The sequence below is a fragment of the Triticum aestivum genome, chromosome 4D, assembly GCF_018294505.1.
Source record: "Triticum aestivum cultivar Chinese Spring chromosome 4D, IWGSC CS RefSeq v2.1, whole genome shotgun sequence".
Classification (NCBI taxonomy): Eukaryota; Viridiplantae; Streptophyta; class Magnoliopsida; order Poales; family Poaceae; genus Triticum; species Triticum aestivum.
This window is the reverse complement of record NC_057805.1, coordinates 239744708-239816796: the sequence shown is the minus strand read 5'-3', so window position 1 is coordinate 239816796 and position 72089 is coordinate 239744708.

The window sequence follows — 72089 nt, the reverse complement described above, 5'->3', positions numbered from 1 at the left end:
CTGATTTTACTTGGAATTTTTGGAGAAGGTTTGGAATGAATTTCACCAAATTTGACAAATCTGGTCCAAACTTGCAGCAAGTGTAGTTTGAAAATTTTGAACTGAAGACCAGTGGATCTTCATGGTTCTAGGTTGAGGGTACAAAGGACCAAGGAGGAGAGTTGGTTTGGGGCAAAAATCAAAACAGAAAATGGAGTTCCTTTGTAAATCTCCAAGTGGTAGAATAGAAGACGGAAATTTGTTTGAATATAATTTGAATGGAAATAATCACATGGGGAGGTTCAACTTGCTGGATTTGATGCAAATCATGATCCAGAGGTGAGGGAGTGGTTAGGAGAGAGGATTTGCACTAATGCCATGGCAAGAAGGAATTGGTGAAAGTGGCAAAGTATTTTCCAAAAGCCATAGTGCAAATTCAAAAAGGTTTTCAAAAGTTATTTTCCCGAAAAGAAAAAAAAACATTTTGTCTTGAGTCCAAATGAAAGGCAAGAACTTCCAAGACCAAAGGCAGATCTTGGGTGAATCCAAATAAAACTTTTGCCATAAGGAAAAATATTTGAGAGTGAGAGTTCTCTTAAAGGAAAAATTTAAATCACTCCCCTCAAGTCAAATAGAAATCTTTTTGAAAAAATCCAAATAAAAACTTGGGTGTCACAGACCCTACTCGTGCTTTGGGATGGATTAGCCTCGCAAGGGGCTGAGGATGAACTAGTACAGAGGAAGAACAACCTCAGGAGGTTTGTTCTTATGTGAGTGTGAGCTAGTGAGGGGTCAGATTCTGGCTCCGCTCCTATGGTGGTGGCTAAGCTATATTTATAGTGGCCTCGGTCCTCTTCCTGCAAAACGAAGGCGGGAAGGGATCGCACAATGGCCAAGTTGGAAGGGAGACCAGTAGTACATCTTATCCTGATGAAAGGTGGTCTTCGCGTGCAAAGCCTCTTCTCGTGACGCCGTGGTGGGCTCGGCGATGACATCCGTCCTGGCGGTCTTGGTCTTGTTGCACCGGAATGGAAACCTTTGGCTGAGTCCTAGGGACCCCGCGCCTGCCCTTGCCTTCTTAGCGCCAAATAGGAAACCTACTGCTCTGCATCTACTGGCGCCCGCCTGGCCTTGGTCGTCATGGCTTGCGCCACCCAAACCTCATGAGGTAGGCGCTTGCATAGGAACCTCCGCTCCTTGGGAGGCCGCCTGGGGAGGCCGCTCCCTCTGGAGGTATTGGTGTCATCCGCCTCGCGAGGCTTGCCCCTCGCGAGGGTCTTGTCTTGTCGACGCTAAAGATGTGCCGAACAGGCCGTTGATGGAGCCACGCTGTGGGCGGCAGGCAGGCATGTATGGGTACCTTGGTTCCGAGAACGCCGACAAAATTTCATTCAAATCTTTCAAAGAGTAATTTGGAAATCATTCATCAAGATAATTCCATGTAGTTATGCACATTCAAAGGTTGGCAAACAAACAAGCAAATTCTAGGCAATCCTAGATATTGTGAAACTAGATGAAATTCTAATCAATTTACATATATATATGATGCACGGTTGTGGAGTTATTATATGCATGATATTTGGTTTTTTGTAAAACTGTTGTTCCTGTGGATAATTGCTAAATTCGCGAGAGCAGAAAAAAAACATGATTGGGCTGAAACTGCTGGGCGTGGCTGGGCTGCTCACCATGGGCCACTGGGCCGGACGGTGATGGGCTGGGGGGCCGAAGGGCGGGGCTGGGCCAGTCGCAGCTGGCACTTGGTTGGATCGAACAAGGAGGTGGAGGGGGCGCGGTCAACGCGCTAGTTCCCGAGGCGTAGCAGGGGCGCTGGCGGCTGGTGCCTGCATGGACTGGTCAACAAGGTGGAAGCGCGCGGCTGCGCTCGATCCCGAGCCACTACTCGAAGCAGGGGCAGCGAGGCCTGCAGCGAGGTTCGATGGGGCAAGCAGGTAACAGCTGCAGCGGCGGATCCGGCCGAGATGAGGCCTGCAGGCAGCGGATCCGGCGGGACTGGAAGCGGCACGATGAACTGAGCCGGCGGCCTTGGCTCCTGTAGCAAAACAACGATGAGGCGCGGAAATGAGCAGTAGCGCGACGCGAGGAAGAGAAAGGGGCAGGGAGGCGCGGTGAAGGAGCGCACCAGCGAGTGGCTCCGGCGAGGCTCGCGGAGGAGATCGGGTGCAGCTCATGTTGGTCCTGAAGGAAGAGAGAGAGACCGTGAGGTGAGAGAGAGATACGAGAAGAAGGGAAACGGGAGGAAGCAGAGGAGAGGGACGCAACTGTCCTGTTGGAGGTGGTCGCTGGTGGAGCTCGCTCCGGCGGCTCGGCCATGGGGTTCAGACTGGAGAGATCGAGGAGGAGCAAGACGCGTGGTCTCCGGCGAGGCCGGTCGAAGACGGCGACCTCAGGCAGGGGAGCTTGGGCTCCTGGATCGAGAGGGTGGGCACGGGAAGGATGGATCGGAGGGGATGCACTGGTTGGGTGGCGGCGGAAATCAAGGGAGATGGTCGGAGGCTGCTGGTTGGCGCGGATGGATCCCCAGGAAGATGTGGCTGGCAGCGGCCCTCGGGAGTGGATGGATGGGACACATCTTAGGCCTAGCGTTGCACTGATATATATAGCACATGAATTAGGGTAGGGCTATCTCGTCCCAACGACAATAATGGGACAACCGAGAAAATAAAGGCTAGGGGAGTCCAAAGAAGAAAGCAAAAATGTTTTAGGGATGTTCGGAGATGATCCGGAGCCATCGGTCACGACGGAGCGGTTCGGGTTCAGGGAAATTTCGGACATGGTTGCGAAGGGGTCTGAGAAAGGTCAACAGAGACGAACGGGAAGCGACACTACGAACATATGCAAGTTTTTATAAAAGAACATGCGAATGAAGTGCACATGATGATATGACGAAATGCAACAAGCAAATAAATCACATAGCGATAACGAGAAACATGGAAAAGCGTGTGTTGCGTCAGTCTCGCGGTGTTACAACTCTCCCCCAGTAACAAGAGATCTTGCCGCGAGATTTAGGAATGAAAACGGAGAGAAGAGATAAAACTAATTTGCTTCTTCGACAAGGAGTGAAACCATGAACCTTGAGATGTTGTGAAGCTTGAAGAAATGACATGACAGAGATGAACAAAACTGAAAATACTCCGTTAGACAAGAGGAAGAAGGAGGAGAACCAAGAGCTCAAAGGACAAGATAGATTTTGGAACCACGCCGGTTAAAACAAAATAGAGAAGGAATGAGAACAAAAGAATTCATACAACACTCCGGCTGAAAAAGCGAAGGAATTGACATAAGATGACAAGATGTGATGATACTTCGAAGAGAGCGTCAACGCCTCCGTAACAAATGAAAGATGGATAGATAGTGGAATTAAGAGAACGGAGAACAAAACAATACCGCACACCACCAGGATAAACTTGAAAGAGCAACCTTACGAAGGAGGGTTGAACAGGGTTGTTGGATGATCAACAACGAAAAGATATGACTCCCATGGGCTTATGGAAAACATCTAATTACTTTGAGGTGGAATTCTACCACTAACGAAAACAATTTATTGCTTGAGATCAACGAAGAGATGAAATCTTCTTCACCGAGATGAGAAGAGAAAATTGGATCATTGTTAAGCACCACAATAGCAACATTCCTTAGGGAAGGCTTTAGGTGAAATATAACCCAAGAAAACACCAAAGAAGAAATTGTTGGGTTGAAAGAACAAGGTGAAGCCTTGCAATGATTTAGATGGAGATTCACGATGAAATCACCGAGAGAACTTGGAACTCCGGAAAGAAAAGATGAACAACTTAGAACCGAGAAATTTATATCATGAACGAACTCCAGACAAAGGAATTAAATCACCTCGAGGAAACAAGAATAAGGATTATGTCATGCTTACCCTTCATCAACTTAAATTGATGACAAGAAATAGGTAGGCATGCTACTTATTCTCATTGAAAATGATTAAAGAGATATAGAACAAACTTGGGGATGTCTTCAATGAAGCACCATAAGAATTGAAAAGGAACGTAGCAAAGGGACGAATCACGAGGAAGAATTATAAACCGAATAAAGATACTTGACGGAATTTAGATATAAAAGAACAAAGAGATCACGAGCTGACTAGAGAATAGTTGAACAAAGCACCGGAAGAATATAGAGACGAATCAAGAGGCATCAGTTGAGAAGAATTGCGGAAATGAAGTTTAAAGATGAGAATGAAGAAATCTTTTGAAATGATGGCCTTAACGAGACTCTGATGCATGCAGAGAAAAACCATCATTGCGTGGGATCGTGGAGGCCGGCGGTTGGCCTCCCTCCGGCTATAAATGAGCAAAGGGGCATAGCCCCCTTGCTCATCTCCATCTTCTTGCCGCCTGCTCTTCCTTCATCCTCCTTGTCTCCTCGTTTCATCGTAGCATCCATGGCACCGTCGAGGAGGTTCTCCGCTGTCGAAAAGGGGAAGGCCCCCAAGGAGGGACCAGGTTCACCGCTGCCCAAGAGAGGCTGCGGCCGCCCCGCAAGTATGCTGCGACCCTGGCGGTAGCTCCTCAGGTGCGCGTGTGCATTTCTTCGGGGTCCGCAGTAGGTGCTTCTGCGCGCCGCCTGGTGCAGTCGGCGCGACTGAGGAGCCTGCACCCGTCTTGTCGGTGCCAGGCGGGCGGCGTGGCTCGGCCTCATCCTCGTCGTCGTCCGGCCAGTCCTCGACGCCGCCTCCTCCAGAGCTGCCTGCTCCGCCACCACTGCCTGTGGTGTCGTCTTCCTCCATGGCGGCCGCCGCCAAGTCGGGGTCGTCCACGTCGCTCACCGACCGGTCTGGCAGGTACTCATGGCTTTGCTCCAGGGCGTCGGCTGCTGGCTGGGGTGTGAGGATCTGCATTGTGGCTGACTGATCAGGTCAGAAAAGCAGAATCCGGCAAGTAAAGAGAAAGAAGAGTTAAGGACTTACCACGGGCGGCGGGTTTGCGCGGGAGTACGGCCGCTTGCCGAACTGCCACTCCTCCTCCGAGAGTTTGCAGTTCGAGATGAAGTTCACCAGATGGGCCACTGTGGCACCCCGGCTCAGAGCAACCGGTTTACCTTGCATTGCCAGCCTAGAGATCAACTCGTCTGGCAACACACAACAACATGGTACAAAAACAACCGGTTTATTGATGCTAGCGGGTAAATAAGTCTGATATTACATCGAGATAAGAAGCCAAGCGGCACACACGGTGCGGCTGAACAGTATGTACATTATTTAATGAACATGAAGGGGCCTCGAGCACATAAACTACACGGCAGGGGAATGACGACGCAGTGGAACTCCATAGCACAGGGACACCGACGTGGACACGGCCTAGACACGGGAAGCTCTCCGATGCGGTATGACTTGCCTGAAATCTGGCATGACACGCCAGGTTAGTACATTGAATGTACTTGCAAGCTCACAACAAACATAAGCAGGATGACAAACAATATCATGACAATTATTCAGGTTAATGCAATGCAAGTAATGCTACTAATACAATGAAACCAACATGTGCACCATGTCCCTTGGACTCGCTTACCAGACGGGTCACCTCGTAACCAAACAGTGATCATAACCGGATCACAACTGAACCCAAGCACTCGTGATCACCTCATGATCTCACAAATCATCACAAAACCAGTGCCAACAATAAATATTTAGTGTGCAGGATTAATTATAAATGTTGATCCATGGTGTGACCCACTCCTGAGTTGTGTCCATAATCGAGGACGCGACTATTGATAGATTGAATACATTCTGCAGAGGTAGCGCACTTTACCCACACGACAAAACCCATGGCCTCACACTCCCATTCGGGTGGACCAACGGCGTTCCGACGAAACCCTCCCCTTGCCATGACACTATCCCGGCCACTCCGACCAACTCCCTCTCAGGGCTAAGTCCTGGGTGGCCCCGTGCCTACCAAAGGCATCAACGGCCACCGTCGTGGCAAAAACGGTCCCAAACGGGGACAAGGTACCATAAAAACAAACGGGCACACAAGGTTATGTCTGCTTACCGGGCCAGGGTACCGCACGCCCATAACCTTTCGTCGTTGGAGGCACCGGTGAGAGGCACGACAAGGGACCGAATCAAGAACCCCCATAAAGGTAAATCTGGTCGCACTAAGGAAAACCCCGATTCAGTGGCACCATGACTTGATCAACGTTTTCTTCAAGTTGGATTATTATCAGGTTTAACTTGAAAATAAAAACTACTATGCCAAGTCATACGATGCCATGAGCATGCAACTAATCGATATGCAAAACATGCAACTCACAAGAACGGATCAACCTTATCAATATAACTTCCTTGCAATAACTCATCATTAAACTTTACTGGTTATACCTCACTATTTATGATCATGCAATATTTTGATCAACTCATAATTTATATGAAATTCTCATTAAGCAAAAAGAACTATCATTATTTATCATAGCAATATAACTAATTCAAACTCTATTATACTAGACCAAACTACTCCATGCATTCAACCAATAACTTAAACAAACATTTCAAGCATGACAAGGTATCTAGCATTCAACCAAATTTATTTATCAAATTTTAAATGCATAAAAGAACTCATATTCAAGTAAGAAAAATCATAGATATTGAAATGACACCATCCAAATGCTGGTGAGGCTTGCCTTAGTGCAGAGGAGGGACACATTCCTCCTGGTTATCTTCAAGGCAAGTCTCTCCTTCTGAAAATATTTAAAAACCACAAAACAAAATGTCAAAACCCAATCTGAAAATCACCAGAAATTCTAGACAGCAAGGAAAATTCCACATTTTGGTGTGTTGGTAGAGCTTTCTGAAACAAACACAATGCAAAAAGAATCAACTCATTTGGACTTATAGGCTAGAAATTATAACTGGTCAAAGTTGTGGTCAACTTTTTGAATTAATTTGAATTAAAAAGAAAATCTGGGGGGGGTGACGTCGATTGCGTAAAGGCAGAATACGCCTCCACTCATACCGCTTCGGGTGCGAGTGGAGAGGCTGACTGCAGGCCCCACCGGTCAGGAGAGAGATGGGGAGAGAGGAAACAGAGCACGGCGGTGCTCCGCCGGAGCTCACGCCAGCGAGGAGGGGTTCTTGGGTGAAGCCAGAGGGATGGAAGTGGAGAGGGGGTCACGGCGCACCTGCCCGTACCCGTGGCTTGTCGGAGGATGGCCGGAGCTGCTCGCAACCAAGCTCGCAAACGGCGGTGGCGGTCGGGGCATGCCGGAGAGGAAGAAGGCAACGGCGAGGGGCGACTCCAGGGGCTCTGCTGCTTCCAGGCGACACCAGTGGACCTCCAATGATGCGCCTGAGAGGTTGGTTGAGCTCGAGGGGCTCCGGAGCAGGGTGGCTGGGCTGTGGGGATCGCCAGCGATCTCTGGTCGTGGTCGACGGCCCGAGGCCTGCCCGACCGGGCTACTGCTATCCTACATGGTCGTGGTGGTTGAGAAGTGCGGTGTGTGGCTTCGGAACGGAGGGAGTTGCTCTATATATAGCCTGAGTAGGAGGGATATGTGGCACCGCCAGAATTCTCTAGACGCCGGCGAGCGATGACGAAGGGCGCCAGTGAGAGGGGGCAGGGGCTCAGTGCTCAGGCGGGAGCTGTCCACGCTCACGGACGAGCACAGGAGGCAGAGGAGAAGAAGACAAGGGCACGAGCGCACTGTGGCTTTTGGCCGCGACGTGCCCGTGCTCGCTGTGGCGTCTCCAGCGTCGGCGAGCGCCAGGGAGAGGTCAAGGGTGATGAGTCGAAGCTGGTGGCGCGGCGCGGCAGTCGTCGGCGAGCTCTGGCTCGAGCACGCGCCGAACAAAGGCATTGGCGCGACGTAGAGTGCGTCGAACGCGTGCCAGACCCCATGTCCAAACGCGGTCACCGCCCTGGCATGGTCAAAATGACGCCCACACTCGGCCAAACCTTGTCTGGGCTATAGTCCATGCAGTGTTAGGTCTAGGGATGCTGAGAACTCACTGCCAGGCCGACCAGAAGTGACTCAAGCTTCTTGGCAAGTTTCTGGCCAGAAACTTGGCCGCTACGTTTGGAGAGCTTCTAGAAGGCCATTAGGGCTGATCTTCTGGGGTTAGGATTTACTTAGTAGGGTAATGAGGCTCAAGAAAAACCAGGGCCAAGGGATCAAGGAAAAATACACTTGCTCTATAATGTGCATTTTTGGGCAAGAAGGGAAATGATGTTCTGTAGCCAAAATATTACAAAAAGTCATGCAATATTTTTGCTTGAGAAGGTGGGCCAAGGTTCAAAGAATATTCAGGAATTATTTCAAGATCTTAGGAGCAATAAAAATGAGGCTTGCTTTGGAGCCCCAATTTCTGAAATGAGTTTCACAAGAGAAATGAATATTTTTCTTTTATGAAAAATATTCATTTGACCATTTTGGGATTTTTCAGAGAAATGAGATTGAATGAGAGGTAGATGGGTCACTTGGGTGAAGGTCAAGGGCATGCCCAAGTGATAAGTCCATTTGAATTGATTCCAAAAAATCAAATCCAAGGCAAAGGCAAAATCAAGTCCGGAAAAAGAGAGAAGGCAAAATCCAGGCTGTCACAAACCTCCCCCACTTAGGATGAATCTCGTCCTTGAGATTCGGTTGATTGGGAAAATAGTTCTGGCTAAGCAGTCCTTCAAAATTCCTCTCTTTCGCAGGTTGCCTCTTCCTCGGTGTGATGCCCCCACTGAACCTTGTAAGACCTTATCACTTTGCTGCGAGTGACTCTTTCTGTCTCATCCAATATTCTAGTCGGTCTTTCCTCATATGTTAAATCCTTAGCTAGTTCTATCTCTGCCATATCAGTCCTTTTCTCCGGTGGCGAGATACCTATCCTTAGTTGTGAGACATGAAACACATTGTGTACCTCTGACAGTTCTGGTGGCAATTCCAACTGATAGGCAACTGTTCCGACTCTGGTCATGACTGGAAATGGGCCAATATATCTGGGTGCCAATTTCCCTCGGGTCTAAAATCTCTTAACTCCTTTCATAGGGGTGACTCGGAGATACACTTGTTCTCCGGGTTCAAAGCTGATCTGACGATGTTTTGCGTTATAATAACTCTTGTGTCGCGACTTGGCCAACTGCAGTCTATCTCGGATCTCCTTGAATTGCTTCTCAGCTTCGATCATTAAATCAGTCCCGAAAATACGGCTGTCTCTGGTTTGAGAGTAGTTCAGTGGAGTGCGGAACTTTTGGCCATACAGGGCTTCACAGGGTGACATCTTTAAGCTGGTTTGGAAACTGTTGTTGTAAGAAAACTCGGTGTACGGCAGACAATCTTCCCACTTGGGTCCTTGGGCCAATGCACATGCTTGGAGCATATCTTCGAGTATTTGATTTACTCACTCAGTCTGTCCATCTGTCTGCGGATGAAAAGCTGTGCTGTATTTTAGGGCAGTCCCCAAGGCTTGATGTAGTCGGGACCGAAATGCTGAAGTGAAGAGAGATCCTCTATCTGAGGTGATAGTCTTTGGCACTCCATGCAGACTGATGATTCTGGACACATACAATTGTGCAAGTTGATCGGCACGGTATGTGGTCCGGATGGGAAGGAAATGGTCTACCTTCGTCAATGTGTCCACTATGACCCATATTGTGTCATTCCCTCGGTGAGTCCTTGGTAAACCCGTGATGAAATCCATGCAGACATCTTCCCATTTCCATTGTGATACGGGTAAGGGTTGAAGGAGTCCGGCGGGTTTTTGGTGTTCCTCCTTTACCTTGTTGCATATATCACAACAAGCCGCAAAGTAAGCAATGTCTTTCTTCATTCCATCCCACCAGAAGATCTGACGAAGGTCTTCATACATTTTGGTGCCACCTCAGTGAATTGAGTATGACGATTCATGTGCTTCTGCCAATATCTTCTTTCTCAGACTTTCTTGGGTGGGTACGCAAATCCTTTCTCGAAACGTTAGCGTACCTTGCTGGTCCTTAGAGAAATCTTGTGTCTGTCCTTCTTGCAAACGCTTGGCATATAATTGCAATGATTTGTCATCTGCTTGAGCGCTGCGAATTTCTGCATCGAGGGTGGGAGCAATTTCCAATATGCTGGAAGATTGGCATCCACGATTACCAAATTTAGCTGAGCGATTTCTTCACAAAGTTCAGGAGGCAAAGAATCCATTAAAGTATTCAGGTTGGCAGGCTTTCGGCTGAGAGCATCAGCCACCACATTAGCTTTACCCGGGTGATAATTTATACCGAGGTCCTAATCCTTAACCAACTCGATCCATCTTCGCTGCCAAAGGTTTAGACCGGGCTAAGTGAATATATACTTGAGACTCTTGTGGTCGGTAAATATCTGACACCTCTTTCCAATAAGATAGTGTCTCCGAATCTTCAAAGCGTGCACCATCGCAGCCAATTCCAAATCATGAGTGGGATAATTTCCTTTGTGCGGCCATAGTTGTCGGGATTCATAGGCCACAACCTTGCCATCCATCATAAGTACACATCCAAGGCCTTTTCTGGAGGCGTCGCAGTAGACATCAAAACTGCGGTAGATTTCGGGAAGGGTCAATACTGGTGCTGACGTCAGTCTGATTTTTAACTCATTGAAACTCTGTTCGCAGTCCTCAGTCCATTCAAACTTCTTATCCTTCTTTAGGAGTTCTGTCATTGGCTTGGCAATCTTAGAGAATCCTTCAATGAAGCGGCAATAATACCCGGCTAGTCCAAGGAAACTCTAGATTTCTGAGACTGTCGTGGGTGCGTACCAATCCAGCACATCTTTCACCTTACTTGGATCCATGGCTATTCCTTCTGCTGAGAGAACATGCCCTAAAAATCCCACTTGCTTGAGCCAAAATTCACATTTGCTGAACTTCGCGTAGAGCTGATGGTCGCGGAGTCTTTGCAAAACTGCTCGGAGGTGATCCCTGTGTTCGTCTTCGCTTTTTGAATAAATGAGGATGTCATCGATGAACACCACCACAAATTTGTCCAAGAAATTCATAAACACCTTATTCATCATATGCATGAAGAAGGCAGGGGCGTTGGTGAACCGAATGACATAATAGTATACTCATAAAGATCGTATCGAGTAGTGAACGCGGTCTTGGGAATATCTTCCTTCTTGATTTTGAGTTGATGATATCCGGTCGTCAAATCAATTTTGGAGAATACTTTGGCCCCATTGAGTTGATAAAACAAATCATCAATCCTTGGTAATGGATACTTGTTTTTGATGGTGACATCATTCAACTGTCGATAGTCCACACACATCCGAAGACTGCCATCCTTTTTATCCACGAATATAGCGGGTGATCCCCACTGTGAACAGCTTGGGCGGATGTATCCTTTCTGCAGCATCTCATCCAACTGTTTCTTTAATTCCACCAATTCTGATGAAGGCATCCGATAATATTTCTTGTGTATCGGTGTGGTTCTAGGCACCAAGTCAATTGCAAACTCCAATTCTCTATCTGGCGGCATTCCTGGCAATTCCTTAGGAAATACATCTGGATACTCATTGACCACTGGAATGAATTGCACTTCTTCAGCCACAACTGTGAAAACCATATCCTTCTTGGGTATGCTTATACGGGCATAAAAACTTGCGGTGCGACCCTCCTGACTTGCCATGGTAACTTCTCTGGTCGCACAGTTGATGCATACTTGGTATTGGGTTAACCAGTTCATTCCCAGAATAATATCCAATTTGTCAGATTCGATGCTGATCAGAGACGTTGGAAACTTGACTCCCTTGATATCAATTTCCAAATTATGGCAGACCAGGTTGCTTCTGAGCAAGGATCCCAGGGATTGTACCAACATATGTTTTCCCAAAGTCGAGAAAGGAAATTTGTTTTAGGCAGCAAAACTCCATGAAATAAAAGAGTGGGAAGCCCCAGAGTCAAATAAAATTATGGCAGGTATGTTATTAATAGGAAACATACCAATGACGACTTCCGGGTCCTCTTGGGCTTCATCGGTGGAGATATGACGGATTTTCCCTTGGATGGCACTCGGGACGGAATATGGCTCCAGGTAGTTGACTTGCGGACGGAATGGAGCTGTTGGCTTGCTGTTCTTGGGGCACTGTCTGGCGTAATGTCCAGTTTGTCCATAGTTGAAACATGAATTGTTGCGCTGACATTCTTCCCGTACCGGACTGGTCACGACATTCTTGACTTGAGTGGTGCTCTTGTTGACATTTTGTTGCCAGTTTGGTTTGTAGTGAACCTGAGACTGTTGCCAAGTACGAGCCTTCTGCACGGGTTGCATATCCTTCTTATGCTCGAATTTGCGCTTGTGGTCATTATTAGCTAGCCTGTTGTCGTGCATGAGCTTCTGTTCCCTTTCTACGATGAGGGCCTTGTTCACCAAAGTTTGAAAGTCCGGAAAATCAAACATACTGAGAGTGCACCTGAGATGCTGATTCAGTCCTCCAAGAAATCTGTCGATCTTCCGTTCTTCGGTGGCCACATCACAGAGAGAATAGTGGGCCAAATGGTTGAACTTATTCAGATACTCGCTTACTGACATGCTTCCTTGAGTGAGAGCGAGGAATTCGCACTGCTTGATTTTCATAATTCCGGCGGGAATATGATATTTGCGGAAACGATCCTTGAATTTAGTCCAAGTAATTTGCTCGTCCATGGGCCACATGGATTTAGCATTATCACACCATATCGCGGCAGCTCCTTCGGGATATTGTGTTGCGAAAGGGACCTTGTCTCCATCTTCAGTGCAAGCAATTTCCAGTTTCTTTTTAGTAGTCCTTAACCAATCGCATGCGTCCAATGGATCAATAACTTGACTGAAACTGGGAGGCTTGGTTCGATGAAAATCTAACAGCTTGGAGTAATGACCATTCTGATTTCCATTCTGCCCAACCATAACTTCCACACTTCTCAATAGTTCCAGCAGATCATTGCTCCTCCTTTCTTCAAACATTCGCATGATTTGCTCAGTGGAAGGCGGATGTGGCGGTGGAGGCGGAGGTGGCTGGTACGGCTCGGGGGAATGTCCTGCCTGCCTTGCAGAGCGACGAACAGGGACATCCTCACAAGCTTGGCTGCTGCTGCCTCCCGCGTCATCCTATTATTTATTTTCCCAATACACAACAAATGCGATGAGAAATATCCAAGAATGGGAGGAAAGCCAGCGACAATCCCAGAAGAAAATAGCGAAAGAAACCAAGGCGAATAAAATGAAAGTTCCAACATAATTATACATAGACTCAACATAAGAGTAAAACATCATGACATGTTTACTACCCGCATACAAGAAACTAAGCATCACAACTCGTACGACTACATCCATACATCATACTCATGACGACGGTGATACTCTAGTGATCTACTGCTCGGATGGTGCTGTTGCGGGCTCCTCTCCTAAGCCAGACCCAGATCCTGAACTGATAGTGGTGACCTCCGGGTTAAGAGAGACGCGACGGTGCTGCCTCGAGGACTCTCCCTCAGGGGCAGGTGTGGGATGTGATCTAAGCATAGGAGCTGCAGGAGTAGCGACAAGGGAAGCCCACGCAGCAGGGGTAGTGCGAGGGGTCACTGCCAAAGGGTTAACGGTACCTTGAGTGGTAATAGAGGCTGGAGGAACGTATGGAGTGAAATCGATAGTAGGTAGAGGGTTCCTATAACGAGCGGCAGCGAGAGCTATCCGGGCTCGGGTTAGCTCCCGAGCTAACTCGTAGATCAGGAGATAACTGGCAGTGATATAACTCCGGATTAATCAAAGGAAAGCGGATACGCCCATTCTCGTACAGAGATGGGTAGTAAAAGAAACCTGGGTGGGTGTGCATGCGAACCTCGTTGTAGTGCAAGTCTACAAGAGCTTCGATTGCAACAAACTAGACTGCCTGAGATGGCGTAGAAGCGAGACCACCCTTAGAAGAACGAGTGTAAGCGCCGAAAGGGGAACTGTGGTGTAGAGTGACCTCAGCATAATACTCATACAAAGAAGTGGCCAGATGCTCCCGATACACCTGATACACTGGATCAGCACCCTCTGGGTAGAGTCGTCGGCACACATTCTGAAGCAGGTGCGGCGATGTGTATGGAGCTAGCTCAGGATGGTACAAGATCGAAACTGGAGCCATCTACACTCACAATCACCATACGGTTATTAATAACAACAGATAAACATGCATGCAATGCAGCAATCAATTTCTATAACTACCGACACTTAGACGAAACTATCTACCGTTCCACTAACGCACTAACGGTCTAGCGTGTCCTACAATCAGCACGGCTCTAATACCAAGCGTTGTGGCACCCCAGCTCAGAGCAACCGGTTTACCTTGCATTGCCAGCCCAGAGACCAAGTCTTCTGGCTACACACAACAACATGGTATAGAAACAACCGCTTTATTGATGCTAGCGGGTACATAAGTCTGATATTACACCGAGATAAGAGGCCAAGCGGAACACTCGGTGCAGCTGAGCAGTATGTACATTATTTAATGAACATGAAGGGGCCTCGAGCACATAAACTACGCGGCAGCGGAATGACGACGAAGTGGAACTCCATAGCACAGGGACACCGACGTGGACACGGCCTAGACACGGGAAGCTCTCCGATGCGGTACGACTTGCCTGAAATCCGGCATGATACGCCAGGTCAGTACATTGAATGTACTTGCAAGCTCACAACAAACATAAGCACGCTGACAAACAATATCATGACAATTATTTAGCTTAATGCAATGCAAGTAATGCTACTAATACGATGAAACCAACATGTGCACCGAGTCCCTCGGACTCGCTAACCAGACGGGTCACCTCGTAACCAAACGGTGATCATACCCGAATCACAACTGAAGCCAAGCACTCATGATCAGCTCATGCTCTCACAAATCATCACAAAACCAGTGCCAACAATAAATATTTAGTGTGCAGGATTAATTATAAATGTTGATCCATGGTGTGGCCTACTCCCGAGTTGTGTCCGTAACCGAGGACGCGCCTATCGATAGATTGAATACACTCTGCAAAGGTAGCGCACTTTTCCCACACCACATAACCCATGGCCTCGCACTCCCATTCAAGTGGACCAACGGCGTTCCGTCGAAACTCTCCCCTTGCCATGGCACTCTCCCGGCCACTCCGACCAACTCCCTCTCAGGGCTAAGTCCTGGGTGGCCCGTGCCTACCAAAGGCATTAACGGCCACCGTCGTGGCAAAAACGGTCCCAAACGGGGACAAGGTACCATAAAAAACAAACGGGCACACAAGGTTATGTCTGCTTACTGGGCCAGGGTACCGCACGCCCATAACCTTCCCTCGTTGGAGGCACCGGCGAGAGGCACGACAAGGGACCGAATCAAGACCCCCCATAAAGGTAAATGTGGTCGCACTGAGGAAAAACCCGATTCGGTGGCACCATGACTTGATCAACATTATCTTCAAGTTGGATTATTATAAGGTTTAACTTGGAAATAAAAACTACTATGCCAAGTCACACGATGCCATGAGCAATGCGACTAATCGATATGCAAAACATGCAACTCACAAGGACGGATCAACCTTATCAATATAACTTCCTTGCACTAACTCATCATTAAACTTTACTTGTTATACCTCACTATTTATGATCATGCAATATTTTGATTAACTCATAATTTATATGAAATTCTCATTAAGCAAAAAGAACTATCATTATTTATCATAGCAATATAACTAAGTCAAACTCTATTATACTATACCAAACTACACCATGCATTCAACCAGTAACTTAAACAAACATTTCAAGCATGACAAGGTAACTAGCATTCAACTAAATTTATTTATCAAATTTTAAATGCATAAAAGAACTCATATTCAAGTAAGAAAAATCATAGATATGGAAATGACACCATCCAAATGGTGGTGTGGCTTGCGTTAGTGCAGAGGAGGGACACACTCCTCCTGGTTATCTTCAAGGCAAGTCTCTCCTTCTGAAAATATTTAAAAACCACAAAACAAAATGTCAAAACCCTATCTGAAAATCACCAGAAATTCTAGACAGCAAGGAAAATTCCACATTTTGGTGTGCTACTAGAGCTTTCTGAAACAAACACAATGCAAAAAGAATCAACTCATTTGAACTTATAGGCTAGAAATTATCACTGGTCAAAGTTGTGGTCAACTTTTTGACTTAATTTGAATTAAACAGAAAATCTGGGGGGGGGGTTGACGTCGATGGCGTAAAGGCAGAATATGCCTCCAGTCGTACCACTTCGGGTGCGAGTGGAGAGGCTGACAACAGGCCCCACCAGTCAGGAGAGAGAGGGGGAGAGAGGAAAGAGAGCACGACGGTGCTCCGCCGGAGCTCACGCCGGTTAGGAGGGGTTCTTGGGCGAAGCTAAAGGGATAGAAGTGGAGAGGGGGTTACGGCGCACATGCCCGTACCGGTGGCTTGTCAGGGGATGGCCGGAGCTGCTCACAACCAAGCTCACAAAAAGCGGTGGCGGTCGGGGCTTGCCGGAGAGGAAGAAGGCGACGGCAAGGGGCGACTCCAGGGGCTCTGCTACTTCGAGGCGACACCAATGGACCTCCAATGATGCGCCTGAGAGGTTGGTTGAGCTCGAGGGGCTCCGGAGCAGGGTGGTTGGGCTGCGGGGACTGCCGACGATCTCTGGTCGTGGTCGACGGCCAGAGGCCTGCCCGACCGGGCTACGACTATCCTACGTGGTCGTGGTGGTTGAGAAGTGCGGTGTGTGGCTTCAGAATGAAAGGAGGGGCTCTATATATAGCAGGAGTAGGAGGGGGGGTACATGGCGGCATCAGAGTTCTCTGGTAGCCAGCGAGCGATGACGAAGGGCGCCAGGGAGAGGGGGCAAGGGCTGAGCACTCACGCGGGAGCTGTCCACGCTCGCGGACGAGCACAGGAGGCAGGGGAGAAGAAGACAAGGGCATGAGCGCACTGTGGCTTTTGGCCGCGATGTGCCCATGCTCGTTGCGGCGTCTGCAGCGTCGGCGAGCGCTAGGGAGAGGTCAAGGGTGATGAGTCGAAGCTGGTGGCACGGTGCGGCAGTCGTCGGCGAGCTCTGGCTCGAGCACGCGCTGAACAGAGGCAATGGTGCGACGCAGAGCGCCTCGAACGCGTGCCAGATCCCGTGTCCATACACGGTCACCGCCTTGGCATGGTCAAAACAATGCCCACGCTTGGCCAAACCTTGTGTGGGCTATAGTCCACGCAGTGTTAGGTCTAGGGATGCTGAGAACTCACTGCCAGGCCGACCAGAAGTGACTCAAGCTTCTTGGCAAGTTTCTGGCCAGAAACTTGGCCACTATGTTTGGAGACCTTCTAGTAGGCCATTAGGGCTGATCTTCTGGGGTTAGGGTTTACTTAGGAGGGTAATGAGGCTCAAGAAAAACCAGGGCCAAAGGATCAAGGAAAATACACTTGTTGTACAATGTGCATTTTTGGGCCAGAAGGGAAATGATTTTCTGTAGCCAAAATATTACAAAAAGTCATGCAATATTTTTGCTTGGGAAGGTGGGCCAAGGTTCAAAGAATATTCAGGAATTATTTCAAGATCTTAGGAGCAATAAAAATGAGGGTTGCTTTGGAGCACCAATTTCTGAAATGAGTTTCAAAAGAGAAATGTATATTTTTCTTTAATGAAAAATATTCATTTGACCATTTTGGGATTTTTCAGAGAAATGAGATTGAATGAGAGGTAGATGGGTCACTTGGGTGAAGGTCAAGGGCATGCCCAAGTGATAAGTCCATTTGAATTGATTCCAAAAACTCAAATCCAAGGCAAAGGCAAAATCAAGTCCGGAAAAAGAGAGAAGGCAAAATCCAGGCTGTCACAGCCACCTCCGCGTCCGACATCTCCTTGGTGCACATCCGGCACGGGTCTTGATGCCCGCTCACCCGGCTAATCATGTGAGGCCGGAATTGGAGGGGGAGCACCCGGCGCATCACGAAGGCGGTCAGCAGGTCCGACGCCTTGAGACCCTCCGACTGCACCATCACCTTGAGCCGGGCAATGGCGGCAGTGGAGGCGGCCGATAGCATTTTCGGCTTGAAGGTCCAGTTGGTGCGGGGCTCAGCTGGTGGGCCGGCTGTATAGGCCGGCAGGTTGACGAAGTCCTGCGTTGGGTAGATGTTCTTCATGTAGAAGTAAGATTTTTGCCACAACTTGACCGACTGTGTCAAGTTGATGGCCGAGAAGCAGTTCCTAGCACCCGGACGTCGCACCGCGACGAAGGCTCTGCACTGAGCCGCCTCCTTCTTGATGGCGGTGCCGAGCTTGGTGTAGAAGAACTCCCCTAGAGCTCAAGGGTGGGGAGAATGCCGAGGTAGCCCTCGCAGAGCATGACGAAGGCCGACAACAGCACTACCGTGTTTGGCGTAAGGTGGTGCGGCTGGAGTCGGTAGAACTGAAGGAAGGAGCGGAAGAAGTCGCTCATCGGCAGACAGAGGCCGCGAATGAAATGCGACCAGAAGACGACGCGTTCGCCGTCCTCCAGCACCGGCGTGATCTCCGTTTCGGGCGGAGGACGCGCCCGCACGTCGTTCTCACCGGGCAGCCGCCGCGTCTAGCGGAGGAAGGTGATGTGGTCCTCGTGGACGTTGGAGTCATCCCAGGCGCCAGCTCATTCGCGCGCCATGGAAGCTTGGGCCCGACGGTGGCGCAGTGCAGCAATGAACGCACGAGCTCGCGGCCGAGCAGCGGTGCTACATGGAAGATGGGCTCGGAGACGATGGGGCTGCGGCAGCACTTCGGCAAGATGCGGGAGTGCGGCGGCGGCAGTGAGAAGAAGAAGGGAGAAGGGAGAGAAGGGCGCGTGTGCGTCTACCGCCCCTCCCCCTACTTATAGCCCCAGGCAGCAAAGCTGAGGGGGCGAGAACGTGGGGGGTTGTGGGATTAACTGCGCCCACGACCCCACGACCCAGCATTAACCGTGCAGTAACAACGTGTAGTTACTACGCCACAGAATCCCAACCGTTCGCCTCAGCCGTACCAGATCCGCGCGTGCGCTGAGGCCCGGTAGTGGTGGGCCCCAACCTATGGCGACATCCCGTCGCGCGCATTGGCTGGCAGGCCTGCTCGGCTGGCTGGCGCCGCATGGCGCGCAGGCAGCGGGCAGCGATCCTGGTGCCTAGTTGGCGCGCCACCTGGCTCCCGCCGCGATGTTTCGAAATTATCAGGCGGCCCGCCTGGTCGCGGCCGGCTCCTAACCACTACGGACTGTCGGTACGGCCTATAGGCAGTGGGCCCTACCTGTCAGTGAGATACCGACTACTGACCAGTTGGCACGGGGGAGGCAGACTCCCAACCAGGCGGCCCTCCCCCTCCCTCGGAGTCCGTGCGCCATTAATCAGAAGAGACGGGGAATGGCTACAGTGAACGCCCGCCAGGTGGCGGCATTGTAGCCACGCCTTCCCTGAAAAAGCACACATCATCAATGGCATTGCCACAATACTAAGGAGCCGGCAGGACCCGCCAGCGGCGTGCGCGGCCTGTCGGCCAAGTACGAGACAGCTGGCGGGACCCACCAGGCAGCGGGCCCTAGCGGCCGATGGAGAAGCCGGCGACCATAGACACTGACAGCTGGGTCCTACACCCGGCAAGATTACCATTGTACCCCTGGGGGTAGGCCTATATAAACCCCCCAGGGCACCCATGCAAAGGGTTCAGCTTCATAGAGATTACACACACAGATAGAGAGAGTGAAGATAGGGCTAGCCTTGTTCTTCTACCTCCTCTAGAGAGATAGCTCAAGGAGAAAGCTTGTAGCCACCCTTGTTGAGATAGTGATCATGCGGAGACCCCGCAGAGCAGGACTAGGGGTGTTATCTCCTAGGAGAGCCCCGAACCTGGGTAAAGTTCGCCAGCGTACGTGTCTACGCCTCATCCCGTTTCCTGGCACCGGTGATGTCTTATTATCCCCCACCATGTTAAGCCATCTTTTGGCATATGTCGCACGACACCCCCGTTAGATCCTTTATAGAGAAGGAGTTTCTCTTAAAAGAAATGGGTGGGTGGAAAGTAGAACTTGATGAGGTAATTGTACCTTCTCTCAGATTGGAAATTAGCTCATCACTAAAATCAGTTCCAGTGATGCCTACACGAATTAGTGAGGAAGTTAATGATGAAGATCATGAAACTTCAGATCAAGTTACTACCAAAACCTCGTAGGTCAGCCAGAGTACGATCCGCACTAGAGTGGTACGGTAATCCCGTTCTGGAATTCATGTTGCTATACCATGATTAACCTACGAACTATGAGGAAGCGATGATGAGCCCAGATTCCGACAGATGGCTTGAGGCCATGAAATCTGAGATAAAATCCATGTATGAGAACAAAGTGTGGACTTTGGTGGACTTGCCCGATGATCGGCAAGCCATTGAGAATAAATGGATCTTCAAGAGGAAGACAGATACTGATAGTAGTGTTACTATCTACAAAGCTCGACTTGTCGAAAAGGGTTTTTGACAAATTCAAGATGTTGACTACGATGAGATTTTCTCACTCATATCGATGCTTAAAGTCTGTCCGAATCATGTTAGCAATTGCCACATTTTATGAAATTTGACAAATGGATATCAAAACTGCATTCCTTAATGGATTTATGAAAGAAGAGTTGTATATGATACAACTAGAAGGTTTTGTGAATCCTAAAGGTGCTAACAAAATGTGCAAGCTCCAGTGATCCATCTATGGACTGGTGCAAGCATCTCGAAGTTGGAATATACGCTTTGATAAGTTGAGCAAAGCATATAGTTTTATACAGACTTGCAGTGAAGCCTGTATTTACAAGAAACTGAGTGGGATCACTACAGCCTTTCTGATAAGTATATGTGAATGACATATTGTTGAACGGAAATGATGTAGAATTTTCTAGAAAGCATAAAGGAGTGTTTTAAAGGAGCTTTTCAAAGAAAGACCTCGGTGAAGCTGCTTACATACTGGGCATCAAGATCTATAGAGATAGATCAAGACATTTGATAAGATTTTACAATGAGTACATACCTTGACACGGTCAAAGAAGGAGTTCTTGCCTGTATTGCAAGGTGTAAAGTAGAGTAAGACTCAAAACACGACCACGGGAGAAAATAGAAACATAATGAAAGTCATACCCTATGCCTCAGCCATAGGTTCTATAAAGTATGTTATGTTGTGTACCAAACCTATTGTGTACCTTGCCATGATTTTGGCAAGGGGGTACGATATTGATTCGCGAGTGGATCACTTGACAGCGGTCAAAATTATCCTTAGAAGACTAAGGAGGTATTTCTCGGTTATGGAGGTGATAAAGAGTTCGTCGTAAAGAGTTACGCCAATGCAAGCTTTTACACTGATCCAGATGACTCTGAGTCTCAATCTAGATACATATTTAAAGTGGGAGCAATTATCTAGAGTACCTCCATGCAGAGCATTGTAGACATAGAAAATTTGCAAAATACACATGGCTCTGAATGTGACAGGCCCATTGACTAAGCTTCTCTTACAAGCAAAACATGATCACATCTTAGTAATCTTTGGGTGTTAATCACATAGCGATGTGAACTTGATTATTGACTCTAGTAAAACCCTTTGGGTATTAGTCACATGGCGATGTGAACTAATCACATGGTGATGTGAACTATTGGTGTTAAATCACATGGCAATGTGAACTAGATTATTGACTCTAGTGCAAGTGGGAGACTGAAGGAAATATGCCCTAGAGGCAATAATAAAGTTGTTATTTATATTTCCTTATATCATGATAAATTTTTATTATTCATGCTAGAATTGTATTAACCGGAAACTTAGTACATGTGTGAATACATAGACAAAACAGAGTGTCCCTAGTATGCCTCTACTTGACTAGCTCGCTAATCAAAGATGGTTATGTTTCCTGACCATATTCATGTGTTGTTATTTGATGAATGGGATCACATCATTAGAGAATGATGTGATGGACAAGACCCATCCGTTAGCCTAGCATAATGATCGTTTAGTTTTATTGCTATTGCTTTCATCATGACTTATACATGTTCCTCTGACTATGAGATTATGCAACTCCCGAATACCGGAGGAACACCTTGTGTGCTATCAAACGTCAAAACGTAATTGGGTGATTATAAAGATGCTCTACAGATGTCTCGGAAGGTGTTTGTTGGGTTGGCATAGATCGAGATTAGGATTTGTCACTCTGTGTATCGGAGAGGTATCTCTAGGCCCTCTCGGTAATGCACATCACTATAACCCTTGCAAGCAATGTGACTAATGAGTTAGTCACGGGATGATGCATTACGGAAAAAGTAAAGAGACTTGCCGGTAATGAGATTGAACTAGGTCTGATGATACGGACGATCGAATCTCGGGCAAGTAACATACCGATGACAAAGGGAACAACGTATGTTGTTATGTGGTTTGACCGATAAAGATCTTCGTAGAATATGTAGGAGCCAATATGAGCCTCCAGGTTACGCTATTGGTTATTGACCGGAGATGTGTCTCAGTCATGTCTACATAGTTCTCGAACCTGTAGGGTCCGCACGCTTAACGTTCGATGATAATTTGTATTATGATTTATCTGATTTGATGACCGAAGTTTGTTCGGAGTCTCGGATGAGATCACGGACATGACGAGGAGTCTCGAAATGGTCGAGAGGTAAAGATTCATATATAGGACGATGGTATTTCGACATCGGAAGTGTTCCGGGTGATACCGGGTCACCGGAAGGGGTTCCAGGCAACCCCGGGCAAAGATATGGGTTTAATGGGCCAAGTAAGGGAACACACCAGCCCACAAGGGGCTGGTGCGCCCCCTATAGGGCCAGCCACGTGTGGAGAAAGGGAAAGGACAGGAGGAAATGGAATGTATGAAGTAGGACTCCTACTTCCTTCCCCTCCCCCTCCTTCCTTTCCCCCATGTCCAAATATGGTAGGTGGGGGGCGAATTGGACTAGGGGCCCAAGTAGGATTCCTCGTACTTGGGCGTGCCCTAGGCTGCCTCCCTCCCTCTCCCTCCTTTATATACGTGGGGAGGGCACCCCTAGAACAGATATCAATTGTTCCTAGCCATGTGCGGCGCCCCCCTCCACAGTTAACACCTCGGTCATATCATTGTAGTGCTTAGGCGAAGCCTGCGCCGGTAACTTTATCATCACCGTCGCCACGCCGTCGTGCTGATGGAACTCTCCCTCGTCCTCAACTGGATCAAGAGCTCAAGGGACGACATCGTGCTGAACGTGTGCTGAACATGGAGGTGCTATACGTTCGGTACTTGGATCGGTTGGATCGTGAAGACATTCGACTAGATCAACAGTGTTACTAAACGCTTCCGCTTTCGGTCTACGAGGGTACGTGGACACACTCTCCCCACTCGTTGCTATGCATCTCCTAGATAGATCTTGCATGATCGTAGGTAAAATTTTGAAATACTGCTTTCCCCAACACCGGCTCCCTCTCCCGTGCTCCTTCGTGGGTGAGCTGCCGACCGCGGGACTTGATGGCCTCTAGCTACAGGCTGACGGCTGCTGCAGCAGGGCTTCATGGGTTGGGGTCGAAGTCACCGCTGCGTGCAGCATGTCCCTGACCCGCGGTTGGCAGGCCTTTGCTTGCGCGCGGGGCCTGAGCGGGAGGTGCACCCTCCACTTCAGGTACGACGGCCTTGCGACCCTCTATGTGAGGGTGTTCAGGGAAGACGGCCGCCGTACGCGGTGCTGCCCGGAAGACGACAGCGATGACAATGGGGGTGAGCTTGACCTTGGCGACGGTCGCACCACCTCCAGCAGCAGAGGCTCCTCATCCGGCAAGAGCACCAGCAGCGGAGGCAACGACCAACCACCCCACCGCCGGGCTCGGATCAAAGAGGGCGACGAGCCGTCTCGTCACCGTGCTCCGGTGAAGCGAGAGGAATACTCAGACTGAGCTCCAGCACCGCTCGAGCCTGGCCTTGGGAGCCGCTGCGGCCGTACGGGCCGCTTTTGTTTAACCTTTCCTTTCTCCTGCATTTGAAAAAAAGTAGAGGGCCCCGCTGGGGTGTGCAATGAACCAAGGCACTCGTGCCATTGTGCTATGTTTGTTATTTTGATATTGTGCCGAGATACCGATGTTTCGATCAAGTGCAGTTAGGATAACTTAGCTCGGTATGCTTGCTGTAGTTCCTCGCCTCGCGAGGGTGCGCCTCTCCAGCAACATCTGGCGAAGTTCGCTTCTTGACGACTCAGGAGCCGTCGGGCCTCAGGAGGCATTGTACAGCTACAGAGTTATTAGAAAGCTTGGCAGGGTGTCATGTCCTTCCTTGCGCGAGCCCCCGAGTGTGGGTTTGTTGTGGCTGGTGCAGCACGTCGTGATGCCCGGAGGCACGGACTTGAGAGGGCGTGCATCCCCACGAGCTCGTTTGAGAGCATCTCGCGAGGATTAAGGACCGAAGCTCTGGGGCGACAGGGCTTCGGTGAGGTGTGGTCGCGGGCGAGCCAAGGCGCACACACCTACCTAGCCCCCGCGCACGGGACGCGCGAGGAGGAGCGACGGACAACTGCCGCTCTTCCTTTGGAAGCCGAACGAAGAAGATAGAAAACTTCAACTTTGGCGAACGAAAGACGGCAAAACCCCAAAGTCATTAAGAAGTTCCAAACCAGCTACAGAAACCAAGCAAAAGAACAGCCGCGTCCGGCACCTAGACTAGTCTTCTCACCAGCGCGGAGCTAAGAGCTGCCACTAGGACATGGGTGGGAGCCCCCGTGAGGCCCGCGGGCGTCACTCAGGAGACTCCGGGGCGTGTACAGCCCCACTCATTATTACGTGAGAGTGTCGCGAGCGGAGATCTTCACAGGCACTGGGGCTTGCTTCACGGGTAGAACTTCCATAGATGCTAGATGTTCCAGGCGTTCTAGATGGGGATCCCGTCCTGTGTCTCCAGGTGCGCGCCGCCAGGCCTGGAGACACGGGCGATCCTAAATGGGCCCTCCCACATGGGCGAGAGCTTGTGCAGCCCTTCCCTAGAGAGCACCCACCTCAGGACGAGATCACCCACCTCGAGCGTATTGGAGCGGACGCTGCGGCAGTGGTACCGCCGCAGCACCTGCTGGTACCTTGCCGCTCGGAGCGAGGCTTGACGGCGGCACTCCTCCCCCAGCATGAGGTCCATCCCCGCGTGGCGTCCTGGCGTGCCTCGTCAAACGCCAAGACCCGTGTGGAGCGATGCTTGACCTCGTGAGGGAGAACCGCGTCAGCTCCTTAGACGAGGAAGAACGGTGTCTCGCCCATCGGCTTGGTTGCGGTGGTGCGGATGGACCACAACACGGACTGGAGCTAATAGATCCAGGCCCTGCCGCAGGCCTTGAGCTTATTCTTGAAGGTCCTTGCCTTGAGGCCTCTCAGAACCTCTGCGTTGGTGCGCTCGGCCTGGCCATTGCTCCTGGGGTGTGCCACCGAAGCGTAGCATATCTTCGTTCCAACGTTAGCAAAGTATGTTTGAAAAGGTTGCTGGTGAACTGTGAGCCATTATCGGTGATGATGCAGTTAGGAACTCCGAACCGGCTAACGAGGCATTTGGTGAACTTTACGGTCGAGCCGGACGGGATGGTGCGGACGGCTTCCACCTCCGCCCACTTGGTGAACTTGTCGATGGCGACATACAGGTAGCGGTAGCCCTCGGGCGCTTGTGGGAATAGCCCCAAGATGTCCAGCCCCCGGACCGCGAACGGCCATGTGAGCGGGATGGTCTGGAGGCCCTAAGTGGGCTGATGGACCTGCTTGGCGTGGAACTGGCAGGCTTCATAGGACCTTACCAGCTCGGTGGCAGCGTTGAGCGCCGTGGGCCAGTAGAACCCACTGCGGAATGCCTTGCCCACAAGGGTGCATGATGAAGAGTGATGCCCACAGTCCCCACCATGTATGTTGTCCAGCAGTTCGCATCCCTGCTCCCTGGAGATGCACCGTAAAGAAACATCGTTTGGACACTTATGATAGAGCTCAATGTCCTGGATGCAGTATGCTGTGGCCTGGCAGGCCACACGCTCCGCGTCTTCCTCCTTCTCCGGTTGGCTGCCCTAAAGTAAGTATGCCTTGAACTCCTCAGTCCAACACCCCTCCTGAGGTTCCAGCGCGAGGAGGAGGCGAGCTCCTGAGGATGGGCCACAAGCCGGGGCGCCTGACGGAGGAGCCTGTGGGAGGTCCTCGTGAGGCAGTGCTGGTTCCGCGGTGGGTGGAGCTGCCGACGGCTTGAAGAGCCGCTCCTCGAAGACGCTAGGCTCCTGAGGCAGACACCGGGATGCCCTCTTGGCGATGTGATCCGCCACCTTGTTTGTGCCTCGCGGCACGTGCTGCAATTCCAGGCACAAGAATCGTTTCTCAATTTTGCGTACCTCCTCAAGGTATGCTTGCATGGGCTCATCCTTCGGTGTGTACTCCTTGTTGGATAAGTTAACGAGGAGCTGCCAGTCGCCCCTGATGGTGAGGCGCCTGACCCCCAGTGCTACGGCATCCTTGAGTCCTACGATCAGACCCTCGTACTCCGCAATGTTGTTGGAGACCTTCTCGCCGTGTTGGAAGCAAAGTTGCACGGCGTAGTAGAGCTTGTCCTTGGTGGGCGAAATAAGCACAGCTCCGCCCCCGCGCCCTGGCGTGAGAACGTGCCATCGAAGTACATGATCCAGCCATATGGTGCCTCGTCGCCGGGTATGATGGAGCGGTCCTCACACACTTCATGGTCAGGGACGTCAGTCCATTGCGCCATGAAGTCGGCGAGGGCCGCACCCTTGATGATCCTGGTGGTGCTGAACTCGAACTGGAATGCCTGCAGCTCGATGTTCCATTCGGCGACACTTCCCGTAGCGCTAGGGCTCCGAAGCACCGTCTCTAGAGGGTAAGCTGAGACAACCTTGATGGGGTGGCCATGGAAGTAGTGGCGTAGCTTTCGGGAGGCGACGAGGAGCTCGAGTAGTAGCTTCTGTGGCATGGGGTAGCACGCTCGTGCGTCTCGCAGCACTATGCTGAAGAAGTATACTGGGTGCTCTACGACAGAGGGGGCATTGGTGAGGTCTTGCAACTCCTGAGTCTGTGGGCCCTCAGGAACCTTATCATCTGCCATGGCAGCCGTGCCCTCAGGAGTACCGTCCTCAGGAGCCCCACTGCCTGGGGGGTTGGAAGAGACCTCAGGAGCGCCGCTGACTGGTGGGGCGGTCGAGTCCTCCGGAGCGCCATCCTGAGAACGCGGCACACCTTCCGGGGATGGGGCGCTCTGCCGTGAGCCCTTGGCCGGGCGCTCCTCCCGTACCACCACCAGCGCCACGCTGGCAGAGTGAGTCGTGGCGTCTAGGTAGAGCACCAAACGCTCAAGGGGACGTGGTGCTACCATCACCGGCGGGCTGGTGAGGTACCTCTTGAGATCTTGGAAGGCCGCGTCGGCCTTCGGAGTCCACTCGAATGGTCCTTTCTTTTTCATCAGCTTGAAGAACGGGAGGGCGCAATCTCCCGGCTTGGAGATGAAGCGCCCTAGCGATGTCACACAGCCCGCCAGCTTCTGCATCTCCTTGAGGGTTTGTGGCTGGCTCATCCTTTCTACGGCCTTGACGTTCTACGGGTTGCCCTCAATCCACCTGTGCGACAGCAGAAAACCCAACAGTTTGCCGGAGGGGATGCCAAACACACATTTCTCTGGGTTGAGCCGCAGATCCACGTTGCGCAGGCTGGCAAATGTCTCCTCCAGGTCTTCAATAAGGGTCCTCTCCTCCCGAGACTTCACCACTATGTCGACGATGTAATCCTTAGCGTTTCTCCCGAGCTGCTGGCCCAGAGCGACGTGCATCAGCCGCTGGAAGATTGCTCCGGTGTTACGCAGCCTAAACGGCATGCAAGTGTAGCAATACACCCCGCATGCGGTCAGCAAAGCCCTCTTCTCAACATCTTGCACCGCCATCCTGATTTGGCGATAGCCTGAGAAGGTGTCATGGAAGCACAGCAGGTCGCACTCAGCGGTGGAGTCGAAGATTTGATCCATGCGTGGAAGCGGAAAGGGGTCTTGAGGGCAAGCCTTGTTGAGGTTGGTGAAGTCGACGCACATACGCTTCATTCCGCCTTTCTTGGGGATGATGACCAGGTTCGCCAGCCATTCCGGGTACCGCACCTCCCTAATGACACCAGCCTCTTGTAATTTGCGGGTCTCTTAGACGATGAACGACTGCTTCTCTATGGACTGCCGCCGCACCTTATGTTTCACCGGTTGTGTGTTAGGGCACACCCTCAGGTGATGCTCGATTATTCCCCTCGGGATCCCAACCAGATCCTTGGGCTCCCATGAGAATACTCCTTGTTCGCGCGTAAGAATTCGACCAATGCCTTTTCTTGATCTGGAGAGAGGCCGACACCTATGGTGAAGGTGGCGCCCGATACCCCGTCTTCATCAACCGGCATCTGCTTTGTCTCGCCCCGATCTTGAGAGAACAATTGCTTCTTCTTCACTGGCGCAGCCCCCGGAGCCTCTAGGGCCCCTACTCAAAGTGACTCTGAGAGATTGCGCTTCTCTACTAATCGCATTCTGCTCAGTTGGCCGTGTGGCCGCCGCCGCCCTAAAGGCAAGCTTGAGGGTTAATAGCGCGTCCTTGGTGTCTCCTTCCACGGTGAAGACGCCGCCACTTCCTGCCATCTTATGAGGTTGTAGGCGGAGTGAGTTTCTGCCATGAACTTGGCCAGGGACGGGTACCTGAGGATGGCATTATACGGGAGGCTGATGAGGGTGATGTCGAAGTTGATAAGCTCAGTGCGGTGGTTGTCACGGGTGCCGAAGGTGACGGGAAGGTGGATCTGCCCGAGGGGGCTGGTGGAGTTGTCGACGACTCCAGAGAAGGGCTTCGTGGGAGGAGCCGGCCATGGGGCACATGAAGCAAGCCGAATGCTTCCATCGAGAGCACATTGAGGCCTGTTCCACCATTGATGAGGGTCTTGGTGACCACCACGTTGCAGATGGTGGGGGTGCAGAGCCTTGGGAGCGCTCCGGTGCCGACCATGACCGCGAGGTGGTCCCTGGAGTCGAAGGTGAGGTCAGCCTTGGGCGCAGCCCAACCCGGCGGTGCAACCCACTGCATGTGGGTGGTGCCTGCCTGGCGAAAGAACTCCTTGATGTGGCAATCCCAGGGCGGTGCCTGTGAGCCGCCGAGGATGGCTGCGATGGCGTGAAGTGCCGGCCCCGTGAAGTGCGTGACGAAGAGGCCGCGGAGCTCCTCCTAGGAGGCCACTGAAGATTCAGTGAGGACCATGGAAAGCCAATTCGCCATGACCTTGTCATCGCCGCTGGCCACCAGAACTGCCTCCTCATACACCTGGAGAAACCTCACCGGGTCTGCCGCACCGTCGTAGCAAGACGGCATCTCCGGCCTAAACTTGGGCGGCCACTGCACCCGCCGTAAGCCAGGGGCTAAGGCTCGGATATCCGTGGTGCCTCCGGGCGTGCCTGTCGACCCAGTCGGAGAAGCGGCGCCCGCCATGAGATCTGAACAGGGCGGGCGGAGTGCGGCAGACGGAGAGGCGAAGCTTCGACGCACCCCTACCTGGCATGCCAAATATCGGATTTCGGGTTCCGCAGACCCTTGAGAGGTTCAAACTCTGGGGTGCGTGCGAAGAACTCGTCCTCCCTAGTCTGCCTACTCGCAAATCTCAAAGCCTAGCTCGATGAACTGTAAGGAAAGGGGACACAACAGTTTACCCAGGTTCGGGCCACCTTGTGGTGTAAAACCCTACTCCTCTTTGGGGTGGATTGGCCGCAAGGGGCTGAGGATGAAGTAGTACAGTGGAGAACAACCTCAGGAGGTGTGTTCTTGGGCTGGTGGGTGTGAGGTTTGTCCAAATGATCCGTCCCCTCTATGGTGGTGGCTAGGTCCTATTTATAGTGGCCTTGGTCCTCTTCCCAAATGATGGCCGGAAGGGACCCCACTACGGCCAAATTCGATGGGAGACAACTAGTACATCCTATCCTGACAAAAGTAGTCTTCACCTGCAAAGCCTCTAGTCGTGACGCCGTGGTGGGTTCGGCGATGACCTCCGTCCTGCCATCCTGGCGGTCTTGGTCTTGTTGCATGAGAATGGAAACCTTTGGCTGATTCCTCAGGACTCCCCGCCTGCACTTGCCTCTTTAGCACCAAAGAGGAAACTGCTGCGTTGCACCCGCTAGGGCCCGCCTGGCCTTGGTCATCATGGCTCATGTCATTCGAACCTCACGTGGTGAGGCTTGCATAGGAATGTCCGCTCCTCAGGAGCCAGCATGAGGGGGCCTCTCCTTCCAGAGCTCTTGGTTCGTCCGCCTCGCGAGGCTTGGCCCCTCGCGAGGGTCTTGAGTTGTTGTCACTGAAGCTTGGCCATACCAGGCCGTCGATGGAGCCACACCTTGGGCTACAGGCAGGAAAGTCTGGGTACCCCCGTTCCCAGAATGCCGACACCGATTAGGGTAACTTAGCTTAATGCGCTTGTGGTAGTCTCCCATGTTGCGAGGGTGCACTGATCGAGGGACATCTTCCAAGGGCTTCCTTCTTGACGACTCAGGAGCCGTCGAGCCTCAGGAGGCATTGTGTAGCTGCAAATTTTTTTAGAATTGGGAGGCCTTGTGAGGCGTCTCGTCATACCTTGCACAAGACAACGAGCGTGGGTTGGTTGTGGCTGGTGCACCGCGTCACGATGCCCGGAGGCACGGACTTGAGAGGGTGTGCATGCTCACGAGCTCGTTCGAGAGCGTCTAGCGATGATTGAGGACGCCAAAGCTCTGGGGCGATAGGGCTTCAGTGAGGTGTGGTCGGGGGCGAGCCTAGGAGAACAAACCTACCTATCCCCCGGGCGAGATGCGCGAGGACGAGCAACGGGCAACTACCGCTCCTCCTGGGGCAAGGTCAGAAAGGCGAGCAAAAAAGAGAGGAAATTCCAACTTTTGCGAACGGAAGACACGAAAACTGCAAATTTCATTCAAGAAGTTGAAAACCAACTACAGAAAGCAAGCAAAACAACAACCGCGTCCGGCACCTAGACTAGTCTTCTTGTCTTCCCACCAACATGGAGCATGGGGCCTCCACTAGGACATGGGTGGGAGCCCACGAGAGGCCCAGGGGTGACCTCAGGAGACTCCGGGGCATGTACAACCCCAACTCATTATTACGTGAGAGTGTCACGAGTGAAGACCTTCACAGGCGCGGGGCCTTGCTTGATGGGTAGAACTCCCGGAAGTGCTGGATGTTCCAGGCGTTCTGGATGGGGATGCCATCCTGCGTCCCTAGGCGTGCCGCCAGGCCTAGAGACACGGGTGATCCTAAATGGGCCCTCCCACATGGGCGAGAGCTTATGCAACCCTTCCCTGGAGGGCACCCGCCTCAGGACGAGATCACCCACCTTGAGCATCCTAGAGCGGACGCTGCGACCGTGGGACGGCCGCAGCGCCTACTCGTACCTCGTTGCTTGGAGCGAGGCTTGGCGGCGGCGTTCCTTCCCTAGCACGAGGTCCATCCCCCGTGAGGCGTCCTAGCGTGCCTCGTCAAACGCCAAGACCTGCGTGGAGCGATGCCTGACCTTGTGAGGGAGAACCGCTTCAGCTCCGTAGACGAGGAAGAATGGAGTCTCGCCCGTCGGCTTGGTCGCTGTGGTGCGGATGGACCACAGCACGGACTGGAGCTCATCGAGCCAGCCCCTGCCGCAGGCCTCGAGCTTCTTCTTGAAGGTCCTTTCCTTGAGGCCTCTTAGGACCTCTGCATTGGCTCGCTCAGCCTGGCCATTGCTCTGGGGGTGTGCCACCGAAGTGTAGCATATCTGTGTTCCAAGGTTAGCACGATATGTTTTGAAAAGATTGCTGCTGAACTGCAAGCCATTGTCGGTGATGATGTGATTAGGTACCCCGAACCGGCTCACAAGGCCCTTGATGAACTTAACTGCCGAGCCAGTTGGGATGGTGTGGACGACCTCCACTTCCGCCCACTTGGTGAACTTGTCGATGGCGATGTAGAGGTAGTGGTAGCCCCCGGGCGCTCGAGGGAACGGGCCCAAGATGTCCAGCCCCCAGACCGTGAATGGCCATGATAGCGGGATGGTCTGGAGGCCCTGATCGGGCTGGTGGATCTGCTTGGCATGGAATTGACAGGCTTCACATGATCTTATAGATTCTGTGGCATCGTTGAGCATCGTGGGCCAGTTGAATCCACTGCGGAACACCTTGCCCACGAGGGTGCGTGATGAGGAGTGATGCCCGCAGTCCCCGCCATCAATGTCGGCCAGCAGCTCGCATCCCTGCTCCCTGGAGATACATCGTAAAGAAACATCGTTCAGACTCCTTCGATAGAGCTCACCGTCCTAGATACTGTATGCAGTGGCCTGGCGGGCCACACGCTCTGCATCTTCCTCCTTCTCCGGCAGGGTGCCTCGAAGAAGGTACGACTTGAACTCCTCGGTCCAGCACCCCTCCTGAGGCTCGAACACGAGGAGGAGGCGGGCTCCCGAGGTTGGACCGCAAGCTGGGGCACCTGAGAGGGGCACTGGGGGGAGCTCTTGCTGAGGCGTTGCTGGTCTCGTGGCGGGGGGAGCTGCTGATGGCTTGAAGAGCCACTCCTTAAAGACGTCAGGCTCCGGAGGCAGACGCCGAGACATCCTCTTGGCGATGTCGTCCGCCTTCTTGTTCGTGCCGCGTGGCATGTCCTGCAATTCTAGGCCCAAGAATCGTTTCTCAGTTTTGCGTACCTCCTCGAGGTATGCCTCCATGTGCTCGTCTTTCGGCTTCTATTTCTTGTTGGAGAAGTTGACAAGGAGCTGCGAGTAGCCCCTCATGGCGAGGCGCCTGACCCCCAGAGCTGTGGCATCCTTGAGTCCTGTGATCAGGCCCTCGTACTCCACAATGTTCTTGGAGACCTTCTCGCCATGCTGAAAGCAGACTTGCATGGCGTAGTGGAGCTTGTCCTTGGTGGGAAAAATGAGCACAACTCCAGTCCCCGTGCCCTAGCGTGCAAACGCGCCATCGAAGTACATGACTCAGCCATCTGGTGCCTCGTCTTCGGGCATGATAGAACGGTCCTAGCACACTTCACGGCCAGGGACGTCAGTCCATTCCACCATGAAGTCCGCAAGGGCCGCGCCCTTGATGACCCTGGTGGTGCTGAACTCCAGCTGGAACGCTTGCAGCTCGATGTTCCATTTTGCAACCCTTCCAGCAGCATTGGGGCTCTGGATCACCCTCTCCAAGGGATAAGTTGAGACAACCTTGATTGGATGGCCTTGGAAGTAGTGGCGCAGCTTCCGGGAGGCGACGAGTAGCGCGAGCAAGAGATTTTGCGGCATGGGGTAGCGTGCCCATGCATCACATAGCATACGTGCTGACGAAGTAGACCCGGTGCTCGACGAGGGAGGAGGCATCAGCTGGGTCTTGCACCTCCTAGGGCAGAGGGTCCTCGGGAGCCTTGTCGTCCGCCAGGGCAGTCGTGGCCTCAGGAGCACCGTCCTCAGGAGCCTCGCTGTCCGGAGGATTGACCGGGGTCTCAGGAGCACCGTTGACTCGCGGGGCGGTCGAGGCCTCAGGAGCACCGTCCTGAGGCCGCGGCATCTCAACCGGGTGCGAGGTGCTTCGCCATGAGCCCTTGGTCGGGTGCTCCTCCCGCACTGCCACCAGCGCTGCGCTGGTGGAGTGAGGCGTGGCGGCCAGCTAGAGCACCAAAGGCTCAAGGGGCGCGGTGCTACCATCACCGGTGGGCTGGTGAGGTACCTCCTGAGGTCTTGGAAGGCTGTTTCAGCCTCCGGAGTCCACTCGAATGGGCCTTTCTTCTTCATTAGCTTGAAGAAGGGTAGGGCATGCACCCCCAGCTTGGAGATGAAACACCCGAGCGAGGTTACACAGCCCGCGAGCTTCTGCATCTCCTTGAGGGTTTGCGGCAGACTCATCCTCTCTATGGCCTTGACCTTCTGCGGGTTGGCCTCGATCCCTCTGGGCTACACCAGGAAACCCAGTAGCTTGCTAGACGAGATGCCAAACACACATTTCTTCGGGTTCAGTCACAGGTCCACTTTGCGCAGGCTGGCAAATGTCTCCTGCAGTTCTTTGATAAGGGTCCTTGCCTCCCGAGATTTCACCACTATGTCATCGACGTATGCCTCGGCGTTCCTCCCGAGATGCCGGACCAAAGCAATGTGCATCAGCCGCTGGAAGGTTGCTCCGGCATTACGCAGCCCGAACGACAAGAAACTTGGTTTCTTAATTCTGTAAATCCAAAACACGCCTGAAAATCATGAAACTTGGCGTGGTGTCATGACATGGCACCAACATGTTGTGGTAAATTTTTTGGCCAAATTGGGACAAGCTTCGGTATAAGCTTCTTGCAAACCGGAGCTTCTCTCAAGAAGGCTCATGGTTCCGAGAGGGAACGTGTCACCTCCGTGTGCGAAACGACATACACTCCCTTCTCTCGCCTTGATTTTTTTACATAGGAAGCTTAGACCAAATAGGAGTTTCGTGCTAAATTTTGGAATTATTCCGGGTTCATTTGGCCTTTTTATACATCAATTCATTTTCCAGGCATTTAATGCACCTAAGTCAAATTTGAAGTACAAGTGCATGCTCCAATGCGAAAAGTTAGTTGGAAAATCATTTATGTGTACTTGGGCGAACTATTGTAGTACGGGAGGCGTGCGATCAGACCCCTGCACGTGCTCATCTGGAGGGAAGCCCTTTGACCTCTATCCTCCGCGTACCTCCCTCCCAACGTCTCCATTAATGGAGACCGAGCCCCTGTTTCACGGCGTGGCTATGTCTCACTGGACTGAAATTTAAGAGAGAAAAAAGAAAATCTGAAAAGAAAGTTTTGCACGGATCTTGATGTAAGATCTGACAAACCTATATAGCATCGACTGCGACTTATAGCAAGACTAGTGAATATAAGGACAATGACAGTGGTAATAATTGCCTTATGTATTTAGGAACATAATTAAAAAAGCCACATGCAGCAACGCCCGAAATACACAAGGGCAAAAGAAGAAGGAAGACAATGATCTGGCTCGCTGATCTCTACTTTCTTGATGCGGTGCTACAGACCACGGGAACTAGTCTTCGCGGCGAGCGGTAATGAGCTCTTTCGTGTCCTCAAGCTGCTGCTTGAGAACATCTACGATTCCTCCACCAGCCTTTTGCGCTTGATACGCAACATGGCATTCTTGTCCAAATGTTTCTGGACGATGACACCGGTCCTCTTCAACAAGGCAGTGGTCTCCACCTGCTGCTCCGCACTTCCGACGATCTTCGCCCTCAGCAGGTCATGCTCGGCTTGGAGCTTCACATTGCTCTCCCTTAGTTGCCGGATGACGCCGGTAGCCTGTTCAAATGAGGCTTTCATGTCGTCCTGCAACCTCGCCCAGTCGGAGATCTGACCCATCTAGCTATGGACGATCGCATGCATGCACCTGTAAGAGTCCTGGCCTGCCCGCGAAACATTTTTCAAGGCCGCCGCGGCACGGGAGGACATCTCTGCTCCACTCGCGGCGCAGTGGGACATCTCTGCTGTTTCCACGGCGCGGCCGGACCAGTTTGCTGCATCGACGGTGCGGCAAGTCCTTTGTGCTGCTTCGACAATGCGGCGGGACTTCTGTGCTACTACAGCTATGCGGCGGGACATGTCGGCTGCTTTCACGGCGAGGCGGGACATCTCTCATGCTTTCGCTTCCATGCTCGCCTCTCCCTGTTGGCAATCTCTCGACCCAGACCTCACGGTGGCCATGGCAGACGCAAGGGAACGATGATGAATGACTTGTTTGTTTTTGTGGATGAGGAGTTGAGGAGGAATGTGCAGTCATCTTGGAGTAGTAGTATTTATAACCGAGTACTAATATGCTCCTAAGTGGGAAACCGTTTAGTTTTTGATTGCTGTGAACAGGTTTGCAATTAAATATAGCATGGTAGTAATTTGGAATGTGACGGGACGCAGGCTCAAAATTTATTGACGGTTCTATAATTTCTAAGTGCGGCACTATTCCCAGACGGCGTAAAGTGGGCACACTTTCTCGGCCGCGTACGTGGCACTTGCACCATAGGGTGCACCGCAATAGGCAATGCCAGCACACGTCTTGTTTCAGCAACCGTGTGCACTCATTATTACCATCGCGCATGCTTCTTTTAATTAGAATGTGTGCCCATATAGCGCACACATGTTGATATGTCTAACTGTTTCTGTTTGTTGTGGCTAATCGCAAACAATTCATCCGTGTGAAGTGTATGCCATCAATCGCAGACACTTTGATCTGGCTGACCGTTCCTGTTCTATTGCCTAATCACAAACAGTTAATCCTTCTGAAGCGTATGCCCTCAATCGCACACACCTTTATCTAGCTGCCCATTTTTGTTGTTCCTCCTCATCACAAACAGTTAATCTAAGTGAATTGTATGCCGTATATCGCACACGCCTTCATCAAGCTGCCCGTTTCTGTTCTTCTTCCTCATCGCAAACAGTTCATTGAACTGAACCGTATGCCCTGCATCGCACACACAACTAAAATCGGAACCGTGTTTGATGCATCCGTCATCACAAACGTTTTGCACCTCTTTGGACGGTTTTTTTACATCACCGTTTGCGATTAGTGCATCGCACACAGTTTTGTCAAAGGGTCTCTGATCATAGTGTCGCGTTAGCAGCAGCCTGCGGTAGTGTTTGCTCTTGCTTTCGTTATGGCTGCTGCTCTACTCTGCTCTTGCTATGAGTCGCACTGCTGCTCCGCTCTTGCTCTCATTCGTGTTGCTTCTCCACTCTTACTCTCGTTCGTGTTACTTCTCTGCTCTGCTCTTGCTCTCGGTAGCGCTGCTGCTACTGCTACACGACCTGCGGCAGCTACAAGAGTTGCTGCTTTAGCACTCGCTCGCGGTGCTGCTGCAAGAGCTGCTCTCTGCTAGTGTGTTTCCTGCTCGAGCAGTTGTTGATTTAGATCACTGCTTCTCTGCTACCAGTGCTTGAAAGCCGTAAACTTCTATTGAAGTGCTCTGCTACTAGTTCAATCAGTTTCGTCAGTAAAATTCAGTTTCGACTGTAAAGTTTAGTTTCTTCAATTAAGTTCAGAGTCAATAGTATTTAAAGCATCCCTCGAAGCGGCCACGGCGCGGCTGATGCATTTTACATCTAGCACTTTTTGGTGATGTATTTTACATCATCTATTGCATATGCTATTAAACTCGCACTTCAGATTAACATTGTCTGTCTTGTCCTACTTCAGCCTCGCCGTCGTACACCTCACTGAGCTTCTCCAACGATAGAACCATCCATCACAATGGAGCAGTACCCTTGGCGCTATCTCCAGAGGCCTCAGATCTTCTTCCCTGTCTCTGACAGTCACATCAACATCACCATCCTCCACGTCCAACCCAATGATGCTGAGGTCGACAAGGCTACGCCAAAGTGGTTGTACACTCATCGCATCACTTTGTTACTCTACATTCATGTCGATCCCTCAGGGATCCTTTGGTTCAAAGCAGTTGCAAATATAGGAAGAAATGAATCATGGTCACAAAGTTAATAGGGAGAAAACTAAATTCTCTTTTGAACCACAATTTGAATCGGTTTAGTAAGATAGCCATTATATGATATTCATGTGGACCAAATAAGCTCACAAAATATTTCGAGGGTAGGCTTCAGCCTGTTGAAGACTGCCTACTAGAATCGTCACATGTTCAAAAAAAAGTGAAGGAAAACACAGGAATTGGAAACTTTACTATGGTACTACTATTCGTGCATTTGGATAGAAGGAATGGAGCAACGCAAAACTGGAGCATTTTTTTCTTTGGTGTCTATTTCAAAGAAAAAATGTAGGAATTTTAATATCCACTTTGACGTCCTTTTCAAATTAATATGTATGAAGAACAGGACTAAGTGCATTACTGGCATAATAAGATTCTTATTTTTCATTTACATGTGGTTTGACTTTAATTTGACCATGTTTCTCCATTCATGTGTTCTTCCAATTCATGTGAACCAAACACCCAGGTTGACAGAAATCCTGTGTTTGCAAATGCTCTATTTTGCACGTGCATTCCTATCATATTCCTGTGTTTTTCCTGTCCCTGTGTTTTTAGAATCCTCCAATTCTAAGGAGCCCTTACATATTTACTTCATTTTCAGATAGGCGCCAAAGAAAACTCTATGTGTTTTGTCCCGCTCCTGCCGTGCCATCATCCACCCCACCTGAGGTGCACCATCGGCGAAAGTGTTCACGGTAGCAGAGATCCCCCCCTGAAGACCTTCTTTCTCCACCTCAGATCATCTTCCCTGTTGCCAGCAGCCACGCCAACTGCATTACCATCATCAACTGAGCAGATGAGCCTCAGTACTACGCAGTTCCGGAAGACAGGTCGCACTCTTTCGTGTCTGCTTACGTTATACATCGATTATTATTACCTACTACTTTATCATCCTGTTCACCTCTTAGACTCCGAGTCAAGTCCAAACTAATGTTCAAACTTGAGTTTGAAATGCACGTGGGGCACATATCGAGGCATCAAAGAATAGTATCTATCTACTATCTGGTTCATCTCGGGTCTTCTATGTGGTTCAGGTTGTGTGGCAACAAATATTAGATGATCCATCGTCTATCCTTTTAAACTGAAGCTATCATTAGTTTCGGATCTATCCATTCGTTTGCTACCATCAGTGTTGATTTATGCATGCAACCCTTAGGCCTTACATAATCTAACTATGTTTTTATTATTATGCATGTCTGTTATTCTACACAATCGTACTGAACATGTAGAGAAAAATAGAAGACCGTTCCCTGGGAATATAATGTCATGCAAACGCCATTCCATGGTGGGTGAAGTGGGGGCCCCCTCCCCTTATTCCAAATTGTATTCCAGAGGAAGATAACTATTCAAAGGGGGATTCAGTGGGAGTCGCCCACTCCAATTTACCCCCTCAGGTGTTTGCTCTAACTTGGCATGCTGATGTTGGTCATATCATGCATATGCCGCCTCGCATTGCTTACTTTATACATCTTACATGTCATCTCTTAGTTTAGATTTGCTTTGTGTGAATGCCACCTGTTTGGTTTCTGTATCATATATGTGAATTATGCAATGCCATCTTCTTTAGCCAAGCATCATATACGTGAATCATGCAATGTCATCCTCTTTAGCCAGTCATCATATATGTGAATTGTATCATGCCATACTATTTTTTCATACTGTATTCCATTTCTTGACATTGTTTGTACATTCACCTACTCTTCCTGTGCATCAGCCATTTGTGTCAGTCATGGGAAAATCTGGAGTGAAAATAAGGTCTTCTGAGTAGTCAGTGCTACCCGTCGATGAAGATTTATAGCTCCTTGGAGGAGGATTTAGAGACTAATGACCAGTCGTATTCCCCCCCCCCCCGAGGAGTATGCTCTAAATTGGCAGGGTTATATTGGTCATATCATGCATATGGTATCTTGCATTGCCATACCATCTGCTTAGATTAGACATGCTTTGTTAGAATGCCTCCTGTTTGCTTTCAATATCTGATATGTGAATTTAGCAATGCCATGTTTTTTAGCCAGTTATCATATATGTGAATTATGCACAACCATCATGTGTAGCCAGGCATCACATATGTGAATTATCTCGTGCCATCCTTTTTTCTCATTACATATTCCATTTGTCGATAGTCTATGTATATTGAACTACTCTTCATGTGTATCAGCCATTTGAGCCGATTATGGAAAAATCTAGAGTGAAAACAAGGTCTTCAGAGCAGGCAATGGTACCTGTTGAAGCATATATCTTGATGGTTACAGGTAGCTCCTCAGAGGAGGATTCAGAGACAGATGACCTGTCCTATATTCCACATGCGGTGTATGCTCTAACTTGCAATGTTTATATTTCTCATATCATGCATATGGTGTCTTGCATTGCTTAGTTTAGACATCATATACACAATATTCAATGCCATCTGCTTAGTTTAGAGATCATACATGCGAGTGTGAGCTTCTTAGTATATGAATCAATTATGTGAATTATATCATGCCATCATGTATACTTAGACAACATATATGTGAATTATTTCATCCCAACCTATTTTAGAAAGACATCATATAGTTATGTCATGTCATCTTGTTTACATACTCATCATCTGTTGAATTATGACAGTATATCCTGTTAAGTTATCCATCATATATCTAAAACTGTGTCATGCTATCCTATTTAGTTAGTCATCATATATGTGAAATTGTCTCATGCTGTCCTGTTTGGTTAGACAACCTATATGTGAATTACCACATCTGTCTATCATACAATGTCTGCACATTCAATTTCTTTTCGTGTTTATCAGCCATTTGAATTGGAGGGGGTGATGGCAATATCTAAGGGAGTAAAAACCCGTTCTTCACGAAAGATGGTGCTACTCGTCGATGCAGATAGAACCATGGTTGTACTGGCCCACGAACTAGCCCCACCGCACATAATCGAGACTCTTCCAGATTGTACACCTACACCGTTGGACAGAGAACCAGGTACACCCCATCTAAGCCCTACCCAGCAAATAGTAACCCACTTCTAGTTGACACAACACCATCTCCACCACAGAGTACCCCCAAACGAGCAGTTTGTAAAGCAACTGCAGTGCCCAAAGCACGAAGACAACCACAGGAACCCAAACTTCATGTTTAAAGCAGAAGAGAAATTGTTCTCAGGTCAGATTGCGTAGCTGTGGTCCATGCTCCTTTGCTCTTGCATCACTGTATTTACTCATACCATCTAATTTCAAATTTGAAGGATCCAATTGAAACTCCAATGGCCAACATGTATGTTTTAAACCTACTTCTTTAACTGGACAGTTGTTCTAACTTCTTGCTCTATGTTGATTTCCGTTTCAGTTGTATAAACAGTTATGTTCTCATGTCATGCACATTAGAAGTGTTTCTAGTGATGTGTAGTTTCACACACATATTTGCTGTCTATGTTGCTGTGTCTTACAAAGATATGATTTGAACTATGTCTCTATCTTGATCTGGCAACATAAACTAGAATGATAGAGACAATACAATGACCATAGTACATAGATATATGTTTGCTTCATGTTGTTATCCTATTTACCTTACTACTGAACTGGTTTACCAAAATGAGTTTCATATAATACGTGATAAACCTGTGATGTGTCTGTTTGTTTCTCTTGTAGAATGCGAACAGAGTATTGGAGAAGAGCACCCCATTATGCAATGGTAGAGAAAGTAATGCATAGAAGGTTCAAGAGTGTGAGGCAACCCTGTTGGTCTCCAGGAAAGGTGATAAAACAATCTTGTAGACAATGAGACAACTCCAAAGTCCTGTGTTGATCTAGTGTTCGAGTTACTGGCCATTACAGTTGGCACAAGCTCTTCGAACTTGCTGCCTGAATCACTTCGGCTTCTTCAATCTAAGCTACAAGCTGAAAGGCATCAGTCAGCTATGCTGTAGCAAGAAGCTGAAGGACTAAGGAAGTCCCTGCAGAATTCAGATGCATACATTCTCATGCAACAACAAGCGCTGGACGATTGTAGTGCTAAACAAGAGAAAACTAATAAGCTTGCTAAGCTTCTTGCCAGCATGGTGGGTATCCAGGATATCGTTTCTTGAGCTCTTCTGAAGTGGTGTTAGTTCTGGACTTGTTTTTCTTCCATGTTTATTTTCACGGGTGTCCAATTTAGACGCCCAGTGTATTTAATGTGCTGTTTTGTTCACGATATTTGCACTGGTGGCGAAATTTGATGCCTAGTGGATGTAATATTGTAATAGCCATAATAGGCTAGCGTAAGTTGCTTGCTTATTTATTTCTTTATTGTCTTGTTTATTTTTTTGCTTGTAGTCGCAACAGTTCTTTTTTCACAATAACCTTTTTATTTACAACTAGGCCACAATAACCATGGGCAACATATGGACCGTTGTAACCATGGCCCTGCTACCTGCTGTACTAGGCCTCCTAAGGTTCATATGATCCATGGGCCTTCTACGGCCCGCAGATTCAATGGGCCTTCTATGGACCGCTTGATCGATTGGCCAAACATGGGCCGTACTTTCGTGGAACATTAACTGATGGCAATATGGGCTGTAAACGGGCTATAATCAGAATCGTCTGTTTATGGGCCAACCATAACGGGTCTTTAATAGGCTGTTGTGTACAACGGGCTTAATTCTATCGGCAGGCAGAACAGGTCGTTAATTGGCTATATTTAATGATGCTATGAAAATGGCCCAATGGATTAACGGGCCATAGACGGGCCGACTTTAACCACGGGCTGAATTTGGCCCACAAGCAGAACATGCTAGTAACAGACCATAAGTAATCGAATGCCGAAAATGAGCCCAATAATAAATGGACCCTTAGAAGGCTGAAAGATAACATGGGCTGGAAACGGCCGAATGGAATAATGGGCCGTTTATGTGTATAAAGCAATATACTGTTCATTTTGGGCTAGTTTCACCATGGGACATTTATGGGCCAAGACGTCATGGGCCATACATGGGCCGGAAGTTACAGCGCGCTGGAATCATATTGGATGACCCATATGACGCTACTGGCCTTATTTGGATAGGCTATAACGTGGCATGAGTTAGCGTGCTGTAAATGGGATATATGCGAACATGTCGTTAACAGGCTTTCTGTGGGCCCGGCCGCTACGTTTTGACCAAGTCAAATGGGCCGACCTTTTGACCTGAATGGGCCACTGTTGGGCCGAGCCACGTGCTGACATATCCGAACCCAATAGCTTAACGGCGACCCGTTACGGTTGATGCCACATGTCGGTTAGCCTTGACGAAAAAACTTCCATGACGAGCGATTTATCATCGTGGAAGTGGACACTTAAGTGATGATAATTTTTGTATTGGCATGGAACACTTCTACGACAACACAGGTATGACTATCTTGATCCTGTCATAAAATGGTCATGGACGTACATGCGTGACAGAAAATGTGACATACTATGACAATCATGTATCATCACCAAAGTGTTCTTTTTGTAGTGTTAGACCTTTGAAAAACATCTGTTATATTAGTTGTGGCAATACACCTGATCGTTCTCCCGAGTACTGGGTGGCGCCAAACTACTCGCACCACAAAGAGTATAGAAGTCTTTTCGATGTTGATGTCCTCTGGTATTCCGGAAGTGAAACGATAACAACTCTGACGAGAAAACATTGGACCTCAACTCCCCGGGAGACTCCGACAACCCTTAAATGTCAAGAGGCACAAAGAACAGAATTCCCGTCACATCGATATCGCAACAATTCAAAAATATCCGCGTGATCCTAAATTTTTTTTGGAGGGTAAGAGTAGTGTAATCAAAACCCCTACATCACATTTCCTCACCAGAGCGACGAAGGGGATAAGGAGTAAAACAAATTCTTACTCTTTGATATATACCTAGACCCAAAATAGTTTTCTTAGACTCGACAATGGTTCGACCAATCAAAGGGGGGCTCCTACGGTTGGTAAGGCTTGATACGTCTCCAACGTATCTATATTTTTTGCTTGTTCCATTGTCGGTGTCAAAACCGGCTAATCTCGGGTAGGGGGTCCCGATGTGTGCGTCTAAGGATCGAAGGTAACAGGAGACAAAAGGGGACACGATGTTTACCCAGGTTCAAGCCCTCTTAATGGAGGTAATACCCTACATCCTACTTGATTGACTTCGATGAGTATAGTGGTTACAAGAGTCGATCTACCTCGAGATCGTAATGGCTAAACCCTAGCAGTCTAGCCTATGTGAATTCTGATAGCCCCTACGGACTAAACCCTCCGGATTATATAGACACCGAAGGGGTCTAGGGTTGTACAGAGTCGGTTCACAGAGAAAGGAAACTACACATCTGGACGCCAATTTTTCCATCCACACAAAGGAGAGTCCCATCCGGATACGGGGAAAGGTCTTCTGCCTTGTATCTTCACGGCCCATCAGTCCGGCCCATTTTACATAGCCTGAACACTCGAGGACCACTTAATCCAGGACTCGCTCAGGAGCCCCTGAACCAGTCTTCAATGGCGATGTATTCGGCACGCATATTGTCTTCGGTATTGCAAGGCGGGTTCCTCCTCCGAACACTTTAAAGCAGCCTTCTGAATAAGAGAATTGTATTCGGCTGTGTATAACAGTCACAACCCTCAACCACAGGGGCTCAATACTTAATCAAAATAAGATCTATCTACTAACAACTTTTTTGGCGAAACGTCACGTCCGTCCTCTTTATCATTTCAAACCGTTTTTAGACTCACGCCTCGCGTTTCGAGGCACGTCCTCCACTGACACGTCTTCTCCAAACAGATATCATGTCCACTTATTGCGGGATTCTAATCAATATGGGTTTGGGTAATCCAACCATTCCATTCGCACGACCCCCTGGGGAACAGGCGAGTTTTAAGGCTTCAGGAGGGGCGCTTGATATTCACTGCCTATATAAACGGATAAAAATCCATCTTTTTAGCCCACGCCTGCTTCCTTCCTCTCCCTTCCCATCCTTTGAGCTCCAACGCCCAAGCTTCAATATTTCCCATTGCCACCAACCTCTCCAGCCATGTCCGGATCCGGCCCACACGACAAGTGGGTGGGCTCCTCCGTAACGGAGAGGAACATCAAGGAGCTCCGGCAGGCGGGGTACCTGACCACAGAAGTTGCGCATAGGCTTCCTGCCAAAAAGCAAGTCATCCCCACTCTGGAGCCCGGTGAAAGGGTTGTGTTCATCCCTCACTTCCTCTGCGGGCTAGGGTTTCCCCTCCACCCCTTCGTCCGCGGACTGATGTTCCACTACGGGCTAGATTTCCACGATCTAGCCGCGAATTCATTCCTCCACATCTCGGCGTTCATCGTCGTATGCGAGGTGCTAGTCCGCATCCCCCCACACTTCAGCCTCTGGCTAAAAGTCTACAATGTGAAGCCGAAGGGGTCGACGGGAAGCATTTGGCCTACGGTGGCGCCATGGTGAGCAAGCTTCCCAACACCACTTGGCCCAAAGGGGCCTTCGTGGAGAACGTCAAGGTGTGGCAGCAGGAGTGGTTCTACATCACCGAACCCCGCGGCACCAAATGGGCGGCCGCTGCAGAGTTCAGTTCCGGGACCCCTATGCGGCACGCGTCATGGACCAACAAGGGTCTAGACTAGGGGTCGACCGACGAAGTGATGACGCTGTAAAAGCGCATCAAGAATATGACAAACAAGAACACCAATCTCACTGACGTGATTCAGGTGATGCTCTTCCGCTGGATCCTCCCGTGCCTGCCTCTCCGTATGGGGGAGTTTCATCCGGAGGGTCCCCAGACCTTGCAGTGCTTCTTCGGCACAACACACGAAGAGATCTGGAAGCTGCTCTTCAAGGCCCAGAAGACATGGCTGGAGAAGACCGAAGACATCAGTATCGACTACGCGAATCCGGTTACTACGGTAAGTATTTTACTTCCGAACACAATTTCAGTCCATTAGTCAAAGGGTATACTGACATTTCCGTTCCTCATTCTGGGCTGGACAGCGAAGGCGGAGCGGATCAGGTGTCCGGTGCCTCTGCCCGAAAACCCAGCCACTCCTCTGCTAACGAGGATGCTGGTCCCGGTGCCCTATCAGGCGCCGGAGAAGAAGGCCAAGAAGAAGAGCAAGGAGGCCAAGGGTGGGCTCCGCCGTAAAGGCACTTCGGACGCAGTGTCCAGAGAGACTAAAGCTCACTCCTCCCACGAGGGAGATGAAGATGAAGAGGAAGAGGAGGCCGAAAGCAATTATTCCCTCAAGGGGAGGACAAAGAAGAGAGCAGCCGCTGTAGATCCGGAGGAGGGGGCGTCCAAGAGGGAGAAGATAACCCTCTCGGACGGTTCGGACACGGATGCCGAACAGACCCCGAAGAAGCGCACCAGGGAAAAGCCCCTGGCCACATCGTAAGTACCTAAGGATACTTTACAGACATCCGATTTTTTATGATAGTAATATAACATCTTATGTCATGTGTTTCAGTCCGGCCCGCGACCTTCCCCAACCCTCACTATCTGAGGGGAACTCTCTAGCACCAGGGATGGAGGAGAGCGAGATGCCTCCGCAAGCCTCTCCTCCAACCAACGCGGATGACACCGAAGTGTTGTCTCGAAGGGCCTCTCTGGGCCATGGAGAGGTGAGGGAGGCTGCGAACACGGTGCCTGAGGGCCAGGCCTTGGCTGCCAAGAACATGGGGGTGCAACCACCGTGGAGACCGACGGCGGGGGCTTGGACCAGTCCGGCCCCCAGCCGAACACTATCCCGAAGACCCATATGGCTCCGGAATCAAGCGAGCAACCCCCTTCGAAAGAGGGGGGAGCGCCAACTCTGACGGTGATCTCCGCTAATTCGGAGGCGCCGAACACTCTGGTGAAGGCACTGCAACGTGCCTCCATCGTAGAGGAGCACCGCACCCTGATGGGTGTGGTGGTTGAGAAGGTTCAGTCTGCCAAGAGCAGGCTGAACGAAGCCTTCACCAGCCTGCTAATAGGCTTCAAGGTATGCGATGTAATATTCTTAGCCATTTTTCCTATGGAAAAATATGCCTGTATATAGATAGTAGCCCCTGAGACTGTGTTCGGTTTTGAAAAAGGCCGAACAGAGGATCACATAGTATTCGGTAGAGGTGACAAACTTTTCTATTTTTCTAACAGGCTTCTCTATTGGCGGCAACCGCCCAGGCCGCTCAAGTTTCCGTTCTCAAGTGGAGGCTGCAGCTGGCTGATGATGATATCGACCGCATGAACAAGCGGTTCGATGAGGTGCAAGGTATGTTTGAAATATCTCGCACATGCCTGAATTGATATACAAATTCTAAGTTTATACTCATGCGATGCTAGGTATATGATTGCAGGCAGCGCGGACGAGGTCGTGACCCTCAAGAGTGCCCTTGCTGTCGAGGTCCTGGGAATGGGGGTCCCTAGACTTGCCTGCCTGCGGCCCAAGAGTGGCTCCACCAGTGGCCATGTACGGCCCATCCTCACCAGCAAACACTCAAGACCCTTGCGAGGGGCCAAGCCTCGCGAGGTGGACGACACAAGACCTCCTTGGGGGCAGCCTCACCAGGCCGGCTCGCGAGGGGCGGAGAGATCAAGGCGAGGGACACCTCGCGAGATTACTGTGACGCAAGACATGACGACTAGAGCGAGGTGGCCGCCAGCGCACGCAGTGTCCTCGTTTCCTCTTTGGTGCTAAAGAGGCAAGCGCAGGCGAGGAGTCCCGAGGCATTAGGCAAAGGTTTCCATATCGGCGCAAAGAGACCAAGGCCAGCAGGACGGCAGGACGGAGGTCACCATGGAGCCCAAGATGGCGTCACCACTAGAGCCTTTGGCAGGCGAAGACCACCTTTAGCCAGGTAACTTGTACTAGTTGTCTCCCTTCGAATTTGGCCATTGTTGGATCCCTTCCCGCTCAATATTTGGGGAGAGGACCAGGGCCTCTATAAATAGGACTAACCACCACCATAGAGGGGGACAGATCATTCAGATCATCCTGAACCACACAAGTTCACCAAGCACAAGAGCACCTCTCCTCAGGAGGCTGTTCTTCCCTTGTAACTGTTCATCCTCAGCCCAAGAGGCAATCCACCACACCACACTGGAGTAGGGTATTACACCACATCGGTGGACCGAACCACTATAAACTCTTGTGTCTCTTGTTCTTTGGGTTCGTCGAGCTAGGCCTTGTGATTGTTGCGAGAGAAATCTAGGGAGAGAAAGATCTTCATGCGCACCCCAGTGTTCGAACCTCAAGGGTTTTGCCGGAACCCGAAATCCGACATTTGGCGCGCCAGGTAGGGGTGCACCGAAGCTTCCCATCCGTCGATCCGCGCTTCGCCATCACCGCGCTTCGCCCCCATGGCCGGCACTGCTCTTCCGGCTGCAACGACAGACGCCTGCGGCGGGGCCAGGGGCTCCGAGCCTTGGCCCCCGCCTTGCGGCAGGTGCAGTGGCCACCTAAGTTCAAGCCAGAGATGCCGCCGCGCTACGATGGAGCGGCGGACCCGTCGGCTTTCCTGTTGGCATATGAAGGGGCCTTCTTGAAGGCTGGGGGTGACGACAAGGTCATGGACAACTGGCTTCCCATGGCCCTCACTGGGGCACCGTGCACCTGGCTGCTCAACCTCCCAGGATCTACGGTGACATCTTGGGAGGAGTTGCGCAACCTCTTCGCTGAGCACTTCACGGTACCGGCGCCCCGTGCTGTCGCGGCCCTCCTCGGCGGCTCACAAGCACCGCCCTCGGACCGTCATGCCAAGCTGTTCTTTTGCTAGATCGATGCCGCCTCCACGCGGCAGGGGGCTCCTGCAGGTTGGGCGGCGCCCAAGCCAACCTGACCTTCGACTCTGGAGATCACCCGATCACCACCGTCGGCTCGGCCGTGCTCCCAATGCTTTGCACGCCCACCATCTACAGCGTGGCCGTTACCAAGACCCTCATCGACGGCGGCGCCGGCCTCAACGTGCTCTCTGTGGAGGCTTTTAGCCTCCTTCACGTACCGCTGGAGCGGCTCCGCCCCAGCAGGCCCTTCTCCGGGGTAGGCGGCAGCTCCTCCAGTCCCCTGGGGCAGATCCGTCTTCCCGTGACCTTCTGCACCCGCGACAACTACCGCACGGAGCTGATTGACCTCGACATTGCCCGCATCGGCCTTCCGTACAACGCCATCCTCTGGTACCTAGCTCTGGCTCAGTTTATGGCGGCGACCCATCCAGCCTACAACCTCATGAAAATGCCCGGGAGCAAGGGCGTCCTGACCGTAGTTGGAGATACCAAGGAGGCTCTGGTGGCGCTCAAGCTTGCCCTCAATGCCGCCGCGATGGCACGCCCGACCGACGAGGCCACCTCTGGAGTTAAGGAGGCAGCGCCGGCCAAGAAGAAGGAGTTGTTCACTCAAGATCGGGCGGAAACCAAGCAGGTGCCGGTCGAGGAAGATGGGTCTTCTGGAGCCACCTTCACCATAGGTGCCAACCTCGACTCAGATCAAGAGGAAGCATTGGTAAAGTTCTTGCACGCAAACAAGGAAGTATTCGCCTGGGAGCCCAATCTGCTGGTAGGGGTCCCAAGAGGGGTGATCGAGCATCACTTAAGGGTGTGCCCCAATGTGCGCCCTGTGAAGCAGAAGGCATGACGAGAGTCCACGGTGAAGCAATCCTTCATCGTCCAGGATACCCGCAAGCTGGAGGCAGCGGGTGTCATTCACGAGGTTCGGTACCTCGAGTGGTTGGCAAACCCCGTCGTTGTGCCAAAGAAAGGCAGGACGGAGCACATGTGTGTCGACTTCACCAACCTCAACAAAGCTTGTCCCCAAGATCCGTTCCCGCTTCCGCGCATCGACCAGATCGTTGACTCCACTGCCGAGTGCGACCTGCTGTGCTTCTGGGATGCGTTTTCAGGCTATCACCAGATCGAGATGGCAGTAGAGGATGTGGAGAAGACGGCCTTCCTGACCCCTTGCGGGGTGTACTGCTACACTTGCATGTCATTCGGGCTGCGCAACGCGGGCGCGACCTTCCAACGGCTAATGCATATCGCCCTGGGCGAACAGCTCGGGAGGAACGCTGAAGCCTACGTAGACGACATTGTGGTGAATTCTTGGGAGGCGAGAACTTTGATTCAGGACCTGGAGGAGACCTTCATGAGCCTGCGCCAGGTGGACTTGCGGCTCAACCTAGGAAAGTGCGTATTTGGTGTCCCCTTAGGCAAACTGCTGGGCTTCCTCGTGTTCGACAGGGGGATCGAGACCAACCCACAGAAGGTCAAGGCGATTGAAGACATGAACCCACCACAAACCCTCAAGGAGATGCAGAAACTTTCCGGCTGCGTGACTTCACTGGGACACTTCATCTCCATGCTGGGAGAGCGCGCCCTACCATTCTTCAAGCTGATGAAGAAGAAGGGACCGTTCGAGTGGACTCCGGAGGCTGACCAAGCGTTTCAAGATCTCAAGAGATATCTGACCAGCCCTCCGGTGATGGTGGCGCCCCGCCCTCTCGAGCCCCTGGTGCTTTACCTCGCCACCACTCCTTATTCAGCCAGTGCAGCTCTGGTAGCGGTTCGAGAAGAGCGTCAGGCCAAGGACACATCGCGCCGAACCGCGCCCCCAGCTGGGGCGGCGCGAGACCCGAAGGACACCGCGGGGGCTGCAGCAACGCCAACGGATGACCCAGCTCGGCAGGATGGCGACCTTAGGCCTGCCGAGGACCCAATGGGCGACCAGGCTCCGGAGGTCCCATCGCCTCAGGAGACACCCCAACCTCCGACAGACGTGGGTCCCGTGGACGCGCCCGCCCTCGTCGAGCACCAAGTGTATTTTGTCAACACGGTACTTGCAAGGGCATGGTACCCCATGGCTCAGAAGCTCTTGCTCGCACTTTTGGTGGCCTCGCATAAGCTACGACACTACTTTCAAGGTCACCCAATCAAGGTCATCTCGGCCTACCCAATAGAGAGGGTACTCAGGAGCCCTAACGCTGCTGGAAGAGTCGCCGAGTGGAATATCGACCTGCAGGCGTTCCAGCTGGAGTTCAGCACAACCAGGGTCATCAAGGGAGCCGAGCTCGCCGACTTCGTGGCAGAATGGATGGATGCCCCGGAGCTTGAAGCAGGCGAGGATCAGTCCCTCTCGCCAGGAAGTGAAGCACCGGACGGCTGGGTGATGTATTTCGATGGCGCATTTGCGCGCCAGGGCACGGGGGCTGGAGCAGTGCTCATCTCGCCCACTCAGGACAAGCTCTACTATGTCGTGCAGCTCTGCTTCCAACAGGGTGAGATGGTCTCCAACAACACAGCAGAGTATGAAGGCCTCATAGCTGTCCTTAAGGCTGCGGTGGCCATGGGGGTGAAGCGCCTCACCATCAAGGGCGACTCGCAACTTCTCGTCAACTTCTCCAACAAGGTATATGAGCCGAGGGACGAGCACATGGAGGCATACCTCGTGGAGGTACGCAAAATTGAAAGGCAGTTCTTGGGACTGGAATTGCAGCACGTGCTTCGCGGCTCCAACAAGGACGCCGACGACATCGCCAAGAAAGCATCCAAGCGGCTACTCCAAGAGCCTGGCGTCTTCGAGCAGCGGCTCTTCAAGCCATCGAACACCACCACTTTCAAGGCCGGCGCTGCCTCGGGAGGAGCTCCCCCAACCACCTGCCTCGGAGCCCCGGCCTGCGGCCCGACCTCGAGAGCGCGTAGACTATTGGCGCTTGAGCCTCAGGAGGGGTGCTGGACCAAGGAGTTCAAGGAATAACTGATGCAAGGGACGCTGTCGGAGAAGGAGGAGGATGGGGAGCGCGTGGCTCGGTAGGCCACGACGTACTGCATCCAGGACGGTGAGTTATACAGGAAGCGGCCGAATGATGTTCCCCTGCGTTGTATCTCTAGGGAACAGGGGAAAGAGCTGCTAGCTGACATACACAGCGGGGACTGCGGGCACCAGTCGTCATCACGAACCCTCGTCGGCAAGGCGTTCCGCAGCGGGTTCTACTGGCCTACGGCACTCAACGACGCGACTGAGCTGGTGAAGTCCTGTGAGGCCTGTCAATTCCACGCCAAGCAGATCCATCGGGCAGCTCAGGGCCTCCAGACTATCCCACTCTCGTGGCCATTCGCGGTCTGGGGGCTGGATATCTTGGGCCCGTTCCCTCGAGCGCCTGGGGCCTACCGCTACCTCTACGTCGCCATCGACAAGTTCACCAAGTGGGCGGAGGTAGAAGCCGTCCGCACCATCCCGATCGGATCCGCGGTCAAGTTCATCAAGGGTCTCGTGAGCCGGTTTGGGGTCCCCAACCGCATCATCACCGATAACGGCTCGCAGTTCACTAGCAATCTCTTCAAGACATATTGTGTTAACCTTGGAACGCAGATCTGCTATGCTTCCGTGGCACACCCCAGGAGCAATGGTCAGGCCGAACGTGCCAACACGGAGGTCCTAAGAGGCCTCAAGACCAGGACCTTCAAGAAGAAGCTCGAGGTCTGCGGCAGGGGCTGGCACGATGAGCTCCAGTCTGTGTTGTGGTCCATCCGCACCACCGCCACCAAGCCAACAGGCGAGACCCCGTTCTTCCTCGTCTACGGAGCAGAAGCGGTTCTCCCTCACGAGGTCAAGCATCGCTCCGCGCGGGTCATGGCATTTGATGAGGCGCAACAGGATGCCATGCGGGGGATGGACCTCGTGCTAGCGGAGGAACGCCGCCATGAAGCCAAGCTCCGGGCGGCAAGATACCAACAGGCGCTGCGGTGGTATCACTGTCGCAGTGTCCATTCCAGGACGCTCGAGGTGGGCGACCTCGTCCTAAGGCGGGTGCTCTCCAGGGAAGGGCTGCACAAGCTCTCGTCTATGTGGGAGGGCCCGTTTAGGGTCGCCCACGTCTCCAGGCCTGGCGTTGTGCACCTGGAGACGCAGGACGGGGTACCTATCCAGAACTCCTAGAACATCGAGCACCTTCGGAAGTTCTACCCGTGATGAAAGGCCCGACGCCTATGAAGCAAGGCCCAGTCAGGTCTCCGCTCGTGACACTCTCATGTAATAATGAGTGGGGTTGTACACGCCCCGGAGTCTCAGGAGTGCCGCCCTCGGGCCTCGGGGGCTCCCTCCCACGTCCTAGTGGCAGCACTTAGCTCCGCGCTGGTGAGAAGACAAGAAGACTAGATTAGGTGTCAGACGCGGATTTTCATTTGCTTTCCGTAGTTGGCTTGCCCCTCTTTAATGAAAATTTGCTTCTGGTGTTCCTTGCCGGTTTGGTTCCATCGCCTTTTGCCTCGTTTCTGCTTTTGATTCCTTGTTTCGACCAGTCCTCTCTCTCGCATGCCTCGCGAGGCGGCTGGACCGGTGCCCTCGTGAGGGTTTTCTCCTGTTTTTCACGAGGCACCTTCATTTCAGCTCGTAAGCTGGTGCACTTCTCTCAATCCGTGCCCCTCGGGCACTGCAATGCAAAGCGCTGGATCGTGGCCAGCGGCGCCTGCGACCAGGGCTCAGAAGAACATGAGTTTCCTAACGAATTGTTGCAGTTCCTAGACGCCTCCCAGGCCAAGGAGGCCAGACCAGGTACTGGGAGATGTGCGCCTCACGAGGCGAAAAGTACTTCGAGCGTGTCAAGCTAAGTTATCTCTACGCGCCTACATAAAATGTTGATGCTGCAACGCGACACAGGAACAATAAACATAGCATAGCAATTTGGAAACCATGGTTCGTTGCACGCCCCTATGGGGCCTCATACTTGTCTCTCTCTTAATGCAGGAAGAAAAGAAGCAACGAAACAAAAGTGGCGCGTGCCCCTGCAACAGCTCGCGAGGATGGACCCATGGCGTTCTCCTGAGCTCAGCCGAACCCCTCCTCGCGCTTCACTGGGGCGCCGTGACGAGAAGACCCGCTACCACCCTCGAAGCGGGCGCGGCGGCTGGTCGTAGACACTGCTGCTGGAGCTGTCGCCGGAGGGAGAATCGCCGTAGCTGGGCGAGCAGTGGCCAGCACCGCAGGCAAGACCACCCTCACCCTCGCCTCGACCGTCCTCAAGGCCAAGCACCTCGCTGCCCTTGTTGTCCTCGGGGCAGCACCCGATGCGGTGGCCATCTTCTTCGAACACCCTCACGTAGAGGGTCGCGTTGCTGTCGTACTTGAAGTGCAGGGTGCACCGCCAGCCCAGACCGCGCGCGCGGGGAAACGTTTGCCAGCCGCGAGCCAGGGCTGCGTTCCCGCGACAGAGACCTCGACCGCGACCCATGAAGCCTTGCCGCAACAGCCGTCCGCCTGCAGCCAGAGCCCGGTTGGACCCATGGCCGGCAGCTCACCGGCGAAGAAGCATGGGAGCTGAAACCAGGTGCCGGCCGTGTTCTCCGACCACACGACGAACTCCGGCAGCACCTCCGCCGAGTGGAAGCACGGCCGGGGAGGCCGCGCGACCATGGCGCGCCTCCCTTCATCGACGGGGCTGCCACGACCTGGGCGACTCCCACCACTCAAAGAGGCGCAGTCGTGGCCACGAGGGGCCACGGCGGGGGTCGCGGTGTGCTTGCGGGGAGGGCCGCGCCCCCTCTTGGGCGGCGGAGAGCCGGGCCCCTCCTGGCGGTCCTTCCCCTTCTCTGCAGCCGAGAATCTCTTTGTAGGCGCCAATGGAGTCGTTACTAGCAATGAAGCGAGGAAGAAGAAGCGAGCGGAGCAGGAAGAGATGAGCGACGGGGCCTCCGCCCCCTCCTCGGTTATAGCAGGAGAAGGCAAACTAGCGATCCCCATGATCACATGTAAATATGATTTTTCTCTGCATGCAGCAGGGACTCGTCGGGTCGGGCAGTTGCCGAGGCAGCGTGGGGAAGCGGGGACGCCCACATCCAATCAATCGCCACACGTCAAGCGGGGCCGCAGGCTGTTGGGGCCCACGGCACTCCGCACGTGCCCTTCGGCTTCGCCTCAAAGGCAAGTCCGAGCGCGCCTTGGTCCCAGGGGCTACTGTCGGCGTCCTGGGAATGGGGGTCCCCAGACATGCCTGCATGCGGCCCACAGCGTGGCTCCACCAACGGCCCTGTACGGCCTATCCTCACCACCAAACAGTCAAGACCCTCGCGAGGGGCCAAGCCTCGCGAGGCGGATGCCACAAGACCTCCTCGGGGGCAGCCACACCAGGCCTGCTCGTGAGGGGCGGAGAGATCAAGGCGAGGGACACCTCGCGAGACTCCTGGGACGCAAGCCATGACGACTGGAGCCATGCGGGCGCCAGCGCACAGTGTCCTTGTTTCCTCTTTGGTGCTAAAGAGGCAAGCGCAGGCGAGGAGTCCCGAGGCATCAGGCAAAGGTTTCCATATCGGTGCAACGAGACCAAGACCAGCAGGACGGCAGGACGGAGGTCACCATGGAGCCCAAGACGGCGTCACCACCAGAGCCTTTGGCAGACGAAGACCACCTTTAGCCAGGATAACTTGTACTAGTTGTCTCCCTTCGAATTTGGCCGTTGTTGGATCCCTTCCTGCTCAATATTTGGGGAGAGGATCAGGGCCTCTATAAATAGGACTAGACACCACCATAGAGGGAGACAGATCATTCAGATCATCCTCAACCACACAAGTTCACCAAGCAAAAGAACACCTCTCCTCAGGAGCTTGTTATTCCCTTGTAACTGTTCATCCTCAGCCCAAGAGGCAATCCACCACACCACACTGGAGTAGGGTATTACACCACATCGGTGGCCCGAACCAGTATAAACTCTTGTGTCTCTTGTACTTTGGGTTCGTCGAGCTAGGCCTTCTGATTGTTGCGAGAGCGATCTAGGGAGAGAGAGAGATCTTCGTGCGCACCCAAGTGTTCGAACCTCAAGGGTTTTGCCGGAACCTGAAATCCGACACTTGCCCAAGCCAAGGAGGAGGCAAAGGTGAGCAAAGTGGCCGCAGACAAAGCGGCTGCAGATTTAAAGTCCGAACAGATCGCCCGCCAACAGTACGAGGAGAGGTTGACCGAGGTGGAGCAATTGCTCAAGGACGCCGCCGACAAGTGAGAGTCCTTGGAGGAGAAGAACAAGGCCCAGGCGGTCGAACTCGCCAAGGCCGTACAAGGGGCCAAGGAGGCGCGGCCCGAGTCCTGGGCACCTCGTGAGGAAATCCGGCATTCCGAACAGATAGCGGCTAGTAAGCCCTTTCTTTTGCAGACTATATTTGGAGGTCAAAGATATGCCTTGCTCATTCGACTTTGGAATTCTCCAGACGCATTTGCGGATCTTCCAAAGAGTGCCATCGACGCTGCGTAGTTCTTCCGGGCCTAGGAGGGGCACACGACGGAGAAGCTCTTCTGGTCATAGTTCGTGGCACCGAAGCGTCCGGCGCTGTTGAACAACCGGATGATGCAACTAGCGGAGCTGCATAGGATGTCCGAATTGGCCATGAAGAATGTTATAGTCCGGCTGTGGCCAACCGAACCCATTCCGAGCAGCTGCTTGGGCCTGGTGCAGCGACTCGCCGACGCGCTGCCTCGGATTGAAGCTGTTAATCACTCGGCGTGCATAGAAGGTGCACGAATGGCCTTTGCTCGTGTCAAGATGCACTGGGCGAAGACGAAGGCCGCCGTCGTCGCGGTCGAGGGCCCACGCAAAGGCAAGGACCACCGCAAGCCCGAGCGGCATTTGGAGATGTCCTGGAGGGTGCCCGGTTAATAGGGGGCCAATGCTCGATGGATATCATATTTGAGTGAATTTATCCGAGCTGCCCAGACGTTGTTTTACAAACCAAGGCTTTGTAATATATTTATGTGTTTATCAGGAATTGCATGCCTCCTGTGCGGCCATATTTTGTTATCTTGAATGTTTGCCAGTCATCGGCTTCAGCCCCCACATAAATACCACGGGGGTGTTCGGAATAACACATGATCACTCTTGACCCAATGTCTTGGTCCGTAAAGGAGGTGTGTACGTAGCGAACCAGGCAATCAGACTATGCGGCTTTAGCACTTTCACTTAGCCATAGGAGTTTGACGGTGGGGCTAAGTACTAGCCCCTAGTGCATATGCGGCTATCCGAACTGTGATGCCTTAGGAGCATGAGTGAATGGAAGCCAATCCTTTGTATAATACGGAGTACATCGCAAGAGATTTATAGTAAGTCGCCGAATCGCTGACCAGCTCTCACCGCATCATGACAGTCAGTTTTCAGCTTTCTCTACTGAGGGTTTGACCGGACAAACCAGAAACACAATTGCAGTAGTTCTCCCTTTACTACCCTAGCCGGATAAGCGGAACGTGAGGTAGTAACCACAGGAGCCGGGCAACCCAACTATTGACCAAAGACATGATTCGGAGCTGATGCATATAATGCAATATTCGGGACGCCAAAGTATACTCTGAAAGTGTTTGGACTTTTTTTGGGAATAAATGTGGTTGAATAAAGCCCCTTGCATTTTAAGCTATGCCGGAGTGTATATGCCAATCTAAAATGAAGGTGGAATACAGATTATGACATAAGCCTATATCGAACAGAGTTGGTAAAAGAGGTTTCCATTATAGTCTGATTGATACGTCAAAATGTGCTCTTACAGATAATGCCATAAGCATCAGGGCTATTTTACATGCCAAGAATTTGAGAACAAGGGAAAGCTGTATACAGGTCCTAAAAAGAAAAGGTAGTCTTGAAGATCCTTTGGACACCGTGCCGCACGTCTGCGCCGCTTTTCGCCTTGGTGGAGGATCCTTTGAGAGGATCGATGATCGTGTATATGAAAGGGGCCTCGGAAAGGGCCCTTGTACCACTGTAAAGTGATTTAGGTTTTAAAGAACCTGTAATATAAGAGAAAGGAGAAAAAAAAGAAGGATAAGAAGAAGATTAAGGTTCGAATAGGGTCGAGCTCCATTATGGACCTCGTCCTCAGTGTGCCTCCGTTATCGCCAAAGGATTTTAAGTGCGTAGTTATGCACGCGTGGTACATGTGCCACGATTAGATGGGGTGACTGAAAGAGGCGAGATTTCTAGTCCAGCTCTGGATGGACCAAGCAGTCATTATGCAGGGTAGACCGGACTCGTTTGATAGTGTCCGGGGGCTTGGTGGTCGACGAAGTGTTCGGCTTGATAAGGCCGCTCTATACCTCGGCTGCAAGGGCCGCGGTGTGCTCCTCAGTACGGAGGGAGCTCTCCATGTTTCCATTGACTGTGATAACGCCACGGGGTCTAGGCATTTTGAGGTTTAGGTAAGCATAATGCGGGACCGCGTTGAAGCGGGCGAAGGCAGTTCGTCCGAGGAGTGCGTGATAGCCACTTTGGAAGGGGACAATGTCAAACATCAAGTCTTTGCTTTGGAACTTATCCGGTGAACCGAAGCCTACTTCCTATGTTATTGAGCTCGTGCAGCGGGTTTCTATCCAAGGTATCACCCCTTTAAAGGTGATGCTAGTAGGCTTGATTCTTGCTGGGTCAATACCGATTTTGGAGACTGTGTCTTGATAAATCAAGTTAAGACTGCTGTCGCCCTCCATGAGGACTCGGGTGAGATGGAATCCGTCGATGATTAGATCAAGGACCAGGGCTGCCGAACCTCCATGACGGATACTGGTCGGGTGGTCCCTGCGATCGAAGGTGATCGGACAAGCCGACCACATGTTGAATTTAATGGCAACAGGCTCTACGGCGTAGACGTCCCTTAGTGCGGGCTTGCATTCCCTCTTGGGGATATGCGTGCCATATATCATGTTCAGTGTTTTCACCTCAGGGGGAAATATCTTTTGTCCCCCTGTGTTCGGTGGGCGAGGCTCTTCATCATCCTCGCTTGGCGGCTCTTTCCCCTTATGTTCGGTATTTAACTTACCGGCCTGTTTAAATACCCAACAATTTTTGTTGGAATGATTGGCAGGCTTGTCAGGTGTGCCATGAATATGGCAAGGCCGATCGAGTATTTTGTCCAAACTGGATGGACAATCTTTATTTCCTTTGAATGGCTTCTTCCGCTGACCAGATTTAGAGCGACTGAATTCGGCGTTGACCACCGTGTCTTCAGTATCTTCATTGTTTCTTCGACACTTGTGTTTGTTGTGTCGTGGTCCACCGTTGCCATCTCTGGCTTCGGAGGTGCCAGGGTCGCTGGTATTGTTGCTTCTACGAGCCAACCAGCTGTCTTCTCCCGCGCAAAAGCGGATCATGAGTGCGGTAAGAGCTCCCATGGACTTCGGCTTTTCCTGGCTGAGGTGTCGAGCGAGCCATTCATCACAGACGCCATGATTAAAGGCCGCGAGGGCTTCGGCATCCAGACAGTCGACAATTTGGTTCTTTTTAATTAAGAACCTCATCCAGAGTTTGCAGGCTGACTCTCCTGGTTGCTGGACTATATGACTAAGGTCATCGGCATCCGGATGCCGGACATAGGTGCCTTGGAAGTTGTCTCGAAAGGCGTCTTCCAAATCTTCCCAGCTACTAATGGAGTTCTCTGGGAGGCTGTTTAACCAGTGTTGTGCTGGTCCTTTCAGCTTTAAGGGGAGGTATTTGATGGCGTGGAGATCGTCACTGCGAGCCATGTGAATGTGGAAGAGGAAATTCTCAATCCATACCACGGGATCTGTCATGACGTCGTATGATTCAATGTTTACGGGTTTAAACCCTGCTGGAAACTGGTGCTGCATTACCTCATCGGTAAACCATAAGGGTTGTGCGGTGCCTCTGTATTGGGCAACGTCATGACGGAGTTTGGATGACATCCGTGTTCATTTTTCAGCCCGGGTGAGGTTATGCCTTTCACGCCTGGCTTGATGGCCGTCTTCTCGCGTTGTGGCACACCCCCTTGATCCATAGATTGATCTAGCTTGGCCGGCTCTATTGTCCAGGTCATGTCGTAGGTCGTAGGTGTATCCTGGAGCCTTTACCTCTTTGCCTCTTTGTCGAGGTGGTGCGGGTTCGTGTTCGGCGTAAGTAGCCACTTTATCTCGCCCACGTGGTGGTCGTTCTGGTTCATCCGCGCGGTCATATCTTGATGGTATTGGCTCAAGGGCCTCGTCATCGAATTGTGGTAGTAGCCGACGCTTCGGATAACTCTTTCTTGGGCACTCGAGGCCGTATATTTGGTAGCTAGGACCCGGGTCCATCTGTCGTTGAGGGTATCATGTTCGTCTTGGAGCTGTTGCTGCTTCTTTTTTAGGCTTCTCGCAGTTGCGATTAGCTGACGCTTAAAGCGCTCTTGCTTGGGGGGTTCCTATGGCATGATGAAGTCTTTGTTGCCGAGGCTGACATCATCCTCGGAGATCGGTAGATAGTTGCTATCTTTTGAATCCTCATTCCGGACCGGCTCGTCGGGGTTCACTTGTCCCTCCTCCCAATCATCCTGTTCGGACATAGGCTCAACGGGGCCTTCGGGATCTTCGGCGTTGTCCAGAGTGTTATTTTCTTTGATGCCGGTATTACTGTCCTTTTCACGACGTGATTTTGAGTGGCGTCGCTGACGTCGATGTTTCAGTGGTGCGTCCGCGGGCTTGTCCTCACTCGGATCTTTCCTGCCTTCGTCCTCCTCCTCTTTGGGTGTATCCACCATATACACATCATATGTGGAGGTAGCCGTCCAGTGCCCGGTAAATGGTGGGTCTTGGCTTTGTTTGTCTCCGGCATCGTCGTCCATACAGTCGATGTCTTCGGAGGCATAATCTAGCATGTCGGACAAATCCTCGACAGTGGCTATTAAGTGGGTGGTGGGTGGGATGTAAAATTCCCTGCTCTAAGTCCCTAGTGTGGGCTGGGCGTAGTTCCAAGGCGATACTTCCGTAATTGCGAGGGATCGCATTAAGTCCAAGGCCTTGTTTAAGAGTGAAGGCAGGACAGGGAACCGAGGACCTGCAGGGCTAGGCACGACAGATCCTGCCAGGGTGTGCTTACTAGATGCGGACCTTGAGAGTTCGGAGTTCGCATCCTGAGGCGGGTTCAGCTCTCCGACGATAGGGAGAGTCCTACTTGATTCCAGGCTCGCCGAAGGCATAGTTGCCTCCGGGTCTCCAGAGGAAAGTACCATAGTAGGAGAGAGTCCGGTGGGTTTCAGATACCCATCTTCGGATGAAGTAGTCTGCCCCGGATCTAAGGCCAGGGCAAGGATGATAGTTGGTCCTTGAACGGTGCCTGATGACGGACCCGATGGGTTTCCTTCGGTGGTCAAGCTCGTGAACCCTTCGAAGATCAAGTCTCCTCGGATGTCGGCGACGTAATTTAGGCTTCCAAATCTGATCTGATGACCAGGGGCGTAGCCATTGATCTGTTCAAGGCGACAAATTGAATTGGCACGCGGAGCAAAGCCTCTGAACACAAAAAGCTGACCCGGGAGGAAAGTTTCCCCACAAACAATATCGTTGTTGATGATCGAACGAGCCATCGAACCTTCTGTTGACGACATAGTGGAACTATCAATCAAAGCACCAATATCGGTGTCAAAACTGGCCGATCTCGGGTAGGGGGTCCTGAACTGTGCGTCTGAGGATCGAAGGTAACATGAGACAAAATGGGACACAATGGAGGTAATACCCTAGTTCCTGCTTGATTGACTTTGAGGAGTATAGGGGTTACAAGAGTCGATCTACCTCGAGATCGTAATGGCTAAACCCTAGCTATCTAGCCTATGTGAATTCTGATAGCCTCTACGGACTAAACCCTCCGGTTTATATAGACACTGGGGGGGTCTAGGGTTGTACAGAGTTTGTTCATAGAGAAAGGAAACTACACATCGGACGCCAATCTTGCCATCCACACAAAGGAGAGTCACATCCGGATATGGGGAAAGGTCTTCAGCCTTGTATCTTCACGGCCCATCAGTCCGGCCCATGTTACATAGCCTGGACACCCGAGGACCCCTTAATTTAGGACTCCCTCATCCAGTAGCTAGATGGCTTCCTCTCTCTCTTTTGACTCTCAATACAATGTTCTCTCGGAGATCTATTTGATGTAACTCTTTTTGCGGTGTGTTTGTTGGGATCTGATGAACTTTGAGTTCATGATCAGATCTATTTGAGCCATGAAAGTTATTTGAGTTTTGACTCTTATATACATGAATATTTATAGCCTCGTATTTCTTCTTCGAATGTTTGGTTTAGTTAGGCCGACTAGATCAATTTTTCCCGCCATGGGAAGAGGTGCTTTGTGATGGGTTCGGTCATGCGGTGTTCTTTCCCAGTGATAGAAGGGGCAGCAAGATACGTATTGATCCTTTCTATTTAGGTTTAGGATAACAAGATGGGGTCTATTCCTACATGAATATATCTTGTCTGCATCATGTGATCGTTCTGATTGCATTACTCCGTTTTTCCATGAACTTAATACACTAGATGCATGCTGGATAGCGGTCGATGTGTGGAGTAATAGTAGTAGATGAAGGCAGGAGTCGGTCTACTAATCTTGGACATGATGCCTATATATTTATCATTGCCTGGATATCGTCATAATTATTTGAAGTTCTATCAATTGCCCAACAGTAATTTGTTTACCCCGCCGTATGCTATTTTTCTCAAGAGAAGCCACTAGTGAAATCCACGGCCCCCATGTCTTTTCTTTATCATATTTTTTGTTTTCAGATCTATTATTCTAAAAACACAAAAATACCTTGGTGCAATTTTTTGTTATTTATTTTATTTTGCGTTTCCGTGAAATCTCTTTATCGAATCTACTACAAACCAATCTGTCTTTTACCCGGGAGGGATTGACAACCCCTCTTCCGTGTCGAGTTGCAAGTATTGTTCTTATTGTGCAGTTACGTTTACATAGTGTTGCTTGGTTCTCTTACTGGTTCGATAACCTTGGTCTCATCACTAAGGGAAATACCTACCGTAGTTGTGCTACATCATCCCTTCCTCTTCGGGGAAAATACTGACTTGGACACGAGCCATCAAGAAAGGATTTCTGGCGCCATTGCCGGGGATACATCATCAACATCTATCAAGTTCCTAATCACAAATCTCATCTCGTTGCAATTTACATTATTTGCCATTCGCCTCTCATTTTCATCTCCCCCACTTCACAAAAATTTGCCATTTTATTCGCCCTCTTTTTCGTTCACTGTTTTCTCGCCAGATCTGTTTTTGTTTGCGTTATTGTTTGCATAGTTGCGATGTCTCAAGAAAATAGGAAGTAGTGTGATTTTTCCAATACCAATAATAATGATTGTATTAGCACTCCGATTTCTCCTCCCGCCACTAGTGCGTAGTCTTGTGATATTAATGCCGCTTTGTTGAATCTTGTTATGAAAGATCAATTTTCCGGTACTCCTAATGAGGATGTGGCGCCCCATCTTAACACATTCGTAGAATTATGCGATATGCAAAAGAAAAGATGTGGGATAATTATTTCCGTTTTCTTTGCGAGATCGTGCAAAAATTTGGTTTTCTTGTTTGCCTCGCAATAGTATCAATTCTTGGGATAAGTGAAAATATGCTTTTGTTACTAAGTATATTCCGCCTGCGAAATTTATTTCCCTTAGAACGCAGATCATGAATTTTAAGCAACTTGAGCATGAACATGTTGCACAAACTTGGGAAAGAATGAAATTGATGCTAAGAAATTGTCCTACTCATGGGTTAAATCTTTGGATCATAATACAAATTTTTTATGCGGGATTTAATTTTGTTTCTAGGAATCCTTTAGATTCCACCACGGGTGGTACTTTTATGGGAATAACTTTGGGTGAAGGTACTAAATTGCTTATTAATATTATGGCAAATTATTCACAATCGCATATCAAAAGAGCACCTACTAGTAAAAAAGTTGATTCGGTTGAAGAAATAAATTATTTGAGTGAAAAAGTTGATGCTATTCTGAAGTTGGTTTCTAATAAAGTGCTCCTATTGATCTTAATGTTGTGCCCTTTTCTACTTTGATTGAGCAATATAGTGATGCCGTAGACGTGAATTTTGAAACAATTTTAATAATAATGCTTATAGAGGTAATTTTAATCCTAGGCCTTTTCCAGAAAATTCCTCTAATACTTATGGTAATTCCTATGGTAATCCTTCTTACAATAATAATAGGAACACCCCTGATCTTGAAAATAATATTAAAGAATTTATCAATGCTCAAAAAGTTTTCAACAATACGATAGAAGAAAAGTTGAAAAAGATTGATGATATGTCTAGAAGCATTGATACAATTTCTCAGGACATCGAAAATCTCAAGCTGAAATGTTTTGTGCCTAAGGTTGAAGAATCAACTAAAGCTTTATATGTTTCTATGGATGAAAGTAAGAAAAGAACCTCTATGCTTAGAGCTAAAATAGAATTTTTAGAAAGCGCGTTTTCTAAGGATTGCTTTCATAAAAATGATTAAGATCTTAAAGTGATTGGTGTTTCTTCTATTGATTCCTTGTTTAGTAAAATTAAAATTGATGATAAAGGGACTGAACAAGAGTCAACTTTTGTTATAAGGCGTCCCGATAATTGGAGGGTGAAAATCTTGTTGAAAAAATTCATAAAAGTTGGTTTGGAGAGGTCAAAACTTTAACTAGTGATGTGCCCACTCTTTTGGATTACAAAGACTTTAATTATGATAATTGCTCTTTGATTGATTGTATTTCTTTGTTGCAATCCATGATAAATTCACCCCACGCTTGTGAACAAAATAAAGCTTTTACTAAACATATTATTGATGCTATGATGAAAGCTTTGGAAGAAATGTTGGTATTAGAGATCTCAATTCCTAGAAAATTACATGATGAATGGGAACCCACCATTAATTAATGTAAACATTAAAAATTATGAATGCTTTGATTTATGTGACTTGGGTGCTAGTATTTCCACAATTCTGAAATCTCTATGTGATGTGCTTGGTCTTACCAATATTGAAGAGTGTTCTTTAAATTTGCACTTGGCGGACTCTACTATTAAAAAGCCAATGGGAAAAATTAATGATGTCCTTATTCTTGCAAATAGGAATTATGTGCCCATAGATTTCATTGTTCTTGATATTGATTGCAATCTGTCTTCTCCAATTATACTTGGTAGACCGTTTTTACGCACTATAGGTGACATGATTGATATAAAAGAAGGCAATATTAAATTTCAATTTCCACTAAGAAAAGGTATGGAACACTTCCCTAGAAAAAAAATTAAGTTACCATATGAATCAATCATGAGGGCATCCTATGTATCTAGAACTATAGATGATAACACTTAGATCTATGCTCTATGCCTAGCTAGGGGCGTAAAACGATAGCGCTTGTTGGGAGGTAACCCAATGAATAAATTATATTTTTTCCTTTTTCTTTCTGTTCTTGCGTGTTTGCACAATTATGCCTCTGTTATGATTGTGTTTTTTACGTTTTAGTTAGTGTTCGGGCCAAGCAAAACCTTTGGGATCATGTTGGGTGATAGTTGATTTGAACTTGTTGGAAAACAGAAACTTTTGCGTCCAGTAAAATAATTTTGAAAAATCACACAAGCAACGAAAAATTATGAATTATTTTACAGAAGATTGACATACAAATTTCCTACGTTGTCAGTTTTTTAGAATTTTTGGAGTTACAGAAGTATACGAAATTTTCAGATTGCTACAGACTGTTCTGTTTTTTACAGATTCTGTTTTCTTTGCCTTGTGTTCTTATTTTGACGAATCTATGGTTTGTATCGGGCGGTATAAGACATGGTAAAGTTGGACTATAGTAGATATAATGAAAAAATAAAATATGAATGGGTTTGCAACAGTACTTAGAGTAGTGATTTTCTTTCTTAACTAACGGATCTCACGAAGGTTTTGTTGAGTTTTGTGTGATTGAAATTTTCATGTTTTGGGTGAGATCACGATGGATGAAGGAATAAGGAGTAAGATGCAACGCCCATGATGCGGCTATATCTCCCACGTGTCGAGGCACGACTTAGAGGCATAACCGCATAGTGGTTTAGTCGCAAGAAGGGTCATCTTCACACAATCCCATGTAATGAACAAGAATGGGATAAAGAGTTGGCTTACAATCGCCACTTCACACATTACATAAATATAAATCATACATCATCCAGAATAAATACATATAGACCGGCTACGGTCAAGATCCAGATGAAAATAAGACAACCCCAAATGCTAGATCCCCGATCGTCCCAACTGGGCTCCACAACTGAACAACAGGAAAAGACACATAGTAACGACCACGTTCCTCGTCGAACTCCCACTTGAGATCGACCCCATCATCTGCACTGGCATCGTCGGCACCTGCAACTGTTTTGGTAGAATCTGTGAGTCACGAGGACTCAGCAATCTCACACCCGCGAGATCAAGACTATTTAAGCTTATACGAACGGGTAGTGTAATGAGGTGGAGCTGCGGCGGCAATAAGCATATATGGTGGCTAACTTACGCAAAGAGAGCGAGAAGAGAAGCAACAGAACGGATGTCACCTAGCAATGACCAAGAAGTGATCCTGAACTCCTACTTACGTCATTCATAACTCGAACCGTGTTCACTTCCCGGACTCCGCCGAGAAGAGACCATTACGGCTACACACACAGTTGATGTATTTTAACTGGGTCAAGTGACAAGTTCTCTACAACCGGACATTAACAAATTCCCATCTGCCTCATAACCACGGGCACGGCTTTCGAAAGATAATACCCTGCAGGGGTGTCCCAACTTAGCCCATCATAAGCTCTCACGGTCAACGAAGGATAAACCTTCTCCCGGAAAGACCCGATCAGTCTCGGAATCCCGGTTTACAAGACATTTCGACAATGGTAAAACAAGACCAGCAAAGCCGCCCGAATGTGCCGACAAATCCCGATAGGAGCTGCACATATCTCGTTCTCAGGGCACACCGGATGAGCAGTCCGTACAACTAAAACCAATCCTCGAGTTTCCCCAAGGTGGCGCTGCAAAGGGCTCTAGTTTGGACCAGCACTCAGAGGAACACTGGCCCGGGGGTTTAAAAAAAGATGACCCTCGGGCTCTAGAAAACCCCGGGGAAAAAGGCATAGGTCGCAAATGGTAAAACCAAGGTTGGGCCTTGCTGGAGGAGTTTTATTCAAGGCGAACTGTCAAGGGGGTCCCATAAATCACCCGACCGTGTAAGGAACGCAAACTCAAGGAACATAATCCCGGTATATCAGAAACTAAGGCGGCAAGAGTGGAACAAAAACACTAGGCATAAGGCCGAGCCTTCCACCCTTTACCAAAATATATAGATGCATTAATTAAATAAGAGATATTGTGATATCCCAACATATCCATGTTCCGACATGGAACAAAACTTCAATTTCACCTGCAACTAGCAACGCTATAAGAAGGGGGCTGAGCAAAAGCGGTAACATAGCCAAACAACGGTTTGCTAGGAAAGGATGGTTAGAGGCTGACATGGCAATATGGGAGGCATGATATAGCAAGTGATAGGTAGCGCAGCATGGCAATAGAACGAACAACTAGCATAGCAAAGATAGAAGTGATTTCGAGGGCTGGTCATCTTGCCTGCAAGGTTCTCAGAGTTGTCGAAAGCTTGATCCTCGTAAGCGTAATCAACAGGTTCCACGTTCACGAACTCGTCTCCCAGCTCTACCCAAGACAAGAACACAAAAAACGAAACCTCAATCAACCACGAGAAATGCACAAGCAACATGATGCAAAACATGTATGATATGCAAGATATGATATGCGATGCATATGCGTGCTCCGGAAGGAAAATGATGAACAAGGCAGTAACTTGGCAAACCAAGCATGCCACTGGAAATATGAGATGATTTCGGTCGAAATCGATATAAAGATCACCGGAAACGGATGCACGGTTTGCAAATGGCAAGCAAAAGAAGAATGACACGAATCTGCGATTAACAGCATGATAGCGCTTAAAATGCAACAAGCAACAATGCTACGGCACTCCAACATAGCAACAAAGCATATGGCAGTAATCTACAGGAGATGCTTGACAAAATATGAACATTGAGCTACTGGTAGTTCACAACATAACAAGCTCAAACAAGCATGGCAAAAGTGCAAAAGATAACAGGTTCACAGACTGAAAAACTGGACATGGCAGAAAATAGCATCAGGTAGCAATGTTCAGAGCACGAAAACAACATGCTACCAGAACTAAACATAGCAAAAAAAGGCATGGCAGTGTTCTACTAAATGCATATGACAAAAGTGCCTTACTGACCATAATCCAAAAAGGATCAGAAGATATGATGGCAAGCATGTAAACATAGCAAGTTTCGTTATCAGGTTTCAGACTTGGCAGAAAACAGAGCATGGCAGAAATAATAATATGAAGGCCTATTTGTGAGCTTGATGCTCTCACTACAGAGCAATACATGACTAACCAAGCATACCTACAGCAAGATGGCATGTTAATGAAGCTAACCATGGCAAGAAAAAAAGCGTAGCATGTATGGATCAACTACAATAAGCTTGGCAAAAATGAATATCATGTTAAGAATCTGTCAGAAATATTTTATAGCAAAAGTAGAGCAAGATTGAGTCATGCTATGGCACTTTATAATTGCAAACAAGGACAGGAATGGATCAATTACAACTATAGCTACAAAACATACTTACTAAACATCACCAAAATATGCATGGATCTGTCTGTAGCATCAAGTTTACATGGCAACAAAATAACAGCAGACAAGGACTTGGAGAAATCAGTCCCTGAAATCAGAAACATTACGGAGCCTACTTTGCATGCTTGTGCTAGTCACCACAGAGATCACAAAAATACATGGACTATACCACTGGAAAGACGGCATGGCATACAACAGAACACATGTAGAGCTCATGCCCATAAGATGCACAGATTAAAAGATACAAAAATGACAAATCTCCAAGTTCTGATAAGAACCAGCAGATAACAGCAACTAGCCCTCTTCCAACAGAGATTTGGGTATCAAGACGACCTCTAATGAACAGGGTGCAATTGAACAAAATGTAGAGCATCACGAGGCGAACAATTTGACATATTACACGCACGAATCGGAGCTACATGCAAGGAGTTATGCAACGAGGAACAAGTGCACATATCGCAAAATTCGCAGACTTGGATCTGGCGATGGGGCTCCGGTGGGGCTCGTCTCCGGCGACGGGAGGAAGGAGACGGCGGTGGTGGCCGACCGGTGAGGAAGGAGGGCGCGGCCGGAGAGGGGTCGGCGGGGCCGGGCGCGGCCGGACGGCGAGGGCCAGCCGGGCGGCGGCGGCGCCGTGCCGCGGCGAGGTGGCGGCGATGGCCGGCCGGCGGGCGACGGCGAGGGCGTGCTGCGGTGAGGCGGCGGAGGTCGGCGGCGGGCGCGCGGGCCGGGAGGAAGGCGGCGGCGGCGGCGCGGGCTGGCGCGGTGGGGAGGCGGCGGCGACAGGTGGCGTGCGCTGACTGGCTCGGGGCGGCGGCGCGACTGTGTCCGGCCGGGGCGGACGTGTCCGGCGGTGCACGAGGATGAGGGTTAGGGTTCGTCTGCGTAACGTATCTCGGGGGAGATGCATATTTATAGGTAGATGGAGCTAGGAGGCTCCAAATAAGGTGCGGTTTTCGCCCACACGATCGTGATCGAACGACCTAGAGCATGGAAGAGAGTTTGGTGGGTTTTGGGCTGGTTTTTGAGGGGGTTTTTGCTGGACACACAAATGGACTTTGCGGATGCCCGGTTAACCGTTGGAGTACCAAACAACCTCCAAATGGAACGAAACTTGACCGGTGGTCTCCGGGTGGTATACTAAGGCCACTTGACAAGCCTCGGTCCATTCCGAGAATGTTTGACACCCGCACACGAAAGAAAACAAGAGGGGTGCACCGGAGGAGATAGGAGCGCCGGATTGCAAAACGGACAACGGGGAAAATGCTCGGATGCATGAGACGAACACGTATGCAAATGCAATGCACATGATGACATGATATGAAATGCGTGACATGAGAAAAAGCAAAACGAAAGACAAAACCAGACCACGGAGGGAATATCATATCACATAGCCGAAAATGGCAAGAGTCGGAGTTACAAATATGGAAAGTTACATGCGGGGTGTTACAACACTCCACCACTACGAGAGGATCTCATCCCGAGATCTAGGACTGAAAGAACTCCGGATATTCGGAACGGAGATGGTCCTCGCGTTCCCAGGTGGCTTCCCGGTCGGAATGGTGCGACCACTTCACTTTCAGGAATTTGATGGACTTGTTGCGAGTCTTGCGCTCAGTTTCTTCAAGAATAGCAACGGGGTGCTCATGATAAGACAAATCTTCTTGGAGGTCAATCTCTTCGAAGTTGATAGTGCACTTAGGCGTCTTGAAGCACTTGCGGAGCTGTGACACGTGGAACACATCGTGCATGTTCGCGAAGTTGGAAGGAAGCTCAAGTTGATAGGCGAGGTCGCCTCTTTTGCCAATGATCTTGGAAGGACCCACGTATCTAGGGGCAAGCTTCCCTTTGATACCGAAGCGACGAGTGCCTTTCATTGGAGAGACGTGGAGGTAGACATGGTCTCCGATCTCAAAAGCCAAATCACGATGCTTACTATCATAGTAACTCTTCTGGCGCGATTGCGCGGCTTTGAGATTATCATGGATGACTTTACACATTTCTTCAGCTTCAGTGATTAAGTCATTGCCAAGAAGTTGGCGTTCACCAGTCTCTGACCAATTAAGAGGGGTACGGCACTTTCTGCCATAGAGAATCTCGAATGGGGCCTTGCCCGAACTCGCTTGGAAGCTGTTGTTGTAGGAGAATTCAGCATATGGAAGACAATCTTCCCACTTCATTCCAAAAGAAATGACACAAACCCTGGGCATATCTTCAAGAATTTGATTGACTCGCTCGACTTGGCCACTAGTTTGAGGATGGAAAGCTGTGCTGAAGCGAATGTTTGTGCCCATGGCCTTCTGGAAGGAGTCCCAGAACTTAGCGGTGAAGATGCTTCCACGATCAGAAGAAATCAATTGTGGAATGCCATGCAAGGAGACAATTCTTGAGGTGTAAAGCTCTGCCAGCTGAGCTGCTGTGATGAATTCTTTGTTTGGAAGGAAATGAGCCACTTTAGAAAGCTTGTCAATGACAACGAAGATAGCATCATTTCCACGCTTGGACTTTGGAAAACCAGTCACGAAGTCCATTTCGATATGATCAAACTTCCACTCTGGAATAGCAAGAGGTTGAAGGAGACCAGCTGGTCGTTGGTGTTCTGCTTTCACTCTTCGGCGGACATCACATTCATTCACGAATTGAGCAATTTCTCGCTTCATTCGAGTCCACCAATACGACTGCTTGAGGTCATGATACATCTTCGTACTTCTAGGATGAATGGAAAGGAGAGAATTGTGCACCTCGTTCATAATGACTTTCCTTAGATCACCTTTAGGAACCACAATCCGGTCCTCGAAGAATAAAGTGTCTCTGTCATCAATGCGATAGCACTTGTATTTGGAAAGACCCTTGTCGATACCACGTTTCACCTTCTTCACCATGGTATCAAGGAGTTGTGCCTCACGAATTTGATCTTCCAAAGTAGGAGAGACTATGAGGTTGGCAAAAAGCCTTGAGGAGCAACATGGAGATTCAGCTTGCGGAAAGCTTCACAAAGATCCGGTTGGAAAGGCTTGAGAATTAAGCTGTTGCAATAAGCCTTCCTGCTTAAAGCATCTGCAATGACATTTGCTTTGCCTGGAGTATATTCAATACTCGGATTGTACTCTTGAATCATTTCGACCCATCGAGTCTGCCTGAGGTTGAGGTTGGGCTGAGTGAAGATGTACTTGAGACTCTTGTGATCGGTGAAAATGTCCACTTGTCTTCCCAACAAGAGATGTCTCCACGTTATTAATGCATGGACAACTGCCGCCAACTCAAGATCGTGAGTGGGGTAGTTCTTCTCGTTGGGCTTCAACTGACGAGAGGTATAGGCCACAACTTTCTTCTCTTGCATTAACACAGCACCGAGACCTTGGAGAGAAGCATCACAGAAAACTTCAAACGGCTTGGATTCATCAGGAGGAGTCAAGACAGGAGCTGTGACAAGTTTCTCTTTGAGAGTGTTGAAAGCAACGTCACACTCAGGAGACCAGACATACTTCACATGCTTCTGGAGGAGGTTGGAAAGAGGCTTTGCAATCTTAGAGAAATTCTCAACGAATCTTCGGCAATAGCTTGCAAGACCAAGAAAACTGCGGAGCTGCTTGACATTCTGAGGAGGTTCCCAATTCACAATTGCGGACACCTTCTCGGGGTTAACAGCGATGCCCTTGGCAGAGATGATGTGACCAAGGAAAAGAACTTCATCGAGCCAAAACTCACATTTGGAGAACTTCGCATAGAATTGATACTCTCTGAGCTTGTCGAGCACCAATCGCAAATGTTTGGCATGGTCCTTCTTATTCTTGGAGAAGACCAAGATATCATCGAGATACACCAGGACGAATTCATTGGTATAGGGGTTGAAGATGAAATTCATCATCCGAGAGAATACTGGAGGAGCATTGACAAGGCCGAAAGACACGACAGTATATTCATAAGAACCAAAGCTTGTTCTGAATGCTGTCTTGGGAATATCTTCTTCACGAATGCGAATCTGATGATAACCCATACGAAGGTCAAGCTTGGAGAATACTTTAGCACCTTTGAGTTGCTCAAATAGCTCATTGATGTTGGGAAGTGGATACTTGTTCTTGATTGTCTTCTTGTTCAGTGGACGGTAGTCGACACAAAGTCGGTCCGTGCCATCCTTCTTCTTGACAAAAAGAACACCACAACCCCATGGATAAGAACTCGGTCTGATCAAACCCACACGCTCTTGTTCATCGAGCTGTTTCTTCAATTCCTTCAGCTCGTTAGGTGCAAGCTTGTATGGACGCTTGCAAACGGGTTCAGTGCCATGCTCTAGTTCGATAAC